This window comes from Mesoplodon bidens (genome assembly GCF_964165515.1).
Source record: "Mesoplodon bidens genome assembly, contig: HAP1_SCAFFOLD_146, whole genome shotgun sequence".
Taxonomy (NCBI): Eukaryota; Metazoa; Chordata; class Mammalia; order Artiodactyla; family Ziphiidae; genus Mesoplodon; species Mesoplodon bidens.
The window spans coordinates 46,624-109,725 of record NW_027672719.1 but is presented as its reverse complement, the minus strand read 5'-3'; the positions used below and the strand labels follow the sequence as shown (position 1 = coordinate 109,725).

Sequence of the window (63,102 nt, the reverse complement as noted above, 5' to 3'; positions counted from 1 at the left end):
CCAGTCAATCAAATGAATACAAAATAAAACAAAATGTGGTTATTCTCCTATCAGATGAAGCCAAGATTCTGTAAGAAAAGCCTTTAAATAATGTCTATACACTTTGGACCCAACAACTCTCTTTCTAAGAATTTAACCAAAAGAAATAGTCAGAGATATAGGTAAGGATATATATCAGAGTACTATTTGTAACTGAAAAACTGGACAAAGCTTATATACAAGAATGGATAAGCTATGTGCACTGTGGCATATTCATATAATGGAATACTGAACAATCACAAAAAATGATGTAGGAGATGCAAATTTACTGACTTGCTAAAATGCTCATACTGAATTAATTGATAAAAGTTATAAAATTTGGAGTAATCCCACTTGCATAGAAAATGGAGAGGTACTCATTTTTGCAGTTTTACATTTTTTTACAAGTGCTACAGGCCAGTGTTTGTGAGAGGCAGGCTTCCCATCTACTGTTGGGGTGGACTATAAATTGGCATAGCCTTTCTGGGTGGTAATTTGGCCATGTGTATCAAATGTCTTAAAAATAGGTCACACTTAGTCATTCCACTTGTAGTACCTTATTCTACAGAAGTAATCCCGATGCACACAGAGATGTATATACAACGTATTCACATTGTTTCTGACAGGGAAAAGCAAACTGTCTAAATAGAATTGCAAAGAATTGATTAAACTATGGGACATCAATACGACGCAATACTACATGATACATCATTAAGTGAAAAAAGCAGGCATATGAAATAGCAAGTATACTACAATTCTATTTTTGTAATCCCTAAGTGTACATATATATTTGTAGAAAAAAAAAGACTGAAAGTATATACACCAAAATGAACAGTGATTATATCTGGGTATTAAAATTATAGGTAATTGTTCTCTTGTTACTCTGTATTTTCTGTAAAGGATATATGCAACTCTGAGAGAAAGTTGAAAAGCAAAATAAAAGCTATCAGTAAAATGAGGCTTTAAAAAATCCTATCACAATAGTATCATGCCAAAAGCTAAGCATATTTCATATTAAAAATTCAATATTTTCAATTTTAGAATTTCCCTCTAAGCCATAAATCCTCACTAAGAGATTCTGCCAAAGCACTTGCACCCAGGTCACCAATGAGCGTGTTGCAGTTCAGAGTGATGCGCCTCAAACCAGCCATGCAGTCAAGATCACGTCTCCTGGAATGAGGACTCTCAGCCCAGGTTTCTTCATGCCTTCTGGTAGTCGGATACTTCAAAGATTTAATGGGATGAAATTAAGATGCTTGAATAAGGAAACAGGGTGTGCCTGAGTATGGCTTATTCTGTCAGAGATTTACACACACACACAGATCAAGCATATATGCCAGGAGCATCAACCTGAGAAATTCAACAGTCACTTCTGGTTTACGAGTCCAGTGACCCAGATTCTGCTTGGTCAGTGATTAGATTCTAGCCACTGCATTTCCTGTTTCTGAACACTTATGCAAAGTTGGACAACTCAATTACAGTCTATGAATTATTTTCCTTATCTTCTAAGTCAGGGAATTGGTTCTAAATTCTATCTTTGCTGAGGCCCTATATTTCATCATCCTGTCCTCCAATGGCCTCCAAACACCTGACTGGGCAAACCATAAGAAAACTTTTTAATATGCATCTTATTTATTAACAAATTATATACACAAAGTTCCATACCTATAATTTATGTACATGATAAACTACACAGATTTTTAAAAATAATACAAAGGTAAAAATGTTCTAATATTTTCTTTTCCTAACTCCTAAGGCATTATTTTATTTTACTTATTTTTTATAAAGATTTATTTATTTATTTGTTTGTTTGTTTGTTTGTTTGGCTGTGCCGGTCTTTAATTGCAGCATGCCGGATCTTTTAGTTGTGGCATGTGGGCTCTTAGTTATGGCAGGCACTTGGGATCTAGTTCCTTGAGCAGGGATCGAACCCAAGCCCCCTACATTGGGAGCACATAGTGTTAACTGCTGGACCGCCAGGGAAGTCTCAAGCATTATTTAAAAAACTATATTTACAAAATGTATCTCACATGCTACCTAGGGTGTGCACACAAGCTTTAGAGGCCTGGGCTATGCAGAGCCAGTTTGATGTACCTTGGGAAAATAATGGTTTGACATTTAAGCAAAAGTACTGTCCTGAAGACATTCAATTCTTTATATTCATAAAGTAAATTTTGGTAACAGGGAACACTGACTGTCAATGAAAAAAGTCTTATTACATTTCTGAAAAAGTAAAAGACTCAAAGTGCCTTTGTTACTCTAAAAGGAAAATCATTAGTGTCATTTTTCTATTAACAATAACTTATTAAAACTCCAAGCAGAAACAACAGCAATCACTTACACAGCGCTTAGTATGTGCCAGGCACTATTTATACAAATAAGTGCATTTAAACCTCATAAGGAGGCATAGAGGTTAAGTGATTTGCCCATGGTCACTAGCTATGAAATGGGAGAAAGGGGATTTGAACCTAGGCCATTTGGCTTCCGCACCCAAGTTCCTGACTGTTTTCTACCTCAGGGGTCAATGCACTTGCCCTGTATAGGCTCAAAGAATTTTTCAATTTTTAAAATCTAAATTTAAACATTTCCAGATTTGTGGGCTGTACAGTTACTGTTGCAACTACTCTGCCCCACTAGTGTAGGGTGAAAGGAGCCATAACTACCATGTAAACAACGGGTGCGACTATGTTCCAGAAAAACTTCCTTTACAAAGCCAGGCGACGGGCTGGATCTGGCCCACCAGCCAGAGTTTACCTATCCCTGATCTGCACCATCAAACTATTAAAAAGCCTTCATGTCAAATTATTAACTAACTTTAGGCCTAAATACAGTCATTATAACCACTGTAAAGTTGTTAAGGCATTATTTTAAAAACTGTATTTACAAATTGCTGATGTACTGACTTTTATTAGTTTAAAAACTACAACAGCTAATAAACACTTGATTCATTTAAGTCTTGAAGACTAGAATGGCATAGTTTCTTCAGAGTATTACAATAAAAGTTTTCAGTAAAAAAACATTCATAGAAGTATTATTAGGTATTATATATTAAATCTATTTCTAAAATTAAGTGGACTATCTTTACTAAATGGTAGAATCCCAAACTGAAAACTGGTCACATTCTTTCAGCAAAATGAAAGCTGCGCTCACATGTATCAAAAGACAAAAATTAGGGCTTCCCTGGTGGCGCAGTGGTTGAGAGTCCGCCTGCCAATGCAGGGGACATGGGTTCGTGCCCCGGTCCGGGAAGATCCCACATGCCGCGGAGCGGCTAGGCCCGTGAGCCATGGCCGCTGAGCCTGTGCGTCCAGAGCCTGTGCTCCGCAATGGGAGAGGCCACAACAGTACCACACACACACAAAAAAAAGACAAAAATTAACTGCCCTCTGTATCAATATATTAATGTGTTTCAATCACATATGTTTTCATGAAAGTTTAAACATAAAATCACCTTTAAGATCTAGGCCATGGGATCGGCTCCATGCCATGACAGAATACACCCCGTGAAGTTTACTTAACTTGTCTTAAGTGTGATAGAATTCTTTATACCTTGACAAATAACTAAAAGGAAAAAAAAAAAACCCACACGCACAATAAGATGAAGAGCCTATACATTTGTCAATCTTGACTTATTTGCTTTTCTTGAGTCAGTTGGAAGTTTATAGCCACATTCTCAAAATCATTAACTACAATCTTCCCAAACAGGTAATTGACGAACAGATGCATTCTAAAACTTGTCAGTAACAAAGTGCTATTCCAGTTTACAGCAACAGTTTAATTCTACTTAGATACTAAAACTGAATACACTGAATACTGCAAACTTGATTCCCAACCACTCAGCAAAGTACTACATACCTTTTCAGATATAGGAAAAAAAAGAAAAAGCATACGATTCTTCCTATTTTCATTTCCAAAGATACATCCCAATCTTAATGATCAATCAGCGATTTAAACGTCAACTATAAACCCAGTATACTGCTGCTGTGCAGTGTACTAGAGCAATAGAAGAGAGCGGACCTCAAACCCTCTGTTCCCTCAAATTCAAAGGCAGGCTTCCTGACCCCTCCAGACCACTACTGGACACAGGGAAGGCACACTAATGTTGCAGGACCCCAACCAACAGTCACCTGCGTTGTAATTACTTCCATGACACACCCTCACCAACACCACTGAGTTTGCTGCTCCTACGGGACGTTACATGTATTTACTATTTTAACACATACCACAGTGCATCATAATTATGATTGCAGATAGATGTTCTAACAATTGAAAGAGAATGATGACTTTTTTGCTCTTTACATCTTGCTATTTCCCTTCCCATAATATTTCTTGAAGCGAAACCATAAAATATACACAAACACAAAAAACAGAAAATATACAAAACGTGTGCTTTGCACCTTAACGCAAACTTAAGTAAAATTAGTTCTGACAGTATCCAGCATGACAAACTTCCATGGTACAAATGAGAATGGACCAAGGTTTGAGCAGGTACAGGAGACAATCCAGGCATGAACAACACCAAGGAAAGGTAGACAGGAAGTAACATGGTGTGTAGGAAATCACGACACCAGTCTGATGGGAAGAGACTTAAACAAGACTGAAACTCACTTTCTAAACCTCCATCTCCAACTGGACAATTCGCAGGACACAGGTACACCAAAGTGGCCAATTTAGTCAATCCCTTTAATATGGAGGAAGAGTTTAAAATTTTACTGGTTTAATTTGCCCCAAAAGCAACTCTCAACAGTTATGGCCTCTGTCGTCGGAGCTTTGTATGAAATTAAGTCAAAGTGTGGAGCTCCTTTGCCTTTTTTTTTTTCTCCTTAAAAAAGAAAAGAAACAATTGTTCCGAGTAAAAACAAACATATTCCAAAGCATGTGTACATTGAAAAGTAAAGAAACTTTATTAACAACTTCATAAAAACTGACTTAAAATTTTAAAAAGAAAAAAACATGAAGTCCTTCCGACTGGAGTCGTGTCTCATAGTGTCCTTTCTTTACAGAAATAGTCGTATTAGGACACATATGCACAAGGATTAACACCATGACACACTGTACACGGCGGGCCCTGGCAAGCTCACCAGTTGTCGTCTGAGTCCAGGTCTCTGGGGAGGATCCACTCCACGGATGAGCCCAGCAGAGTCTGAAGCTCGTTCGTGAACTCCACCAGATCTAAGAGCTCCTTACTTTCTGGATTACAGGACTCCAGGTCTTTGGGGCAAGAGAATAAGAGACTTGCTGACACTTGCCGGCAGAACTCGGCCTCCGCGATGGTGACGATTTCCACATTTGGGAAATTGCAGCGGAATATGCAGGAGGACATTTGCAGTTTCTTGAGCAGGTCTGAGAGCAACAGCCAGTTACGAGGCCTACACCAGAGAAAGGACAGTGGTTTGAGTTTCCGGCAAAATTAGAGGCGCTCCCAACTATGAACTACCCGTCTCCTGGCGGTGAAAGGGCCTGCTACTTCCACTTTGATTACCCCACCCCCACCCCACTTCTCACTGTCCTTAGAAGGTCTACTTCTTCTTTTTCTTTTGTAATTTTATTTATTTATTTATTTTTGGCTGCATTGGGCCTGTTGCTGCGCACGGGCTTTCTCTAGTTGTGGCTCGCGGGCTCTAGAGTGCAGGCTCAGTAGCTGTGGCGCACAGGCTTAGTTGCTCCGTGGCATGTGGGATCTTCCAAGACCAGGGCTCGAACCTGTGTCCCCTGAACTGACAGGCAGATTCTTAACCACTGTGCCACCAGGGAAGCCCGGAAGATCTACTTCTAGCGGGGGAACTCTGGACTCATGTGCATGTGTTAAGAGACCACCTAGGGCAGACCAGCCAACTTAGACAAAAGCAGGAGCAGCGCCCCTGAACGAGCCTCGTTGCAGGCCACCCCAGTGCTGCCTTGGCTCTGGTCACAACTCAGGTCACCCCTCTCCAAGTAAGTGCACCCCGTTCTAGTCACTGGGGAAAACCAGTCTGTATGCCAACCCAAGGGAGATGGCAAACACCTCTTTGACCTCTCCTCTCCTCCGGCCCTCACGGAGAGAGCATGAGAAACACTCGAGGTCACCTGGCTTTCCTTGCCTTTCCCACACCTCCAACCTGCCTCTCAATGCTGCCGGGAGTGAGGCTTTTTCGAGAAGGGAGGTGGTACAATCCTTCCTGATACCCTGCCACGCTTTATCATCTCTATCCCGAATAGAATGTCACCACAAGGGCAGACACGTTCCCAGCCTCAGAGTCCAAGGAGGATGCTACTCCTTAAGCACCGGGGTCAACACACAGCAGAGCAAGGTCTCCTGATGTGTTCACTCCAAAGGGTTGGTCATGGGGCACAGTGGCCCGACCGTGGGGACAAGACTCGATCTATGCAAATCTGAAGACACATAAGATCCCAGGTGCCACATACGGCTTTCTCTAATCTTATACGAGAAGCGGGTACACATCAGTATCGTCCCGTGGACCTCACGCGCCTTGGAAGGCCCCTATGGTAGCCGTTTGGGGAGGATCCCTTCCCCAAGAGTTTACTGACTGAAACTGTGCAATTGCAGTCGCTGACTCCCGTGTCCTTTGGGCTCTAGGGGTGTGTTCCAATGAGGGCAGTTGGCTGGGGAGCCCTCCCACCCCCAAACTTTTCTGGAAAAGTTCCACTGCATTATGTGAGGTCGGTGGACACTTGGTGAGGAATTCACTCACCCCCCAACCCAGCCACCCTCATCTACTGAAGGGGATTTCTAACTCCTGCCACCCCACAGAGCAGCTGGGCTGGCTCTTGACCACATGCTGGCCACGCTCACCCCTGAGCGACGGACACCTGGACGTTATAACACGGCAAAAGGGGGTCTTCGGAAAATTCAGATTCCAATAGGTCACCATAGGCCTCGTTGCTGTCATCCTGGTCCTCCGGTCCTGGGGGATTTGCTAAAACATCATAACCACTTTCATCATCTGGTTCTAACCGGGGGGGCAAACAAGAGAGAGGTCAGTAAGCTGGAGCAAGATTCCAGCTGTTCGCCAAAAAGGACTCTGGAAAAATTCTTTCCCAAGCAAGTCCTGCTCACAGCACCACCACCACCCCCAGAAGCCCAACTGAAACGAACAAGGCTGTTCAGCACACACAGAGCTGCCAGAGAACTCCGAAGAGCAACCGGGGCTACCGTCGTCAGGAGCCTGCAGGTTATTTAAACTGTCTGCAGAGGTGGGGGGGGGGGGAAGAGAGAGAGAGAGAAACAAGATAACGCCTGCTGGTAAGAGGCAAATGCTGCTGGAGTTCGGGAACATCTCACGCTGGGGCTGGTGTCACCTCCTGACAAGTCCCACTGCACACGCCTCCAGGTATCTGACTGAAACCTCCCCACGCGTCCACCCGCCTTCCTGAGGGACTGCCCGCCTCACCGCCCCAGCCTGCCAAACAAAAGCTAGCCTGGCTAGCCAAGAGTTTTCCAGCCCCCCACCTCGCAAAATTCAAAGTACGTATCTCTTCTTTGACAGACTAACGTTGGGCCGCTTTTCCCAGTAAAGGGTCACTTAGAGTAAACGGGGGGTGGGGGTAGGGGGAACCCAGGTGAAAGGCTGTGAAGTCACCGTCTAGATGCTTGAACAAGACCGTGTCTTGACCTCTGCCGTACCTGTTAAGAACTTCTCCAGAAGTTCGCTGTGGTTCACTTTCTTGATGGTTCTACCTGAGTACGTAGCCAGGGTAGGAACAGCACCGTAGGAGAGGAGCAAGCGGACAATTTCGAGATGATCATTCTTGACAGCATCGTGGAGAGGCCTAGGAGAGGTGCGGGGGATTACACCTGTGCACGCGACGCTTGCTTCTAAGGACACGGGGCAAAATCGAGCGTGTGCGGCCAAGCCTCGTAGGCGCGCTATTTCACCGAGGAGGTGAGTGTACGGTCGCTGCGACAAATTACTCTGTTATTTCAACACATAACCCTTTACGGGACAGGTGAAGGGACCATCTCAGGCCTAATTCTTCAATGCAAATCTCTCTTAATGCATGGCCCAAGGAGGAACTCAGGCCACGATGAAAATGTTTCCAATGAACTTAAATAGTGACAGACTGTAAGAAGGTAACATACGGCGGGGTGGGGGGAAGAACCCCAGCACCACGGAAGCAGATACGAGAAGCCATTGTTACACCATTACAAACAAAACCCAAAAAGTGCAGTTGGTAAAAGAAACTAGGGGCAAAGTGGAACCTCTCCTGAAACCAATTTGGAGATGAGTGATCAACCCTCTCGCCCAGAAGCAGTCGACAGGCAGGGCGAGTTCTCAGGAGGATACAGAGTCCTCCTGCCCGTGTCCGCTGGGGTCAGGAACACTGTCCGCAGTCCCATCCAGAAAGGATGCTATTTGGAAACCATGAACCACCAAATACCTTACGGTTTTGCTCATTTTATGACTGTCACGAAAGCCCCAGTGCCCTGCCTCGTGGTGGCATCCCAGGTCCAACCAGGAAGATGCTTGGGCTGACTCAGACATGGGCCTCTGGCCAATAAACCGAGGTCAAGGACAGAGTGGGGGCCAGGCCCGGGGATGTGGGTGGACACGGCAGGTCCTATCAAGCCAGTTGCCACTGGACCTGTCTGTACTCCTGCAACTTTCAACTCACATATATGTTCAAGAGTGAGATTCAACAGACGCTGGTGAAGAGTCCACGGTCTTAAAAGAGAACACCCCTGATTATTCATGCAGGCTCAACATTTTCAGGGACTTCTGTCCATAAGAGCGTCATAGAGTTTTAAAGTTCTATGTAAATTTGCCAGAAAGATCTGTCCGATTCCATTCTAGAGGACTCCACCACCAGTGTGCTTACATGGCACTCACTCTCCATCTTTCCTTCTGGGGTTCCCCGCACACCCTGAGAACCACTGCCTATGCCCCAGCAGGGCCACGCCAAGAGCAAGACCGCCACTGACCCGGTTCCATCCTGGGCACTGCAGTTGACATCGGCGCCATATTCAAGGAGGTGTCGTACGATGTTGAGCCAACCTCTTGCACAAGCCTCGTGCAGGGCACAGTAACCCGCGTTGTCGCGGTGGTTCACATCACAAATCTTGTTCTCCAGGCAGTACAAGACCACTTCCTACGGGGAGAGGAGAGGAGAGGAGAGGAGATACCATCAGACAACCATACAGTGAACCTTGTAAGGGTGACCTCCCCATAGCTTGCCGGTGCCCACTTTCAAAGGCATACATCCTTGGGGCCAAAAGCCCACCATGGCGCGGGCAGGCGGCAGGCATCCTGGTGGGGGGTGAGAGTGCGTGAGAAGGGCTTGGAGATGCAGACAGTGTTGTCTAAGGCTCTGCTGCACCAGTGGCCTGGCCATGGGCAAGTTACCCTTGAACTTCTCCAAGCTTCCACAGGGCTGCTGAGAGGACGCATTCGGATAGCGATGGAAGCCCTCAGCCCAGGGGCCGACGTGACCAGTACAGAGGTGTCACGGCTGCTAACATCTTAGATGACACATTGCCAAGCACAGACCATTCTCACTTGATGGGTCTGTTCAGTCAGTGGCAGTGGACGATAACACAAGTTTAGATCAAAGTATGGATGACCAACACTTAAAGAGAGCTTAAATCAGCCAGAGAACATTCCCCAGCTTAGAGAAGCAGGGACACCCAGGTCACCTACATCCTCGCAACCCTTGTTAAGAACCCAAATCAGAACCTGGGCCTCAGATGCTCTTGTCTGTATGTTAAGTGGAGTTAAAGAGAAGCTCTCTCCCTCCATCCTCGAGGAATGACACAAAATGCCTCCAATAACCCCACCCTCTATTTTGCCTCACTCCACCCTCTCAAGTAAATATGAAAATTTTAGACTGATTCTGCCCCAAGTTAATGACAGGAACCTGATACACCACAGGCTGCAACCTCCACATTTCAAGAATCAAATAAAACGTTCACCCCCGCCCCCGGAGATGTTCTGTGTCAACACTGTGCATTAGAATCACTGTTATTAACCTTATTTCTTTGGCTTGTTAAAATATTAATATGAACCACTCCCAGTAAGCAGAGCAGGAACTTATTCAATGTTTTATTACCTTAAGAAAGTTTTCAGACACATCGAAAGCATTTGCCACCAGAAAACACGTTATACTGTTAATACTGGGTAAGTCGTGCCCAGCAGAGAGCCGTCAGGTTCTGAGAGCTGGGAGTAGGCAGAACGTGCATGTGGCCCAACACATGGTCTGCTGGGTAAGGGGGGATGGGATGGGGTCAGAACAGGCCTCCTTGTGACATCTCTCAGGTAACTTATCTGTTAAACCTAAAACGGGGGTCATTCTAGCTGCTCATAAGTGCGAGATGGGTTCTGTAAAACCTTTTATGCCCTTTGGAGGACACGCCAATCAAAGGTGACCACTCACTTGGGAGCAAACTAGAATGTTCCATTTGCTTACCACGTGAACCCAATGGGGCATGCTGGTAAACCTGGCCATCGGGGCCCTGTTACTTCAGGTCACTGCAGCAGCTCCCTTCCAAAACAAGAGGAGGAAGAGAAAAGGCACGCCCACGAATGCGTTTCTCCGTTTACATCCCAACCTGCCAGAAAGCCCACAATCCTCTGGGCTCCCAGGCCACCTGCCCCGAGCCCTGGTATCCAGGATACCGCATGAAGCTGCTGCTCTTTTAGCAGGCCCTCACTAGCCAGACTTGAGTGGACGGCTGCAAGCTAATGAGTTGTGTGCCCCAGCCAGGGAGAGGCCCTGTCACGTGGCTCTGGGATCAGGTCTGAACGCCACCAACTGCTGTGCACACATCAATTTACTCAACCCAGGGTTTATTTTCTGTGACAATCATGGCCTTCACCTGGAAACCTTCATCACTACTAGGGCAGATTCAAGGGTACCTAGAAATGAAAGGCCGTCCAAGCTGATGGGTAAGTCAACTCTCTTCTCCCGGAAGATGGCAGCAGAGGCAGCAGTAGCCCCACGGCCAGGTCAGACTTTTTGCCACGGGCTGTCCTAACTCAACCACGTTGATACCACTATTTACACAGTGCTTCTCATTTCCCCAGATGAGGACGTCTTCTGTCACCCACAGGAACCCAGGAGCTACCAGGAAAGGAAGGTAGTACCATCCTCATTCAACACTTGGAAACTGAGGCCCAGAGATATTAAACCCCAAGTTCAATTAACATGAAGTACTAGACCTATAACTCAGGTCTTTGGTACCTGGTCAGCTGGGAAGAATCAAAGGGCCCAAGAGGGCCCCAGTTAGAGGGATGCAATCCAGCTGTGACGAGCATCCCACAGGCCTTCTCTGTTGGGGGTCAAGTGGGCTAACTACACTATCCTAACTAGGAGGGTGATGGCCTCTAAATGGATGGCAACCATCGCCACCAACACTTTCTCTAACTGAAAGGTGAAGAGGCGGGGCGAGTCTGTCGACGCAACACATTCGTTGGTCTATTTTCTCCGCTAGAAATAAACGGGAGTGTCTGAAGGGCAGCCCAGCCATTCCCAAGCAAAGTCAAACTGCTTTTGTCGGACAGCTCTCTGTTCAGCGGCTATAAGCCGAATGCCATTACCCGCAAAATGTAACCATAAAGGCCATAAGCCCGACGTTGTTAATTAAATGCCTCATTAACTTTTTGAAAAACATGACTTAATCAGTTCATAGAAAATTTAACCATCACCGCTAAAGGCACAAGCATGTGGTTGCACACTGGAGTTTCAGCCTAAGAAATAGAAGCCTTTTTCCCAGGAGGGAAAGGTTTGAGGTCTTTGGCCACGCAAGTGATCTATTTAACGCGGATCTGAAGCCAGAGTGTGTTTCTAAACTTCCAGAACCAGATTATCATGACATAAAGCTCAGACAGCCTTTATACTGCACATGGTATCTTTGGCTAAGCAGAAGAAAATAACCAAGAATGCTGAAGACAAAACTTCAGGAAAACCCTCCCAAACCACACCCTTATCTGCTTAAGCAAACTGTCCTTCAATTTGAAAAGGTTGAAGCTGCCACATCTCCCAACTGGGCCATCATCCCAACATTTAAAATTCTGCCCAGAGAAATCCCAGGAAGTTGGATTCAAAGTTGTAAGCGTTCATCTACTTGTCACAATGTTCAGCATCAACACTGGTGATCTGTGGAATCTACATATTGAAATTTACATTTGAAGAAAGAAACAAATCCGACCTTAAACATTCCCAAGGCTTCCTGTGCAATCAAAGGCCAGGTAGCCTAAAAAAGGATGGATCAAGTGCCCCTTGGTGCAGGCCTCAGAGCCACCAAACCAAAATGGAAACTGTCTTAGAGGACCAACGAGGGTCTTTTGACCTCTCTGGTCCCAAAGGGAGGCTGCTGGAAATGATGCCAAGTTCACAGGTGGGGCTCGGAGCCCCGCCCTCCACGGCGGGTGCAGCAGCACCCCGCCCCCCCATCTCCAGCATTTGCTGGAAGCGGGAGTCTACTTTCTCAACCCTAACCCAAAAGTTGGGGTTAGGAGTCTCCCCCCGACCTCCAGCGTTTGCTGGAAGCAAGGAGACTATTTTCTCAACCACGGGGGTGTCTAGCTCAACAGTATGTGCAACATCTGCTCTGTCCTCCTAGGCGCCCGCTCTCAGCTCTTGGGAAACCAAATGGGTGCTCCTTGGACTTCACCTGCAAGTAACTGCGCTAACTATCAGAAAGTGCTCTCTAGCTAATGGAGAGGTCTCCAAGAGACGTGTAGATATAAACAACAGCACATTCAACCCACAACAACAACAAAAAACACCCCCAAACTAAGCATAGCCCTAGTGCTTCCAACTTCCCACCCACAGTCATGCCTTAGGGCCAAGGCAGGCACACTTCCAAGGGCTCACGGCACTATGGACCGGGGTGGGGGGACACGACGGGAGACGGGGGACAGGAGCACAGAGCTGGCTGAGGGTGTGGGCGCCAGGGCTCCGGGCCAGCCTGGGTCCTGCCACCCCAGTGCTCAGCCACACCTCCACGCTCAGCCTGCTGAACCGCGTTTTACTGTCACCATTCAACTCCCAGAGGGCTGATGCCAGCACAGAAAAATGCCTTTGCCCTGTGGGCTATTACATCACAATTGCTACTGACAAGTATGGTGGGGGAACTGCACAGGGCAGAGAGAGTCATCTGTCTTACAGAGGTTTTGAACTGTAAAAAGGGCAATTCCAGTGTGAGCCAGTCTTGCTGAGGAGCGTGGTGGGCTGTGGAGCACTGCTGGATTGCTACCTGTACGGGTATCAGCTAACCCCTCTGAGGCTCAGTTTCCTCATCCGAGAGTGGGCTAGTACGCGTTACTCCCAAGTGAAGATGTTAACAGGGTGAAAGGAGTTACTACAGATCACACGGGCTTAGGCAGATATCAGCTATCTTTCTATGTTGCTCTAGCAATAGAGGCCATCACTGTCATCAGCCGTGCTGGGTTGGGATACAGCAGTGTGGACAGGGAGTTTTGTGCAAGGTTCAACCCCTGCTCCCCGCCCATCAGCCCTCGGCTCCCGTGCCCTCTCAGAAAGAGACTGCTCAGGTCTGCCCCACTCCCATCCCTACTCTGCACAGACACTTCCCACCCGCTACCCCACAGGGGCATCACTCTGCCCCAAACAGCACAAGTTAGTAGAGCTAATAACTACTCTCCTACTCTCTTTCTTGCTATTCAGATTCCAAAAGGGCTCATTAAAATTCCCCTGGTCGCCAAGCCCTGGGTTAGGTCAGATTTTATATCAGAGATAAGTGAGCCAGACTGGCCGAAGCAGCCTACCGGCCTGAACGGGAACGGAACATCAGAGAGGCCTGCCTTTCTTTTCACACCACGACTGAACAAGCCACCAAAGAGCCCGCAGTGTGAGCGGGAGCCAAAGCAAACACCCTGCTGGAACACCCAGCCCAGCCCGCCACTTGGAGGGGGCTGGGCTCTGAGACACGCCCCCCATCCCCAGCCAGTGTGTCCCCCACCCAAGGAGCAGAAGCCAGCGGATCCTGATCCAGGGCACCCACAAGGATGCTCACCTCGTAGCCAAGCCGGGAGGCCTGCTGTAGGAGGGTCTCGCCCGCGTTCTTATTGACAATAAGTCTCCGCGCTTCCGGTGGCATCGGGCGGGACTGGGTGGTCTCTGGAGGGGAGCTTGACCATGTCAGCTGCGAGGCGTGGGAAGCTGGTAACAATTGCTGCAAATGGTCCAAGGGCTTCTGGTCCTGCTTGGCCGGCGAAAGATCATAGTCGGAACTGGGCTCAGGCCGCTTTCAAAATCTCCGGACGGTCACCTATCACGAAACCAGGCAGCGCACACATTTCAGGCTGTCCTTCCACCACCCGCCTGGTTCGCCTCCTCCCTGAGTTACAAACCTGAGTGGAGGAAAGCACTTTTCCTCCTCTCTGTCTGGGGGAGGCGGGGCGCGAGGAAGGGGTTGCATTTTTACTAGCTGGAAACTTCACCGCCACCCAGGAGACAGGTCCCCTAGGAAGGGGCGGGGACGTTTTGGGGGGAGGGGTTCAGGAAAAGGAAAGCTTTGTCCCCAGAAGCAGAGAAGTAGGCAGGTGGGATGTGCCTGCACGGGCCCGGGGGACGGGGGAGAGCCAGGGGCAAGAGGTACCTTGCCATCCGCATTGTCCACCTAGGAGTCCCCTGGCAGCGGCAAGCCCCGCCTGGGCTCCTGAGGGATCAAATGCTTGGTTTTGCACGGTCGCTTCCCGGATGGTTTCTCGCTGTTGTCGGTGTATTGCTGCGGCAGGGGCGAAGGCTGCCGATCCATTTCTTCGTCCATGCACAGCACATCTGTCAGGGGGAGAAGCAGCGGGCGTTACACAGTTGTAGCCGGTGAGGAAAGAAAAGCCCATTGTTAGCACTGATCGTTGGAGCAGCTTCAGTTTTTAAAGATATACGAATTATGTTTTCAAAGCACTAATATTTTAATCATCCCACATTCAACCGGCAAATAGGCTAACCCACGAAACGCCAAATGGCAAGTCGCTTCAAAGGGCCGCAAGAGAGGGCAGAAGCCAGCCCTTCGTGCGCTCCCGTCCCCACCCGTGGGGGGCCTGGGTGCTCGGGACAGGGCGACTGCGGACAGCCTGAGGCTGGAATGAGGGCACTGACAAGCGCCCGGGGTCACCCAAGACTTCCCTTCCTGCCCAGCCGTGGGCTGGGTGATGAGGAGCAGCCCAGGAAGTCGAGCTCCCACCTCACTGTCCATTCCATAAGGAAGTGTGCAGGCTGAAAGGACCTCAGGAAGAAAACTCCCCGCTCGCCACACGCTACTCTTGTCAACTTGGATGGCGCTCAGGTCCCCTCCAGGGCCGTTTCCCACAGAGGGCGGGTGATCCACCCTCCAGGAGCGCCCCCCGCCCCGTGCGTACCTTGTTCATTGTCACTGCATTTAAGGGACTCCTCCAACCAGCTGCTGTTGCTTTTGGCCTCTGCCCTTTTCCTGCCAGGTTTCTCTTCGGAGATGCTATTGCCCTGGGGGGTGACCGCAGGCTGAACCGCCTGGGTCACTTGCTTCCTGCCCTGCCGGCCAGGTTTGCTCTCTGCTCCCGACGTCCTCTAAGGTGCAGCAAGCGGCGCTGCTTTCTGGGATGGAGCCCTGTTAATTCAATGCACACCTCAGGTTGGTCAGCTCACTATAATGTGGCTCTTCTAAGTGGTTAGAGGAACTGTTTGTCATTTCCCTCTCAGGCCAGTCAGCTAATGGAGAAATAACTACAAATTAATGAAGAAGCCCCCCGGGGCGGGGTGGGGGACAAACTGTCTTACACATCACTAACAGGGGTGGGGGAGGGGAGGGGTGTGGTCACTGTGTTGGCTGGAACTTGTCACCAAGTCTCGGGAGGGGGTCTATTTGCCTTTGGCCACCTTTGGGCTCCAGCCCCGCCACCTGGCTTTGGGGGGGTGGGGGGTGGGGAGGTGTGAGTGGCTCCCCCCAGGGATCCAGGGTGGGACTGGAACTTTCCACTGCTCCGCTCCAGGACTTCCGTAGGGTGCCCTGCGGGCCTGAAGCCAAACCGAGCTCACCTTTGGAGACCCGTCTCCGCTTGGCTTTCAGCAGAGAGTCCTCCGGGAGCACAGTGGTCTCAGTGTGGTTCCTATTGCCAGACACCTTGCGCTTTCTGTTCAGCCGGAGGGTGGGGCTGCGTGACGCGTCCGGGGCCGCCTGGTCGGCGGGGGACTCTCTGGGGGGCTCCGTGTCCATGTCCTCAGGAAGATCACTGTCTTCTGGGACTTCAAAGCGGTCAGGTTTGCTTCCATCATAACACTCCCCTAGGGGAGGGGAGACAACCCGGAAAGGAGGGAACAAAGGTCACCAGGAGCAGGCAGGACCCCCACGTCCAAGGCAATCTGCTACCAACAGACCACCCCCCTTTGGAGACCAGGGGCCTCACACGCCGGAAGCACAAAACCCTCAGAAAGACGTCCCAAAGGAAGGACAGCTGAACACAACCAGCAAAGAAAGCAGAAAATGAGGCACGTAGCCCACTCACAATCCATCCTTCAAGGGTCAAGGTGAGGCATCTACACCATCCGTCTATAGGCATGTGAGATCACTCCCTAACTGCTTAACTCTCCAAGGTGGCTTACTTTTAAAGGGGGGGTGAGTGACCTCACAGTAAGATCCAACCAATCAGGGCAGAGCTACAACGGGGGGTGAGTGACCTCACAGTAAGATCCAACCAATCAGGGCAGAGCTACAAATGACTATGGAAACAGCTGCTAGTCAACAAAAAAGGCTGATGTCATCAAGAGACCAAATAGCCCCCAACTGCCATCTACACAGACATAGCACCAATGTTCACTTGGGTCAGCAGGGGCGAGGGTGAAGAAAAAGGGTAGGGAAAGAATGGTGGGAGGCTGGGAAGCTGGGGAGACCAAGGCAAGAGGAGCCTGGCAAAGGGAAAGGAAAGGCTTCCTGGTGCACACACAAGGGTCAAGGGCAATTTCAAAGAACTCAACCAGATTGCTACAAGTCCGTCTGTCCTCTTTCCACACCCGTGGGGGGAAAGCATTTCACTGCCATCGAGGGGCTGCTCCTATTTCCTGTCTAGGAAGAAGGCCCACAGTGACACCAGTCACCCACCTGGCACGTCTCCACGCCTTCCTTCCCAGGCAACAAGCATCTAAGGACATTTCAAAGACAAGACTCCAACCCCCTTCGTGGGGGTGGGGTGGGGGGGTGCGGCGGGCAGGGCTGAAGTACTCACACCTCAGCTCCGCCTGTGTTGCTCCTGCCCCTCTGCTCAATCTAGCATCCACTTAGGGCTTTTCCTCCAATCACCCCAGCCTAACATCACTCCTCACTTTTGCTCTAGCCAAAGAAACAGTTCAACTGCTTTGCTAGTCACATTGTTTCTAACACACAAATAATTCCATAATGATCACTGTGCTGTTAAAGAGTTCCCCGAAGATGACCCTGTGTCCATCACCGGCCGGGGGTGGGGGTGGGTGTATGAGTTTGGTATTTCGTTAACACCTGAGCTAAGCTCCCACAGCCCGTTTTTCTAGATGAAATCATGGACACACCCCTCACATGCTGCTCGCATTCCTCCTCCTCTCCCTAGACCACTTCAAGTATCACTCCCACTTCTGCTCAGCAGGCTGGTCCCCTGATCAGCCTGTCTTGGGGGGCATTCCCAGCATTTAATGGCAGCCAGTTGTGGGGATGAACCTCACCCAGGCCTGGGCTAGCCTGACCTGTGTTCTCAATGGTGGAACACACTTAGCTTTTCTCCAAGGGTATCCCAAGGTGGGAGAGATCCCCATCTACTCTTGCCGGAATGGTGGAATCACCCCAACCGCGAGGGTCTCCTGCCATGGCAGCAGGAGAAACCCCAAACTCCTGGCCTGTGCTTACGGGTGATGCAGCCCAGGCTACCGCAGGCCCGGTGAAGACGGCGTGCTGCAACTCTCACTCGGGCTGCTCTGTGACCCTCTTAAACACTCGGGCAGGAATGGCGCCGCTTTACAACTCGGCCCCCTTCACTTGTAAAGTGGGAATGTTACTGCTAGCCTCCCTCCTGGTTGGGCTTCATAATCACGGGCCGGGCTCAGCACAGAGAAAGGCTGGAAAAATCCCTTTAACCAAAAGATGCCAAGACTTTCAGACCAGCCTGAATCTCAGGCCTGAAATGTAGGAAATTTTAAGAGGTGAGCCCTGCTGGTTACACCATTGGACTTCTCTGGTCCAATCAGCCTTCCCTAAAAGCTCCGTGGGAGGGGATCCATGGAGGAATGGAAGGGCTACCTTAAGAACCCCCATGTCCAATTTGAAAGTTTCTTTTTCCAAACTAGGTCCATCCACCCTTCCCCCAACCCCGGAGCCTTTTAGGGCAAAGATCTCAATTCCCCTCAGCTAAGGCCCCCCAAGACCTTACGCTAGTGTGACCTTACCCAGGCCAGTAATAACCCTGAAGGACACCCACCCCGACTGCCCAAGATGCCCATGGCCACCAGCTATGGGGTAGAGGCTCCGTGTCACTTGGAGCTTCTCAAAGACTGTTCTAACCACGACCCACAGGAGGATGACCCTTGAGGGCAAAGGAGATGGGGAGATAAATAGATACACGGGGATCCTAACCATCAGGCTTTGCCATCATTGCTACTTTTGGCCCTTCTAAAAGTGGGAAGCCATGTGCCCTTGGTCACCCAGTCTAAGCAAGATGTGAACGTGGTCCCTGCAGCATGGTCCTATGACTCACAGCACATATATCCCAAATTCATTATGGTTGTACCATAGCATCACCTCACAGAAGCATCACCACAGCAACATTTACAAGTCACTGTGGCAACAAAGCACCCTCACCACTGTTGAGCCATGCCCAGTGAGGCCTAAACAAGGTGAGAGGGTTCTGAGTTGATGGAAGGCTCCCCAGGATTAAAATCCCCTTCTCTGTAGCTTAAGTATAATAGCACCTCCAGTCAGGGCTAACCTTGTTCAAAGTCACACCCGCTACACAAGGGGTGCAGGGGATCTCTGTTCCAAAGTAGTTTACAAACGTGCAGGTGCTCAGCTGGAAGAGAAGTTCCCTGAGCAAAGAAGTTTCATGAAGCCCCTTGACTGAGCCTTCCCCCAGCTCCTGGCCAGGCACTGCCACTGAGCAGGACCTAGGCCTGTCCCAGCCAAGTGGTTCGCAAGGGAGATGGTTACTCCAAGTTTGAGAAGGAAGGGACCAATGCCTCCTTGCCCCGCCCCATCTTCAAATGCCACTGAGGGTTCCTAGTGATGAACTTCCAAGTCAGAGGAACCTCCAAACTCATTTGGTGAACTTCCAAAATAAAATTTCACTCAGCCACCCATGTGATCATAAAGAATAAATGAGTATCTCAGCCACTGTGTATTCAAGTTAATTTCTTTTTTAAACAAGCCCCTAGCAACAAGATGCACCCGCACCAGGACAACCAGGGCTGCGCAAACAGCACTCATCACCTTAGAAGCTCCTGGGCCCTCCATGGGTAGGGGCTGCCTCAGAAGGGGGAAGGCATCTTGAAGGTGTGCTGGACCCTCTCTGAGACCCCTGGCCGCCCCAAATCCTCGCCCCAGCTCCCATGTGCTCACAGCTCGGCTCTCGGCCACACCGACACCCATGAGAAGGACCTGAGCCCATATCAGCTCAAGACGTGATGGCCCAAGAACAAGAAGGCCCATTCATATCCAGCTGAATGGAATGAACACCTGCTGGGCCTTGGACGTGGAGGCCGCAGTAAGAACAGTGGCCCCTTCAGGTGACCTTTCCTGACCAGCTATTTACAAACCCCACGTCTCTACAAGACAGAGGGTGGGTGGGGAACCCACCTCCGTTGCCCCAACCTTTCAAACGGAGCCCCTCACCTTCCCCAACCCTTCTCCTGCCCTCCCATGGTGGCCATTCATGGCTCACTGGGCCATGTCCCGGGTGCTCCAGGAAGAGACCCGTCGGTCGGTCTGAGATTGGAGGCAGGCGGTGGGGGGAGGGGGCTTTCGGAATCATCTGGGGCTCAGACCCTGCTCCCCATCAGCCACACCGAGTTCTCGTCTCCACGCTCAGCAGGAAAGACTGGGAAGGACGCACACAAATGTCTCTGGGAAGAAGGGCAGGTGAGGCCACTGAGACGTGAAGGGCAGCGGCCACCCTGGGTTTGGCCACGTTGCTGGAGAAAAGGGCGAGAAGACTCGAGGCAGGTTAACTGCCCGCTCCCTTCCTCCAGCCTGCCTCACCGTCCACCCACAACAGGCAGATCCCCTCCTCAGAAAAGTGCATCCCCGTGAACTTGGCGTTGCCCACTTTTACCATATCTCTCTGAGAAACTTCCCCAAGAGCTGAGTTATGAGGCCACTCGGGAGGGTAAGGGCTGTGTGTCAGCTGTGAGCACAGGCAAGGAGGGAGGCCTTCTTGCTGCTTCAGGGTGGCCTGGACCCTCAGTTTTTCATTCCAATCCCGAGGGGGAGGAGCTCGGAATCGTCTACTCCAGGCACATCGAGAGCCCCATCCCTCGGGTAAGGCCGCCACTGACTAGCCCCAGAAATCCCCTTCTACGGGAGCCACGTAGGACACACCGGTCCCGGTGTGGCTTACCCAGAACCGTGGCCACAGGCCTTTGTCTGACCCCAAAGATGAGCTGGGGGAGGGCAGTGCTCCAAGCAGCAGAGAGAAGCACACGCTGTGGCTGACCACAATTTTCCCGAACTGCATCAGGCACCCACGACCTAAGCGTGCGGGCGAACGCCGACCCTACGACCGGGTCCAAGGGCCTGGGCCTCCCAAACGTGCCCACAACCCCCGACTGTCCCGTCTCAGAAGGATTTCACGCCCACCCTGTCCTCGACGTTCACCGAGGTGCCCTCACTCACCATCACCGGTGAGGTTTCTGGGGTCCGGAGCAGGCTGCAGGCCACAGCCACAAGCACGCACACTGAAGAAAGCGGGAGAAAGACCTCCACTTGCTGCCAACGCATCTCATTAGCCCAGGAAGTCTCGAGGGCCAAGCCCGAAGTCAACCCCAGTGGGGGAGCAGCTGAGGGGACCGCAGAGTGTGACTCGAGGCCAACACGAGCTTTCTCTCCAGTTCGGCCTCCAGAACAGAACACAGCCGTCTGGTGGGAAGAACGGCCTCGTTGGTCCCACGGCCTGGGAGCGTGGTGTCAGCTCCTCATGGCTGCAAACGAGCCTCCACAGAACACAATGATGCTCATCTCTCTGGGGCCTTCATCAGCCCTCATCGCACTTGAACGAAACCTCTGCCTCTGGAGGGAGAATCCGAGTACTGTCCACCCCCTCCCACAGGAGACTGTCACTCTGGAGGGTCTGGCTCTGGCTGCAAGTGTCATTCCACTGCTACCAAAAACCCGTGTCCGTACCTGGTACAAAACAGAACACATACCTGCTACGCCGGAGGTCCTGCACTGCCATTCCTCTGCTCTACTGTATCAGACTATTACTAACTACAGGACTAGCATTGCTCCGGAAAAAGGAGACGCGTGCCAGGAAACAGCATTTCATAGGTGCTTCACTCCTGGATGCCGCAACGCTCCAAAGGACAACCAGCCTTGCAATCCACAGCTGGGAAGGGTGGCCAGAGCAGCCCGTTCTCCGAACAGCCAGCACCCAGACGCTGGGCCGTCGGAAGCGTACTGTTTCCTCTCACCTCCCTCGGCACTGGGAGCGGAAGCGCCCCGTTCCCACCGACGTGGTACCACACGCGAGCCGCCTGGGTTCACTTACATCTCTCACTGTCCTTCTGGTCGGCAATGGCCTCCTCCGGGGCGACCGACTTTGGCTTTTTGTCCTGACTTCCTTTCAGCCTTTCCCAGTCAGCGGGGCTGAATTTGCGCACCTCGGAGTCTTTGGTCGTGGGGTGGCCACCTTCTCGCTCTTTCATCTCCAACTCTGAGAAGCGCATCACTGCACGCTACAAAGAGAACGGAGATGGAAAAAAGACACACCTTACCACCAAAGCTATTTCACTGCCCTTACCTTAAAGGAAAGTATCTTCAAAGAAAAGTTTGCCCAAAACCAACCACAATTTATGATACAACTGAGATATTTTAAAATTGAACGATAAAACGTAAGAGTGTCTATGTGTAACTAGTCACACACTCTTTCTTTGTAAAGCCATATGTATGTAGAGATATATGTGGTGTGTATGTATAGCCATACATACACTGTGGCATACAGACAGACATTCTCTTTCGAAGGTAAATAAAACAAAACAAAAACACAACGCAAAGAAAATGAAACAAAAACACAACAGAAAAGAAAACAAATGCACAGTGAATAAAGACGACCATGGCCCACAAACTTCCCTTTGTATATTTGGAAATGAAATTTAACTCAAAAGGTTTATGGAAGATTCTAGTAATAAAAATTTGAAGAACTGACCTCACAGTAAGCAGCGGGTAGACATAAAATACTGTCCTCTTGTAATCCTTCCATCTCTGTAATTAAAATGGGCACTCAATGCATCATTTAGATAACTTCATCCATTTTTATAAGCATAAACCAATTTTTTTCTTAACATTGCAAAACAATTTGGCTTTATTTGTCTTTTAATTAAAAGTAAAATATCTTAAGGAAATTCCTATACAACATCTATCATTCACTAGCAAGTTAAATACATACTCTATCCCTTTAAGCAAGGTTTGTTTTTTTGTTTTGTTTATTTGTTTGTTTTTTGGGTGGAAAAAAAAATTGCACGAATCTCACAGACATGCGGCCGCTACACACCTCCACCAAGTATCACGTAAGGCATTCTAAGCAGCGCTTTTAGGTATATTTGTTAACGTACAGTAACGGCAGAGAAATCAAAGCGATTGATAGGTAAATGTCATGCAGTCTTCTAGACATCCTTCGCAATAATTAAAACTTCCGTTATCAGCATTCGAGTGGAGTTCGCTTAAAATCTACAGAATAACTTCAAGTATCCACTTACGTCCCCTTACTGGACACATTTCAAACATTTCAATTACCCTAAGCTTCATTAACCAAATCAGCCCGGTGTCCTGCCCTATCATACCCCCGGCCCCCTCCTCTTCACACATTAAAGAAACCTGACAACTGGTCAGGCTCCTGAAATTCGGATTGGGGGGGGGCTCACCTGCAATGCCCGCTGGTCCCGGCCAGGCTGACTAGAGTCTGCGTACAGTCCGGTAGCGACACACTTGAACCGGTCACCCACGTAACCAGCGGAGTTTGCGATTCTCTTTGCCAGCTTAGATGGCTTCGGGTTCAGAACTTTGCCATCGGTTGATCCTGCCTCGTCAGCTCCGTGTTTGGTGTCGGTGGGCGTGACGTCCACACCCGGTGGGGCACTGCCCACGCAAAATGGTTTGGGATCCTCTTGGGTTTTCCCGAACGTGACCGCAGAGCCGTCGCTCCCCAGGGTCGGCTCCAGGAATGGAGTCGAGACCGGCGTCGCCAGGTTCTCCTTGTTGGTTACCGCTGGAACATTCTCCTTGCTGAAGCCGGAAACTGGCTGGCCCGGTGCCTGTTTGAAAGTAGAGGCTTCGTGGAAGTCACTGATGTGCCCCAACTCCTCTCTCAGGGCAATGAAATCCCGGTGTGGCTGTAGGGCCACATTTTACTTTTTTATTTTTAATATATGTTCACATGTTTCCATAAAGGATCCATGGTGGCCCATAACGTAAGGACACACAATATTAGCTTTAAAAAAACATGAAAAAAAAAAAAAAGGGAAATCATGATCCTGGAAATGGGTTGCATCCTTTTAAGGGGTGAGAATAACAGAATGAGTGAGCCAAAGATTTGGGAAAGGATCTCACATTTCCAAATGTCCAAATCTTAAAATTGCACCAAGTGGGAATGTAGCTGTGGCAGTATTAACCTGAGAGAGCTCTATGATCGTTGTCTTTACTCATCACTTGGTTGCAAGGTTCTAAATGACAGGGTAAGTGAAGGAGGGCAAGTAGACAGATAAGAGTCATTTCCTGATTCTCAAACGAAGGGGCATCACCTAGGGAAGGGGACTCCAAAATCCTACAGGAATCCTCTTCATATACTAAATTTTCTAGGTGGCAAAAGTATCTCATTTGACCCTAGCAGCCAGATGGAACTTAGAAAAGTAGTGAAAAGCTATTCAACTGACTGCAAGTCATATGACTAGGAGCATGTCAGTGAAAAGTTCACGTGAAGATGCTGTGGAAGAGCAGTTCACCTTGTGGTTGAGCGTCCTCAGAACGTGCAATGGGAGGTGCAGTACCTGCTCTGTCTCACAGGGACCCTCCAACCTCTAAACGCATCTTTCCTGGGAAGCTGAATTCAAAGAGTCAATTTAAAAAAAAGAGAGGGCTTCCCTGGTGGCGCAGTGGTTGAGAGTCCGCCTGCTGATGCAGGGGACACGGGTTCGTGCCCCGGTCCGGGAAGATCCCACATGTCGCGGAGCGGCTGGGCCTGTGAGCCACGGCCGCCGAGCCTGCGCGTCCGGAGCCTGTGCTCCGCAATGGGAGAGGCCACAACAGTGAGAGGCCCGCGTACCACAAAAAATAAATTAATAAATAAATAAATTTTAAAAAGATAAACGTCTCTAGTAGAGAAATTTTATCAGAGCCTAGTATTAAGAGCTGTAGAGCCACAAGTTTCCCACGATACAGCCTTAGCAGAGGCTGTTAAGGCAGTGACAGAAAATTTGTACTGAGGGAAATAGCAGAAGAGTTTGCCTACAATTCACGAAAAGGATCCCTGCACTTGGCCTGAAGGAAATCAGCAAAATTTGTAACAGCTTGTGTATTTGTATGCGGGATTGAGAATGAATTTCATTTTTTAATTTCTCTGAATTATCACATAAGATTCAGAAGATGCTCTCTCTGCCTAGAAGCCACCCCACTGGGATAACTATGCCTACGGAGTGCCTTTGCCTATGACTCCTACTTGCTAACAGACTGGCAGCCTGGCCCCAGGGCCTGGTCGCTGCTCCCAGTGCAATGGTGGATATGGTGTCAATGGTTGCAAAATCAAAGCCCCTTACATCCTCTCCATGCCTCTGTCCCACCCCCCAACCCACTCACCATTGATATTCAGGAAGGGGAAGGTGTCCTGGATGGGAACGTGGTGCTGTGACTGGTCCAGCTCACCTTCCTCATCTTCTTCATCCACATCATTATCTTTCTCATCCCAAGGAGCAGATCCAGTGGATCCTACCCGAGAAACACACACACACACAAAGGTCAAAAGTGAGGCGCTCACGTTGCACTGTCATCCCTGCAGCTGACCCACTGTTCAAGCTAGGCACTGCCAGCACAGAGGTTCCTTGGGTTCAGTGTGCACCCTCAATGCCAAAGAGTGGGAACCAAGGGTGTTCACCCCACTCCCAGCTCCTCCTACGGAGCCCCAGTGCAAGCTCTCATCCCCTCCCCTATCCAGGAGCTGCACACCCTACTCCCTTCTCCTAGAAACCTTTTAATTCCTACTCTAAACCCCTTTCTACACATTCGCATCCCTTCTAAGGACCCAAGGAGCACAGCTTCTCTCCTTTATAAGCTTACTGTGAAGACAGACCCTTCCCTCATGGCAGAGCCTCACTAGATTCACTGGAGGTCAAGTCTAAATTATCTGGCTCTTAGTCGGAACTGGCTCAACATTGAGTAAATATAGGGATCAGGTGGTATTCTCCTAGGAAAAATACCATACAAATTAAATGATCACTTACCCATCATTTATAAAGAGAACTTAATAGCCTTCATAATGTCATGGCAATTGATTCTTAGAACAGCCTTTGAAATACGCAGGAAAGATGAGAACCCAGATTTTATAGTGGAAGAAGCTGAGGCTCAAAACGTTGAATGACTTGATTCAATGTCCCACAAGTAGTGAAATGGAAAGACCGAGGTTTATAACTCAGACCTTCTAAGTTTTAAGCCCTCCGTCTTCTAAACTACCTGGCCTCTCTTCTCAGTGTTGAGTCCCAAGAGAAGTTATTTTTTATAGAACTCAATACCCCCTCTTCTTTCTAATGCTTTACTGTTCCACTGGGTGGGCAGGAAGACTGTGCTGAGTTTATATCTTTTGTTCTCTGGGTTCTTTCTAGGGACAGCATTTCTTGCTTTATTTACCAGTCTTCAACTTTGTAAGCGAGGCGACTTTCAAGTCGACTATCGCTTTTAGGGTCCAGCCCGGAACCTGGCACACTGTCCACCTTCTCCCCAGCAGCTGGGGCCTCACCTGGGTTAATGATAGAGCCCTGGGGCTGGGAGATGTCACACACTTGATATATCTTCACTGGGTTCATGGGCACCTCCTTGGTGCCGTCGTACATCAGGTTGAATTCCCTGCTCTTGTTGAGCGCACAGCGGAGCTGGGCCTTCCATTTAGCTGGGTCGGGGTCGTCCACCCCTTCCTGGTACTTCCCCTGTCTCCACAGCCCAGGCCTGAGGGATAGGAAACTGCAGTGAGTGCCTGCTTGTTGCCCAGAAACACTGGAAAGTGTGCCCGCCCTCCCTCGTACAGACACAGATACACACAGCCCTGCCTGACCGCCCCATCACCCCAACTCCAATTTACAGAGACTGCAGCAGAAGACACCACGCTGGGGACCAGGCAAGGCAAGGCCTGAGACAAATTAAGCCAAATGCAAATACAGTATTTTAAAAAGAGGAGCCTCATCTCAAGTGCTTGTGCCAGCATCATCTGTCAACACTACAATGGCCTTAATGAAGGGTTGAAAATAAAGAAAAATCTGGAACAAGTATACACCAAAATACTCATGGTAACTTTTGGATAGCAAGACTTCAGGTAATTTTGTTTTGTTTTGCTTGCCTTATTTGTTTTTCACATGAATTGCTTATATAATAAGAAGAGAAAGGGAGGTGGCGTATGATATGAAGAATTTAGGCTTGCTGTTCCCTCTCCCTTCAATCTTTAATCTGATGCACAAATAACTGTTGAAACCAAGTACCTTTAGGAGTAGCAGCCCATAGGAGGGCAGGAAGCACGCGCTGGGGGTTCAGCTGGCCTCAGTGCGAGGCTGAGGGCCTCAAGTCCTAATAAACTCACACCACCTGCCTTTCCCTGCTTCCTCAAACTCCCACATTGGGAACATTTTGCTGGGAACACCAGTGGCTGGTGGCCTGGGCCAAAACCAGTGTGGCCCCGCCTCTCTGGTTTTCAATTTCCAGGTCTAACAGGCATCTATGTGTCTGTTCACGGGATATCAGCCCTCCCCCACTGTTAACCTATCTCAGATGTCTACACTTTCTTCAGGGCTGTGACGTATGTGCTGGTGCAGAAAAGGGGGATGTCTTTTGCAGGGGACTCAAGATCAAGAGAACGAGATGGACCGGCCAGACTGCTCCCACTTGATGTTAGGAAGATAAGGTGGCCATGTAGTTAGAATTCTGCAGCGGAACATAGCCTATAGAGTCTATGGGTTTGTGGATCCACAACTTTTATTTTTTCAGTAATGCCAACCAAGCTCGTAAGAGACTGACATATAATCCAGAATGCCAGTCTACTCGTTTTCAAAGGGGGATAAAGCTGGTCAGTGACCAGCATGGTTAAGTCCAATAACCTGGACATAACCATGTATGATCTCAACCAGTAACTCCTGTATCTGGTTTCTAATGACAATTCCAAGAACATAAGAACCACTCAACATTTAAATCCAAATTTTCAGATGACTCCAAAGCTAAATGGAAATGATTTGATATTGAACTCTAAATCTGCATTATCTAGACTATCTCTTACCCAGTTGGGTAACCCAGAATCGACAGTAAGAGGCTCCTGCTTTCCCAAAAATCACACGGCGTAAAAATGAAAAGCACTGGAAAGGCAAGACCCCCAGTGAATTTGCAAAGCTGCTTTTGTGTCTTTTTCTTTTTGACCTTGAAGCCAGGAGAAATTCTAAAAATACAAATGTATTAATTTTTAAAACTTGACTTTACTGAATATTGTTCAGATCCCCAAGCCTACAAAAATAATTTTAGTTTTTTAAAAATGCTCCCTCTTCAGACTATACTACAAAGCTACAGTAATCAAGACAGTGTGGTACTGGCACAAAAACAGAAAGATAGATCAATGGAACAGGATAGAAAGCCCAGAGGTAAACCCACGCACATATGCTCAACTTATCTTTGATAAAGGAGGCAGGAATGTACAGTGGAGAAAGGAAAGCCTCTTCAATAAGTGGTGCTGGGAAAACTGGACAGGGACATGTAGAAGTATGAGATTAGATCATTCCCTAACACCATACACAAAAATAAGCTCAAAATGGATTAAAGACCTAAATATAAGGCCAGAAACTATCAAACTCTTAGAGGAAAACATAGGCAGAACACTCTATGACATAAATCACAGCAAGATCCTTTTGGACCCACCTCCTAGAGAAATGGAAATAAAAACAAAGATAAACAAAAGGGACCTAATGAAACTTAAAAGCTTTTGCACAGCAAAGGAAACCATAAACAAGACCAAAAGACAACCCTCAGAATGGGAGAAAATATTTGCAAATGAAGCAACTGACAAAGGATTAATCTCCAAAATTTATAAACAGCTCATGCAGCTCAATAGCAAAAAAACAAACAACCCAATCCAAAAATGGGCACAATACTTAAATAGGCATTTCTCCAAAGAAGATATACAGACTGCCAACGAACACATGAAAGAATGCTCAACATCATTAATCATTAGAGAAATGCAAATCAAAACTACAATGAGATATCATCTCACACCAGTCAGAGTGGCCATCATCAAGAAATCTAGAAACAATAAATGCTGGAGAGGGTGTGGAGAAAAGGGAACACTCTTGCACTGCTGGTGGGAATGTGAATTGGTACAGCCACTATGGAGAACAGTATGGAGGTTCCTTAAAAAACTACAAATAGAACTACCATATGACCCAGCAATCCCACTACTAGGCATATACCCTGAGAAAACCATAATTCAAAAAGAGACATGTACCAAAATGTTCATTGCAGCTCTATTCACAATAGCCCGCAGATGGAAACAACCTAAGTGTCCATCATCGGATGAATGGATAAAGAAGATGTGGCACATATATACAACAGAATATTACTCAGCCATAAAAAGAAACGAAACAGAGTTATTTTTAATGAGGTGGATAGACCTAGAGTCTGTCATACAGTGTGAAGTAAGTCAGAAAGACAAACACAAATACCGTATGCTAACACATATATACGGAATTAAAAAAAAATAAAAATGTCATGAAAAACCTAGGGGTAAAACGGGAATAAAGACACAGACCTACTTGAGAATGGACTTGAGGATATGGGGAGGGGGAAGGGTAAGCTGTGACAAAGCGAAAGAGAGGCATGGACATATATACACTACCAAACGTAAGGTAGATAGATAGTGGGAAGCAGCCGCAGAGCACAGGGAGATCAGCTCGGTGCTTTGTGACGGCCTGGAGGGGTGGGATGGGGAGGGTGGGAGGGAGGGAGATGCATGAGGGAAGGGATGTGGGAACAGATGTATATGTATAACTGATTCACTTTGTTATAAAGCAGAAACTAATAAAAAATAAATGAATAAATAAATAAATAAATAAAATACAAAAAATACAAAAATAAAAATGCTCCCTGCTTCAAAGGAGTTTACAATCCCTTAAAGGAGACAGATGAGTCAATAGATTAGAAATATAGATACTATGTGAACACCAGTAAAACTGCCTAATCCATAAAGAGTCGGGGGTAGGTATGGTTGGCCAAGTTTATCAGAATATATGATTCTAGGGCTGAATCTTGAACATGGGTAGAAATTAACCAGGTGAGAAGCGTGGGTCACGATACTCTAAGCAGAAGAAGCTTTATGGGCAAAGGCAGAGGCTGAAAAGCACAGTGCTTAGGGGACCTACAAGCAGTTCAGCTTGCGTGGAGGCAGCATGAGATGAAAGTCTGGGCTTGTAAGTAGGAACCATGCCAAGGAGTTTGGACCTGATTCTTAGAACACTGAGAACCACTGAGAGATCTAAGCAGGTTGTGATGGGATCAGATTTAAGTTTTAGAAAGAACCCTCTAGCTGCAGGACTGAAAAGGGTTTAGAGGGAGGCAAGGCATGAAGATAATACATAGTCTCTATATAATCCATATAATAGTGTCACTAGGGTCTGAACTAAGGAGGTGGCAGTAGGGATAGAGGATACAGGTAACGAAGGAGCCGTTAAAGACGCTGACTTGACAAAGCTTGATGATGAACTGAGTCCTTGAAGAAGGTGAGAGAGAAATCAAGGATGATTCCCTGGTTTAGGGTTTGGGAGACTGGGTGGGGGGTGATGCTGGCCACTGAGATAGGAGCAGGTTTAGAAAGATGATTTCCCTTTGGAAATGTCGGAGTTCAAATGCCTGTGGAAGGCCTAGGGGAGGAGGCCCAGCATGCCCAGGGCAGTTTTTTATCCCCACTCACCTCTCACATCACCTGAGGGACTCTCCCTGCCTGCCTCCAGCCTGGAAGAAGGTCCACCAGATTACTGACATCTCTGCCCTGTGGGCAAGGACCAATTTCTTTTCATTTCTGTATCCCTGCTCAGGCTTTAGCACACAGTTGGTCAATGTGTATTTGTTGAATTGCCTCAAATTTACAGAAATACACTTCTTGGGGAATGAATAAGTTGCTATTACAGATGGACGACCAGAAAAACAGCCATGAGCAGAAGGCCAAGGAGACACTGCAGAAAGTGCTGGAGGAGAAAATGTGTTGCAGAACAGCAACTGCAGAGCAAACAGGTGTGGGGATGCTCCATAATCCTTGGGGCTGGGAACCCTGGGGCAGTCTGGGTGGCAAGGGAGCCAGCTGCACAACTCCCTGGAACCCCCAAGGCACCACCCTCTCCTCTGATCTCCCTCAGCGGTCCCTGGCCCTGGCCGAGCACAAGTGTGAAGAGTGGAAGAGCCAGTACGAGAGTCACCCCCAGCATGCAACTGTCCCCTACCCTGCCAGCCCAGTAATCATGAATGCCGTCTTCCTTCTCTTTTTTACAATGTGGTACATATGGATTTTTTTTTGAATGAGATTTAACCAGCTTTTAAACCTTTCTTCTTTCTAACAGTATCAGTACTCTCTGACTCTCCAAATGCGCCTTTTCAAGTTGATTTAATTTATGGAAAAATCACCCTTCATACTTTCCCTTTCTTTTTTAAACCTCCCCATGGTAGTGTAATGTAGTAGAAGGAGATTTGGCCTGGGAGTTTGGACACCAGGGTTCTAGCTGCAGTAACCCACAGTTACACACGTTATATTATTAAAGAAAAAAGTAACTTACAGAAATGTATGAGGCCATTATGCACATACACACAAATATATATTCACTCATATATCCATAAAAAAGTAGTCTGGAAGGTTCTATAAAATGTTAAAGGTGTTCATCCCACGGGGGAGGAGATATACGTTAACTATATTACCCTCTTAAAATTTTACAGTAAATATATATTACTTTTATAATTTAAAAAGCCAAACTTTTCATTTTTAAAAACCTAAAACATGAAAGAAAACTGGAAAACCAACAAAATTAAAACAATCCCTAAGTCTGAGGCAACGATTTTTTTATCCGAGTCCAAGTGATGAATGAAAATACTAAGAATGGTGTGTGACACCTTAAAGTATAGAAAAAAATACAGTAAGGCAAGTAGGCATTAAGATAATAGAACATAAAAAGTTACCCAGATATATTCAGACAATGGACTACTATTCCAGTAATAAAAAGAAATGAATTACTAATATGAGCTACACGGATGAGTCACAACAACATGAGGAGCCAAAGAAGCCACGTGCAAAAGGGTACTTGTTGTATGCTTCCATTCATATGAATTTCTAGAATAGGAAACACTAATACATAGTGAAAGAAAGCATGTCAGTGGTTGCCTGATGCCAGGCCTGGGAAACTGACTGTAAAAGGACAAGAAGGAACTTTTTGCAGGTATTGGAAGTGTTCTGTATCTTGACTTTGGCGACGACAATATAGATATACACATTTGTCAAGACTTATCAAATTACATGCTTAAAACGGGTACACCTCGTTGAATGTAATTCATACTTCAATAAAGTTGATTTTAAAGTTAAATTAAAAAGTCACCTATGGGGACTTCCCTGGTGGCACAGTGGTTAAGAATTCGCCTGCTAATGCAGGGGACGTGGTTTCAAGCCCTAGTCTGGGAAGATCCCACATGCCGCTGAGCAACTAAGCCCGTGCGCCACAACTACAGAGCCTGTGCTCTAGAGCCCGTGAGCCACAACTACTGAGCCCGTGTGCCACAACTACCGAAGCCCACGTGCCTAGAGCCCATGCTCCACAACAAGAGAAGCCACCACAGTGAGAAGCCGGCGCACTGCAACAAAGACACAATGCAGCCAAAAATAAATAAATTAATAATAATTTTTAAAAAAATAGTCACCTAGACGTCTGAGTGAGACAGAGTTCCTTTAAGCTTTCAGTCCCAGCTCTTCTCTGAAGCCTCCCCTCATCTACCCTGGCAGCATGTGACCACTTTGCATCTCTTTAACACCTTATACTTATCGGTTCCATTCAGATTTGATGCTTGAAAAGTTTTGTATATTTTATGTCTATCTTCCATTCAACTTGGTTCCTCTAAGGCAGGAACAATCATCTCTTTCATAAATTGAGACCATTACAAAAACAGAATTATGTTCCCTTTCCTCTCAATCAGGGGAATTTGAAGTAGGATTGATGAAATCCTGGAAATCATAAGCAAAAATGTCATTTCTGCATTTTTATGGCCACAGGGTCCTGTTTTCATCAGATTCTTGAAGATATCACAGAGCCCAACAATGTTAAGAATCTCTGCTTTGAATCCATGTGCTTTCACCCAGCTCTGTGGTACAAGGCACCCTGCCCCTGGGGCAATCTGTCTGTGGTCCCTGCAAAGATGATAAACCCACATCAAAGACACTCACTCTTCTGCATGTCAGTGGACTCCACTGCCAGCTCTTCCTCCACAATGACGTCACTCTCGCCATCTTCAAGATTCATTTCTGTCTCATCTAGAACACTGTCTTCTTCCTCTTCCTCCTCCTCATCTTCCTTGGAGACATCCTTTAATGTGGCAAGTAGTCTGTTGTAACCAGAAACTTGTTCTGGTTCACTCTATGCTTCACTTTCAGAACTTGAAGTATCTATAAACTCTCCGACTAAAAGGAAAATGGGGATTTTAAAAACAAAAATTATACTGTTCTTGTTGCTACCCCACGACTATCATCAGGCCCACAGTGGAACCAAGTTCAGACTTTTCTAGATAAAAACTAGCTTTTCTGCAAATATGCAGTCCTATCTATTCAACCAGACCGAGCACCAAATTTGTTTCAAACAGCTAATCTAGCTATGATTCTAGAAGCGCTTCCTCTTCTTTGAACTGCTCATGTTCCACATGGGAAGACAGCAAACTAAACACATGGAGCTTTAGGTTATAAGGTGATCTAACCTATGTGTCAGACATTTGGCACCTTTAAAGGAGCAACAGGAAAACTTACAACAAAAAAGTGTACTTTATTTCTGAGTCTGTGGTAATGAAATAAGACCTTTGATGATTTTGCACTCTACTTTATGTTAAGCAAACATGACATTCCATCTTAGGATTCACCAAGAGCCCTCTGGTAAGCCTCCTTAACAGGTTCTAACAGGCTAATCTCTCAGGACAGTTTCATACTCTATACTGTATTAGTTATCACAATGGCATTTTAACAGACATCTGCACTTAAAACTAAGCAATATTACTAAAGTATAGCTTACATCTAAAATCAAAGAGAGTGGAAATGTAGCCAAACTTTACTACCATATATAATCTTAAAAGTAACAGTCCAGAATCTACTATCATAAAGAAGGTATAAAGCATTACCAGTTGACAAGTCTGTGGTTTTGCTTCCTTTCTGGAAACCCTGAGAAGAAACAGGCAATGTTAAACTTTAACTACTAGTAGGTAGCAATTACGAAAAGTCTAATGATACAACTTTAAATGAACATGGCAGACTATACCGTTATAAATACATTATATCTATTGTCAAGTAAAAACTCCATATGCATTTGGACAGGTCTTGGAAGGATATGCCAAATAGATAATAAGAGACGAATGAAAAAGTCTAACAAGACCACATGACAAATACTACAGTCACACAGTAATAGGCTCTCATCCAAAAGACGGGAAATTTTGGCAAATAAAAGCCCTCGGGGTTCACCTTTTCTAGCAGATTTCTTAAGTAGACTATCCCTCTAACTGTTGATAAAGCAGCCCAAAGGGGTGGGATGAGCACTAAGATCATAACTGAGAGTCTGGACACTTAGAGAGGAACCCACAACTACCCAAACATTAGTTTCCTCATGGTCATTGAATAGATAGGTGATGTCGAGGGTCCCAAGCAATTCTTTTTTTATTTTTTTTAACTTATTTATTTATTTTTGCCTGCTATGGGTCTTCGTTGCTGCGCCCGGGCTTTCTCTAGTTGCGGCGAGAGGTGGCTTCTCTTGTTGCGGAGCAGGGGCTCTAGGCTCGCGGGCATCAGTAGTTGCACCACCCTGGCTCAGTAGTTGTGGCTCGCGGGCTCTAGAGTGCAGGCTCAATAGTTGTGGCGCACGGGCTTACTTGCACCGCGGCATGTGGGATCTTCCCGGACCAGGGCTCGAACCCCTGTCCCCTCCCTTGGCAGGCGGATTCTTAACCACTGCGCCACCAGGGAAGCCCCCAAGCAATTCTTTAAAAACATAGAAAACGAACACAAGCTTATAAAACCTCTGCCCAGTCGCCACACAGGAGGCGTGCCGTCTAGCATAAAACTACAGGCTCAACAAAGGGTAGGAAGACCGGCGAAGAACCCCACCTCAGGCGGGAAGCCGCCAGGATCCCCGGGCGAGCTAGGCCGGCGCCGGGGCAGCGTGGCACGCGGCGGGAGCTGCCCTGTCACTACCCCCGGGGCACCGGCGGACCAAACGCGGGGACACGCGGGCTCCCACCGGGAAAGGACGCCGGCAGCGCCGGTCCCAGCCTCGCCTCTCCATACCTGTCATAGAAGGGATGCTCCTCGCCGAAATCCCTTAGATGCTTCTTCTGCTTTTTAGTTAGGGAGTTGAGCAGCTGGCTCTGGCTCCGGCTCCGGCTCCGGCTCCGGCTCCCGCGTTTGCCCATGGGGAAGACGTCAAGTCAGCCAACCTCCAAGAATCGCGTTTTTCACCTGGAAGTCGTCTCCTCAACCCACTCACGCGGGATTGCCAACGGCGCTTTACGGCGGAAGCAGGGTGCCGTAAAGCAGACCCGCTTTACGTCGCGCTTGTACGACAGGCGTGGCTGTGAGAATCAGCCTGCATAAACGTGTAGTAACTGAGATGGTTGAATGCAGTGCCTTTCTATTATGCCATAATACAAATACCAACTAACATTTAAGGCTGCCGGTGCATCTCAATTCATCCTCACAACAGTAAACAAATAGGCCTTGTTAATAAGCCTGATATTGGAGATGAGAAAGCTGATGCTTACAAAAGCTTACACACACACTAGCAAGAGAGGAGATGGAAACCTAATTCTCTCTGATGCGACCACAGGCTTTTCCCACTAGGATCTGCCACGTGCGTGTGCTATGTGAAGAATGAGGACGCAAGGCTGAGATTCCCGCCCTTACCCTACCCCCTCATTTTCTGAAAGTATTGCAAGGGCCCTTGGTAACACATCTGTTCTGGCATTTTTCATGTTATAAAAGCAAAAACACATCCAGAGAGGTAAAGTGACTTTCCTAAATCACCCGGAGAGTCGATGTTAGAGAAAGCAGTAAAACTCAATAAAGTGTCTCAAAACTGAATTGGGGCAAATTGGGATGGAAAACTTTTAAAGGGTAAGTAACTTTTCTATATCTGGGTCGTGGTGGTGGTTACACCTGGTATACAATTACCAAAATTAATCAAACTGTACCTTTGAAATTGGTACATTTTAATGCAAGTAAATAATAATCTCAATAAACAAAGAGGTAAAAACAGCGCAACTGGACTTAATACTCTAGAGACAGGCAGAGTGTGCAGGGATACTTAAAAACCACAGGATAGGGCTTCCCTGATGGCGCAGTGGTTGAGAGTCCACCTGCCGAAGCAGGGGACGCGGGTTCATGCCCCAGTCCGGGAAGATCCCACGTGCCGCGAAGCGGCTGGGCCCGTGAGCCATGGCCGCTGAGCCTGTGCGTCCGGAGCCTGGGCTCCGCAACGGGAGAGGCCACAACAGTGAGAGGCCCGCGTACCGAAAACAAACAAACAAACAAAACATGAAAAAGTCTCCAAAGTCTTTTGGAGGTGGGCAGCATCAGTAGCGAATCGGCTGCTCCAGGAAGGCGTCGGAAAGGAAGATTTAATGTCCTTGTCACCCATACAGACATCACCGTGATTTCGCTGAAGTCCAAATCGGTTCACATAACCCCCTTGCTTGAAATCCTTTAAGGGTTCCTCACCTTACATGGGATTGGGCCTCAATGCCCCAGCAAGGCATGCAAGGCCTTTAGTGGGCTGAATCCTCACCTGTCCGTCTCTCCAACCTCTCTACTCCCACCCACCCACCTCAGCAACAGGGTTCACAGACAGTTCTCCAAACACATCTTTCCACCTTGCTCATGCTATTCCCTCTCCCTGGAACCTTCTTTCCCAGGAAACCCTGACTCAGTGCATCCTCTGTGCAACTCCCCATGACCTTTCCTCTCTCCTCCACAGAAAGAGGAGCTTCTTTATCTTCTGGGTTCCTAAAACCCTTTGTAGACACCCTTCTAATCTAGCCCATGACAACATAATTATTTGTTCCTTGCTTTGTCTCCCCCAACTAGACTATGAGGTCTTTCAAGGGGAAAGCCTGAGGTCTGAGCTTTTTAAATCATTAATGCCTAACATTATGACAGGAACATGGTAACTGTTTAGAAAATGTTTGATAAATGAATGAAGGTTTGCCTGCTAAGCCTCTGCCAGAAAAATGTGAAAAACAGAATGTAGTTACACCAACATTCCACTAGAGAGAGGGAGGTAAAACTTTATCCCCTCTAGTGTAGCATTTTAGCCTTGTTCTCAGTCAGGTGAATATAATCTGATAAAATATTTCAGTTTTAGGCTAGGCCTAATATAAAACAACCTCTGATAAGCTTGAGGAAACATAATTATTACAGGTCACTCTATGCCAGTCTCTGGGTTTCACAATGGATAGTTCTTCTGGGTACAGATGAATAGAAAGTGAATGAATAGGCACTATATATAATATGAATAGGCACTATATATAATAGTGTTTTACATTTTCAAGTTATGTAGAGTGCATTGAAATGCATTACAAAGCTTTTCTCTTTTCAGACATAATCTCGTTATCTAAAACATGCTCCACCTAGAAAGCTCATTGCTCCTTACACAATAAACGCTGTGGAATCCGATGACTACCCAGCTCTCTAATTTCCTGTTGCCCTATATCCCTCATACCCTGTCTTGAACACACACACATGCTGTTCATGAAGTCAGCTGAAACAACTCATACAGCCTAAAATCTAGAATCTAGATTAATCTCAAGTTCAATACCGATGTTCAATGAGCGTGACAGGCTGACAAACGCTCAAAGGCAGCAGATGACCCTCCCCCCTGGCCCCCAACCCCCAGCAGCACCAAAACTCTGACTGAGCTGCTTCCTTAGCACCCAGCATCTATCAGTTTAGCATTCATCACAGTGTATCGTCAGAGTCTGCATACGTATCCATACCTGGATGGGCTGAGAGCTCCTTGCAGAGGCTGGAATGGATCTTATTCTTCCCCAGCCTCAGCTACTAGCACAGCACCTGGCACGTGGTGTTTAGTACATGTTTTTTAATGAATAAACAAGCTCATTTCATTATACAGGTAGCGAGAGACTGATTTCTGCCAGCCCTCTCAGGAAGAGGCTGGATGGCTTTGGGGTGTATACAGTCATGTATGCATACATGTGGTGGAGGAGACTGTCTGATTTGAGGCATCTAGGAGGAGACAGATGTGTGGGTGCACACACACCTTCCCCAGAATCTTCCCAAATCAGTAGCTGAGGTGTCAGAGCTTTCATAATTAGAGAGTCATACCTTTGGATTATTTATGGCTCCCTGTCAACATATCTTGAACACATGTGCCCTTGTTACCACTTATATTATCACATAAATTTCAAAACTCAAACTTCCCCAGCATCTGATCTGTATCCTCAAATTGTGCTCCTTCCCCACCTTCCCATTCCTGCTCTGTTGAGAATCTCAGATAGACTCCTGTTTACTTTCTGTGGTTTGTATTAGGACATAGTTTGTCTTTTCAAATACATCACTATATGTCAAATAAGCGCTTTCAAATCATGTACACCATAATACTTGCAAGGGATTAAAACACATCAATTTGTATAATTCCATGAGTTCATAATGATACTAAAAATTTTAAAAAAAACTTGATTGGTCAACATTAGAAGATCCAGTGAATTGACTCCTTGTGTTGAAAATTAGTAAATGAAGGGAGAGAATCAAGCATTTCTTCTGCTTTTCCTATACAAACAGTACCACTGGGTAAGCAAAATTTAGGGGAAGGAAAAGCTTGCTTTCATAGAAATAGTCCAGCAAGTAAGTGAAGAAGAAATGATAGAATTAGAATATCACCTCATGATAGAATTAGAATGTGACCTCTAATGAATTAACGAATTTAGACATTGACTACCAATGACGGGTAACATCACAAAATGAAAGACAACCAGACGGTATACGCCTCCTGATGGAAGTCTAAAATATCAGCTATAATGAAATCTGATCAAAGTTCTAAATCCCACAATGTATTCGCGAGAGACACAGAGAACAGCAGAACATGTTCAACTAACAGTGTAAAAAAAAAAAAAAAGACGACATTTATGAGACAATCAGAAATCTGAATACTGACTGGTTACATGATGATATTAAATAATTGTTATCATCTTTTTTTAGGTGAAATAGTGCCATTGTAGCTATGTTAAAGAAAGAACCCTTATCTTTTAGATATTTAGAAATAAATATTTACAGATAAAATAATACAATGTCTGGGATTTGCTTCAAAAATAATACAGGGGCGGGAGGTAGGGGTAGTGGGTGGGCATACCTTGCATTGAAGCCGAGGGATGGGAACATGGGAGTGTATTATACTGTTTTGTCTACTTTTGTATATACTTGAAATTTTCCAAAGAAAAAGTTTTTAATAAAGAAAAACTAACACTTTTCTGAATATTCTGACCATCTTGTCTTAAGGGACAGCCACCCCCCTCCCACCCCTTGAGATCGTTATCCTAGGGAGTCTCCCCGAATTGAAAGTACCCAAGTAACATTAATTCATCAGCCTCTCTTTACAAACTAGTATAAAAGATTATTTCCTGGATTGTTTTTACCCCAGAAAATACTGAGTCCCTGAGGGCAAAGGGCAAAGAAAACCCTGCAGGAGGGAAAAGGAAGGGCTGAGCGTGAGAAGAAGAAAGGGAAGAACAAATTTTGCCTTTATTACAATTTTCCCAGGGCCTTCACTAGTTGGCACATGCATCTTCTTTGTGTGGGTTTTACTAAGAGAACTTTCACTGGAGGCATGAAAAATATGTTTCAATTCCGAACTCTCAGGTTAAAATTTCACAAAGCATCCCCTTTTATGTTGTCAAAGGCTAATATAAATATTTTCAGAAGCGGGCTCAGTGAGCCAATGATGAGAGCACTTGGGTGGAGCTAGGGCACAGTTGTGTCTGAACCTGGGAACAGTCTAGAGCTGTCCATAGGACTACAATGACATGGAAAGCAGGAGAGAGTAAAGAGTCACATCAAGTGCTCAAGAGTATAGCTTTTTATAGCAGATCTCTGGAAGAACACCAAGAAACTGGTTTCCTCTGGGGAGGGAAGCTGGGGCACTTGGAATAGGGTGGGAGGAGAAAAAACATTGTATGACTTTATTGTCATAGCCAGGTTATACTGTGGTTAGTGCCTTAGTATGTATGATGACATTTGCAAGCAGCCTTTTGTTTACGTAAGTGACTGTACTTTTTATCTTGAAATGAGACAGAAGACACATGTCTGTTTGTTTCTGGGTTCCTTGGCTGGGCCATCTGCTGGCACTACCTGCTGTTTGCACATTTTCTTGATACTCCCTCCCCTTGCCTCCGTATGCCACCCTAAGCTCCCAGAATCTAATTAGGAGTAGATGGTCCCCAGGACGACAAAACTAGGATTTTAATAGTTGTAGTGCGACTTCTATAGGTGTGACATGGTATTGGACAAAGCTCCAATTCTCTCACAGACACTCCTCTAATAGCAGAGGCAGTGAACACTATCTTTGATGGCTCCTATTTTACCTTAAATATTCAGGTGAATTCTGTGGTTTATGATTGACATTGTAAGTTACTATTAGAAAAAAAGTGTCTCTGTGTTTATCGTTTGGTTTTTGTTTTGTTTTTTCGGTACGCGGGCCTCTCACTGTTGTGGCCTCTCCCGTTGCGGAGCCCAGGCTCCGGACGCACAGGCTCAGCGGCCATGGCTCACGAGCTTAGCCGCTCCGCGGCACGGGGGACCTTCCCGACCTGGGGCACGAACCCGCGTCCCCTGCCTCGGCAGGCGGACTCTCAACCACTGCGCCATCAGGGAAGCCCTATCCTGTGGTTTTTAAGTATCCCTGCACACTCTGCCTGTCTCTAGAGTATTAAGTCCAGTTGCGCTGTTTTTACCTCTTTGTTTATTGAGATTATTATTTACTTGCATTAAAATGTACCAATTTCAAAGGTACAGTTTGATTAATTTTGGTAATTGTATACCAGGTGTAACCACCACCACGACCCAGATATAGAAAAGTTACTTACCCTTTAAAAGTTTTCCATCCCAATTTGCCCCAATTCAGTTTTGAGACACTTTATTGAGTTTTACTGCTTTCTCTAACATCGACTCTCCGGGTGATTTAGGAAAGTCACTTTACCTCTCTGGATGTGTTTTTGCTTTTATAACATGAAAAATGCCAGAACAGATGTGTTACCAAGGGCCCTTGCAATACTTTCAGAAAATGAGGGGGTAGGGTAAGGGCGGGAATCTCAGCCTTGCGTCCTCATTCTTCACATAGCACACGCACGTGGCAGATCCTAGTGGGAAAAGCCTGTGGTCGCATCAGAGAGAATTAGGTTTCCATCTCCTCTCTTGCTAGTGTGTGTGTAAGCTTTTGTAAGCATCAGCTTTCTCATCTCCAATATCAGGCTTATTAACAAGGCCTATTTGTTTACTGTTGTGAGGATGAATTGAGATGCACCGGCAGCCTTAAATGTTAGTTGGTATTTGTATTATGGCATAATAGAAAGGCACTGCATTCAACCATCTCAGTTACTACACGTTTATGCAGGCTGATTCTCACAGCCACGCCTGTCGTACAAGCGCGACGTAAAGCGGGTCTGCTTTATGGCACCCTGCTTCCGCCGTAAAGCGCCGTTGGCAATCCCGCGTGAGTGGGTTGAGGAGACGACTGCCAGGTGAAAAACGCGATTCTTGGAGGTTGGCTGACTTGACGTCTTCCCCATGGGCAAACGCGGGAGCCGGAGCCGGAGCCGGAGCCAGAGCCAGCTGCTCAACTCCCTAACTAAAAGGCAGAAGAAGCATCTAAGGGATTTCGGCGAGGAGCATCCCTTCTATGACAGGTATGGAGAGGCGAGGCTGGGACCGGCGCTGCCGGCGTCCTTTCCCGGTGGGAGCCCGCGTATCCCCGCGTTTGGTCCGCCGGTGCCCCGGGGGTAGTGACAGGGCAGCTCCCGCCGCGTGCCACGCTGCCCCGGCGCCGGCCTAGCTCGCCCGGGGATCCTGGCGGCTTCCCGCCTGAGGTGGGGTTCTTCGCCGGTCTTCCTACCCTTTGTTGAGCCTGTAGTTTTATGCTAGACGGCACGCCTCCTGTGTGGCGACTGGGCAGAGATTTTATAAGCTTGTGTTCGTTTTCTATGTTTTTAAAGAATTGCTTGGGGGCTTCCCTGGTGGCGCAGTGGTTAAGAATCCGCCTGCCAACGGAGGGGACAGGGGTTCGAGCCCTGGTTCGGGGAGATCCCACATGCCGCGGTGCAAGTAAGCCCGTGCGCCACAACTATTGAGCCTGCACTCTAGAGCCCGCGAGCCACAACTACTGAGCCGGTGTGGTGCAACTACTGATGCCCACGAGCCTAGAGCCCCTGCTCCGCAACAAGAGAAGCCACCTCTCGCCGCAACTAGAGAAAGCCCGGGCGCAGCAACGAAGACCCATAGCAGGCAAAAATAAATAAATAAGTTAAAAAAAATAAAAAAAGAATTGCTTGGGACCCTCGACATCGCCTATCTATTCAATGACCATGAGGAAACTAATGTTTGGGTAGTTGTGGGTTCCTCTCTAAGTGTCCAGACTCTCAGTTATGATCTTAGTGCTCATCCCCCCCCTTTGGGCTGCTTTATCAACAATTAGAGGGATAGTCTACTTAAGAAATTTGCTAGAAAAGGTGAACCCCGAGGGCTTTTATTTGCCAAAATTTCCCGTCTTTTGGATGAGAGCCTGTTACTGTGTGACTGTAGTATTTGTCATGTGGTCTTGTTAGACTTTTTCATTCGTCTCTTATTATCTATTTGGCATATCCTTCCAAGACCTGTCCAAATGCATATGGAGTTTTTACTTGACAATAGATATAATGTATTTATAACGGTATAGTCTGCCATGTTCATTTAAAGTTGTATCATTAGACTTTTCCTAATTGCTACCTACCAGTAGTTAAAGTTTAACATTGCCTGTTTCTTCTCAGGGTTTCCAGAAAGGAAGCAAAACCACAGACTTGTCAACTGGTAATGCTTTATACCTTCTTTATGATAGTAGATTCTGGACTGTTACTTTTAAGATTATATATGGTACTAAAGTTTGGCTACATTTCCACTCTCTTTGATTTTAGATGTAAGCTATACTTTAGTAATATTGCTTAGTTTTAAGTGCAGATGTCTGTTAAAATGCCATTGTGATAACTAATATAGTATAGAGTATGAAACTGTCCTGAGAGATTAGCCTGTTAGAACCTGTTAAGGAGGCTTACCAGAGGGCTCTTGGTGAATCCTAAGAGGGAATGTCATGTTTGCTTAACATAAAGTAGAGTGCAAAATCATCAAAGGTCTTATTTCATTACCACAGACTCAGAAATAAAGTACACTTTTTTGTTGTAAGTTTTCCTGTTGCTCCTTTAAAGGTGCCAAATGTCTGACACATAGGTTAGATCACCTTATAACCTAAAGCTCCATGTGTTTAGTTTGCTGTCTTCCCATGTGGAACATGAGCAGTTCAAAGAAGAGGAAGCGCTTCTAGAATCATAGCTAGATTAGCTGTTTGAAACAAATTTGGTGCTCGGTCTGGTTGAATAGATAGGACTGCATATTTGCAGAAAAGCTAGTTTTTATCTAGAAAAGTCTGAACTTGGTTCCACTGTGGGCCTGATGATAGTCGTGGGGTAGCAACAAGAACAGTATAATTTTTGTTTTTAAAATCCCCATTTTCCTTTTAGTCGGAGAGTTTATAGATACTTCAAGTTCTGAAAGTGAAGCATAGAGTGAACCAGAACAAGTTTCTGGTTACAACAGACTACTTGCCACATTAAAGGATGTCTCCAAGGAAGATGAGGAGGAGGAAGAGGAAGAAGACAGTGTTCTAGATGAGACAGAAATGAATCTTGAAGATGGCGAGAGTGACGTCATTGTGGAGGAAGAGCTGGCAGTGGAGTCCACTGACATGCAGAAGAGTGAGTGTCTCTGATGTGGGTTTATCATCTTTGCAGGGACCACAGACAGATTGCCCCAGGGGCAGGGTGCCTTGTACCACAGAGCTGGGTGAAAGCACATGGATTCAAAGCAGAGATTCTTAACATTGTTGGGCTCTGTGATATCTTCAAGAATCTGATGAAAACACAGGACCCTCTGGCCATAAAAATGCAGAAATGACATTTTTGCTTATGATTTCCAGGATTTCATCAATCCTACTTCAAATTCCCCTGATTGAGAGGAAAGGGAACATAATTCTGTTTTTGTAATGGTCTCAATTTATGAAAGAGATGATTGTTCCTGCCTTAGAGGAACCAAGTTGAATGGAAGATAGACATAAAATATACAAAACTTTTCAAGCATCAAATCTGAATGGAACCGATAAGTATAAGGTGTTAAAGAGATGCAAAGTGGTCACATGCTGCCAGGGTAGATGAGGGGAGGCTTCAGAGAAGAGCTGGGACTGAAAGCTTAAAGGAACTCTGTCTCACTCAGACGTCTAGGTGACTATTTTTTAAAAAATTATTATTAATTAATTTATTTTTGGCTGCATTGTGTCTTTGTTGCAGTGCGCCGGCTTCTCACTGTGGTGGCTTCTCTTGTTGTGGAGCATGGGCTCTAGGCACGTGGGCTTCGGTAGTTGTGGCACACGGGCTCAGTAGTTGTGGCTCACGGGCTCTAGAGCACAGGCTCTGTAGTTGTGGCGCACGGGCATAGTTGCTCGGCAGCATGTGGGATCTTCCCAGACTAGGGCTTGAAACCACGTCCCCTGCATTAGCAGGCGAATTCTTAACCACTGTGCCACCAGGGAAGTCCCCATAGGTGACTTTTTAATTTAACTTTAAAATCAACTTTATTGAAGTATGAATTACATTCAACGAGGTGTACCCGTTTTAAGCATGTAATTTGATAAGTCTTGACAAATGTGTATATCTCTATTGTCGTCGCCAAAGTCAAGATACAGAACACTTCCAATACCTGCAAAAAGTTCCTTCTTGTCCTTTTGCAGTCAGTTTCCCAGGCCTGGCATCAGGCAACCACTGACATGCTTTCTTTCACTATGTATTAGTGTTTCCTATTCTAGAAATTCATATGAATGGAAGCATACAACAAGTACCCTTTTGCACGTGGCTTCTTTGGCTCCTCATGTTGTTGTGACTCATCCGTGTAGCTCATATTAGTAATTCATTTCTTTTTATTACTGGAATAGTAGTCCATTGTCTGAATATATCTGGGTAACTTTTTATATTCTATTATCTTAATGCCTACTTGCCTTACTGTATTTTTTTCTATACTTTGAGGTGTCACACACCATTCTTAGTATTTTCATTCATCACTTGAACTCGGATAAAAAAATCGTCGCCTCAGACTTAGGGATTGTTTTAATTTTGTTGGTTTTCCAGTTTTCTTTCATGTTTTAGGTTTTTAAAAATGAAAAGTTTGGCTTTTAAAATTATAAAAGTAATATATATTTACTGTAAAAATTTAAGAGGGTAATATAGTTAACGTATATCTCCTCCACCGTGGGATGAACACCTTTAACATTTTATAGAACCTTCCAGACTACTTTTTTATGGATATATGAGTGAATATATGTTTGTGTGTATGTGCATAATGGCCTCATACATTTCTGTAAGTTACTTTTTTCTTTAATAATATAACGTGTGTAACTGTGGGTTACTGCCGCTAGAACCCTGGTGTCCAAACTCCCAGGCCAAATCTCCTTCTACTACATTACACTACCATGGGGAGGTTTAAAAAAGAAAGGGAAAGTATGAAGGGTGGTGTTTCCATAAATTAAATCAACTTGAAAAGGCGCATTTGGAGAGTCAGAGAGTACTGATATTGTTAGAAAGAAGAAAGGTTTAAAAGCTGGTTAAATCTCATTCAAAAAAAAATCCATATGTACCACATTGTAAAAAAGAGAAGGAAGACGGCATTCATGATTACTGGGCTGGCAGGGTAGGGGACAGTTGCATGCTGGGGGTGACTCTCGTACTGGCTCTTCCACTCTTCACACTTGTGCTCGGCCAGGGCCAGGGACCGCTGAGGGAGATCAGAGGAGAGGGTGGTGCCTTGGGGGTTCCAGGGGGTTGTGCAGCTGGCTCCCTTGCCACCCAGACTGCCCCAGGGTTCCCAGCCCCAAGGATTATGGAGCATCCCCACACCTGTTTGCTCTGCAGTTGCTGTTGTGCACGCATTTTCTCCTCCAGCACTTTCTGCAGTGTCTCCTTGGCCTTCTGCTCATAGCTGTTTTTCTGGTCTTCCATCCGTAATAGCAACTTATTCATTCCCCAAGAAGTGTATATCTGTAAATTTGAGGCAATTCAACAAATACACATTGACCAACTGTGTGCTAAAGCCTGAGCAGGGATACAGAAATGAAAAGAAATTGGTCCTTGCCCACAGGGCAGAGACGTCAGTAATCTGGTGGACCTTCGTCCAGGCTGGAGGCAGGCAGGGAGAGTCCCTCAGGTGATGTGAGAGGTGAGTGGGGATAAAAAACTGCCCTGGGCATGCTGGGCCTCCTCCCCTAGGCCTTCCACAGGCATTTGAACTCCGACATTTCCAAAGGGAAATCATCTTTCTAAACCTGCTCCTATCTCAGTGGCCAGCATCACCCCCCACCCAGTCTCCCAAACCCTAAACCAGGGAATCATCCTTGATTTCTCTCTCACCTTCTTCAAGGACTCAGTTCCTCATCAAGCTCTGTCAACTCAGCGTCTTTAACGGCTCCTTTGTTACCTGTATCCTCTATCCCTACCGCCACCTCCTTAGTTCAGACCCTAGTGACACTATTATATGGATTATATAGAGACTATGTATTATCTTCATGCCTTGCCTCCCTTCAAACCCTTTTCAGTCCTGCAGCTAGAGGGTTCTTTCTAAAACTTAAATCTGATCCCATCACAACCTGCTTAAATCTCTCAGTGGTTCTCAGTGTTCTAAGAATCAGGTCCAAACTCCTTGGCATGGTTCCTACTTACAAGCCCAGACTTGCATCTCATGCTGCCTCCACGCAAGCTGAACTGCTTGTAGGTCCCCTAAGCACTGTGCTTTTCAGCCTCTGCCTTTGCCCATAAAGCTTCTTCTGCTTAGAGTATCGTGACCCACGCTTCTCACCTGGTTAATTTCTACCCATGTTCAAGATTCAGCCCTAGAATCATAAATTCTGATAAACTTGGCCAACCATACCTACCCCCCGACTCTTTATGGATTAGGCAGTTTTACTGATGTTCACATAGTATCTATATTTCTGATCTATTGACTCATCTGTCTCCTTTAAGGGATTGTAAACTCCTTTGAGGCAGGGAGCATTTTTATTTTTGTATTTTTTTTGTATTTTATTTATTTATTTATTTATTCATTTATTTTTTATTAGTTTCTGCTTTATAACAAAGTGAATCAGTTATACATATACATCTGTTCCCACATCCCTTCCCTCATGTATCTCCCTCCCTCCCACCCTCCCCATCCCACCCCTCCAGGCGGTCACAAAGCACCGAGCTGATCTCCCTGTGCTCTGTGGCTGCTTCCCACTATCTATCTAACTTACGTTTGGTAGTGTATATATGTCCATGCCTCTCTTTCGCTTTGTCACAGCTTACCCTTCCCCTCCCCATATCCTCAAGTCCATTCTCAAGTAGGTCTGTGTCTTTATTCCCGTTTTACCCCTAGGTTCTTCATGACATTTTTTTTTTTTTTTAATTCCGTATATATGTGTTAGCATACGGTATTTGTCTTTGTCTTTCTGACTTACTTCACACTGTATGACAGACTCTAGGTCTATCCACCTCATTACAAAGAGCTCAGTTTCGTTTCTTTTTATGGCTGAGTAATATTCCGTTGTATATATGTGCCACATCTTCTTTATCCTTTCATCCGATGATGGACACTTAGGTTGTTTCCATCTCCAGGCTATTGTGAATAGAGCTGCAATGAACATTTTGGTACATGTCTCTTTTTGAATTATGGTTTTCTCAGGGTATATGCCTAGTAGTGGGATTGCTGGGTCATATGGTAGTTCTATTTGTAGTTTTTTAAGGAACCTCCATACTGTTCTCCATAGTGGCTGTACCAATTCACATTCCCACCAGCAGTGCAAGAGTGTTCCCTTTTCTCCACACCCTCTCCAGCTTTTATTGTTTCTAGATTTCTTGATGATGGCCATTCTGACTGGTGTGAGATGATATCTCATTGTAGTTTTGATTTGCATTTCTCTAATGATTAATGACATTGAGCATTCTTTCATGTGTTTGTTGGCAGTCTGTATATCTTCTTTGGAGAAATGCCTATTTAAGTCTTCTGCCCATTTTTGGATTGGGTTGTTTGTTTTTTTGCTATTGAGCTGCATGAGCTGTTTATAAATTTTGGAGATTAATCCTTTGTCAGTTGCTTCATTTGCAAATATTTTCTCCCATTCTGAGGGTTGTCTTTTGGTCTTGTTTATGGTTTCCTTTGCTGTGCAAAAGATTTGAAGTTTCATTAGGTCCCATTTGTTTATCTTTGTTTTTATTTCCATTTCTCTAGGAGGTGGGTCCAAAAGGATCTTGCTGTGATTTATGTCATAGAGTGTTCTGCCTATGTTTTCCTCTAAGAGTTTGATAGTTTCTGGCCTTACATTTAGGTCTTTAATCCATTTTGAGCTTATTTTTGTGTATGGTGTTAGGGAATGATCTAATCTCATACTTCTACATGTCCCTGTCCAGTTTTCCCAGCACCACTTATTGAAGAGGCTTTCCTTTCTCCACTGTACATTCCTGCCTCCTTTATCAAAAATACGTTGAGCATATGTGCGTGGGTTTATCTCTGGGCTTTCTATCCTGTTCCATTGATCTATCTTTCTGTTTTTGTGCCAGTACCACACTGTCTTGTTTACTGTAGCTTTGTAGTATAGTCTGAAGAGGGAGCATTTTTTAAAAAATAAAATTATTTTTGTAGGCTTGGGGATCTGAACAATATTCAGTAAAGTCAAGTTTTAAAAATTAATACATTTGTATTTTTAGAATTCCTCCTGGCTTCAAGGTCAAAAAGAAAAAGACACAAGAGCAGCTTTGCAAATTCACTGGGGGTCTTGCCTTTCCAGTGCTTTTCATCTTTACGCCCTGTGATTTTTGGGAAAGCAGGAGCCTTTTACTGTCGATTCTGGGTTACCCAACTGGGTAAGAGATAGTCTAGATAATGCAAATTTAGAGTTCAATATCAAATCATTTCCATTTAGCTTTGGAGTCATCTGAAAATTTGGATTTAAATGTTGAGTGGGTCTTATGTTCTTGGAATTGTCATTAGAAACCAGACACAGGAGTTACTGGTTGAGATCATACATGGTTATGTCCAGGTTATTGGACTTAACCATGCTGGTCACTGACCAGCTTTATCCCCCTTTGAAAACGAGTAGACTGGCATTCTGGATTATATGTCAGTCTCTTACGAGCTTGGTTGGCATTACTGAAAAAATAAAAGTTGTAGATCCGCAAACCCATAGACTCTATAGGCTATGTTCCGCTGTAGAATTCTAACTACATGGCCACCTTATCTTCCTAACATCAAGTGGGAGCAGTCTGGCCGGTCCATCTCGTTCTCTTGATCTTGAGTCCTCTGCAAAAGACATCCCCCTTTTCTGCACCAGCACATACGTCACAGCCCTGAAGAAAGTGTAGACATCTGAGATACGTTAACAGTGGAGGAGGGCTGATATCCCGTGAACAGACACATAGATGCCTGTTAGACCTGGAAATTGAAAACCAGAGAGGCGGGGCCACACTGGTTTTGGCCCAGGCCACCAGCCACTGGTGTTCCCAGCAAAATGTTCCCAATGTGGGAGTTTGAGGAAGCAGGGAAAGGCAGGTGGTATGAGTTTATTAGGACTTGAGGCCCTCAACCTCGCACTGAGGCCAGCTGAACCCCCAGAGCGTGCTTCCTGCCCTCCTATGGGCTGCTACTCCTAAAGGTACTTGGTTTCAACAGTTATTTGTGCATCAGATTAAAGACTGAAGGGAGAGGGAACAGCAAGCCTAAATTCTTCATATCATACGCCACCTCCCTTTCTCTTCTTATTATATAAGCAATTCATGTGAAAAACAAATAAGGCAAGCAAAACAAAACAAAATTACCTGAAGTCTTGCTATCCAAAAGTTACCATTAGTATTTTGGTGTATACTTGTTCCAGATTTTTCTTTATTTTCAACCCTTCATTAAGGCCATTGTAGTCTTGACAGATGATGCTGGCACAAGCACTTGAGATGAGGCTCCTCTTTTTAAAATACTGTATTTGCATTTGGCTTAGTTTCTCTCAGGCCCTGCCTTGCCTGCTCCCCAACATGGTGTTTTCTGCTGCAGTCTCTGTAAATTGGAGTTGGGGTGATGGGGCGGTCAGGCAGGGCTGTGTGTATCTGTGTCTGTACGAGGGAGGGCGGGCACACTTTCCAGTGTTTCTGGGCAACAAGCAGGCACTCACTGCAGTTTCCTATCCCTCAGGCCTGGGCTGTGGAGACAGGGGAAGTACCAGGAAGGGGTGGACGACCCCGACCCAGCTAAATGGAAGGCCCAGCTCCGCTGTGCGCTCAACAAGATCAGGGAATTCAACCTGATGTACGACGGCACCAAGGAGGTGCCCATGAACCCAGTGAAGATATATCAAGTGTGTGACATCTCCCAGCCCCAGGGCTCTATCATTAACCCAGGTGAGGCCCCAGCTGCTGGGGAGAAGGTGGACAGTGTGCCAGGTTCCGGGCTGGACCCTTAAAGGGATAGTCGACTTGAAAGTCGCCTCGCTTACAAAGTTGAAGACTGGTAAATAAAGCAAGAAATGCTGTCCCTAGAAAGAACCCAGAGAACAAAAGATATAAACTCAGCACAGTCTTCCTGCCCACCCAGTGGAACAGTAAAGCATTAGAAAGAAGAGGGAGTATTGAGTTCTATAAAAAATAACTTCTCTTGGGACTCAACACTGAGAAGAGAGGCCAGGTAGTTTAGAAGAAGGAGGGCTTAAAACTTAGAAGGTCTGAGTTATAAACCTCGGTCTTTCCATTTCACTACTTGTGGGACATTGAATCAAGTCATTCAACGTTTTGAGCCTCAGCTTCTTCCACTATAAAATCTGGGTTCTCATCTTTCCTGCGTATTTCAAAGGCTGTTGTAAGAATCAATTGCCATGACATTATGAAGGCTATTAAGTTCTCTTTATAAATGATGGGTAAGTGATCATTTAATTTGTATGGTATTTTCTCCTAGGAGAATACCACCTGATCCCTATATTTACTCAATGTTTAGCCAGTTCCGACTAAGAGCCAGATAATTTAGACTTGACCTCCAGTGAATCTAGTGAGGCTCTGCCATGAGGGAAGGGTATGTCTTCACAGTAAGCTTATAAAGGAGAGAAGCCGTGCTCCTTGGGTCCTTAGAAGGGATGCGAATGTGTAGAAAGGGGTTTAGAGTAGGAATTAAAAGATTTCTAGGAGAAGGGAGTAGGGTCTGCAGCTCCTGGATAGGGGAGGGGATGAGAGCTTGAACTGGGGCTCCGTAGGAGGAGCTGGGAGTGGGGTGAACACCCTTGGTTCCCACTCTTTGGCATTGAGGGTGCACACTGAACCCAAGGAACCTCTGTGCTGGCAGTGCCTAGCTTGAACAGTGGGTCAGCTGCAGGGATGACAGTGCAACGTGAGCGCCTCACTTTTGACCTTTGTGTGTGTGTGTGTGTGTGTGTTTCTCGGGTAGGATCCACTGGATCTGCTCCTTGGGATGAGAAAGATAATGGTGTGGATGAAGAAGATGAGGAAGATGAGCTGGACCAGTCACAGCACCACGTTCCCATCCAGGACACCTTCCCCTTCCTGAACATCAATGGTGAGTGGGGTTGGGGGTGGGACAGAGGCATGGAGAGGATGTAAGGGGCTTTGATTTTGCAACCGTTGACACCATATCCACCATTGCACTGGGAGCAGCGACCAGGCCCTGGGGCCAGGCTGCCAGTCTGTTAGCAAGTAGGAGTCATAGGCAAAGGCACTCCGTAGGCATAGTTATCCCAGTGGGGTGGCTTCTAGGCAGAGAGAGCATCTTCTGAATCTTATGTGATAATTCAGAGAAATTAAAAAATGAAATTCATTCTCAATCCCGCATACAAATACACAAGCTGTTACAAATTTTGCTGATTTCCTTCAGGCCAAGTGCAGGGATCCTTTTCGTGAATTGTAGGCAAACTCTTCTGCTATTTCCCTCGGTACAAATTTTCTGTCACTGCCTTAACAGGCTCTGCTAAGGCTGTATTGTGGGAAACTTGTGTCTCTACAGCTCTTAATACTAGGCTCTGATAAAATTTCTCTACTAGAGACTTTTATCTTTTTAAAATTAATTAATTAATTAATTTATTTTTTGTGGTACGCGGGCCGCTCACTGTTGTGGCCTCTCCCATTGCGGAGCACAGGCTCCGGACGCGCAGGCTCGGTGGCCATGGTTCACAGGCCCAGCCGCTCCGCGGCATGTGGGATCTTCCCGGACCGGGGCACGAACCCGTGTCCCTTGCATCGGCAGGCGGACTCTCAACCACTGCGCCACCAGGGAAGCCCTCTCTTTTTTTTAAATTGACTCTTTGAATTCAGTTTCCCAGGAGAGATGCGTTTAGAGGTTGGAGGGTCCCTGTGAGACAGAGCAGGTACTGCACCTCGCATTGCACGCTCTGAGGACGCTCAACCACAAGGTGAACTGCTCTTCCACAGCATCTTCCCTTGAACTTCTCACTGACATGCTCCTAGTCATATGACTTGCATTCAGTTGAGTAGCTTTTCACTACTTTTCTAAGTTCCATTTGGCTCCTAGGGTCAAATGAGATACTTTTGCCACCTAGAAACTTTAGTATATCCAGACGATTCCTGTAGGGTTTTGGAGTCCCCTTCCCTAGGTGATGCCCCTTCTTTTGAGAATCAGGAAATGACTCTTATCTGTCTACTTGCCCTCCTTCACTTACCCTGTCATTTATAACCTTGCAACCAAGTGATGAGTAAAGAAAACGATCATAGAGCTCTCTCAGGTTAATATTGCCACAGCTACATTCCCACTTGGTGCAATTTTAAGATTTGGACATTTGGAAATGTGAGATCCTTTCCCAAATCTTTGGCTCACTCATTCTGTTATTCTCACCCCTTAAAAGGATGCAACCCATTTCCAGGATCATGATTTCCCTTTTTTTTTTTTCATGTTTTTTTAAAGCTAATATTGTGTGTCCTTACGTTATGGGCCACCTTGGATCCTTTATGGAAACGTGAACATATATTAAAAATAAAAAAGTAAAATGTGGCCCTACAGCCACACCGGGATTTCATTGCCCTGAGAGAGGAGTTGGGGCGCATCAGTGACTTCCACGAAGCCTATACTTTCAAACAGGCTCCGGGCCAGCCTGTTTCCGACTTAAGCAAGGAGAATGTTCCAGTGGTAACCAACAAGGAGAACCTGGCGACGCCGGTCTCGACTCCATTCTTGGAGCCGACCCTGGGGAGCGACGGCTCTGCGGTCACTTTCGGGAAAACCCAAGAGGATCCCAAACCGTTTTGCGTGGGCAGTGCCCCACCGAGTGTGGACGTCACCCCCACCTACACGAAAGACGGAGCTGACGAGGCAGGATCAACCGATGGCAAAGTTCTGAACCCGAAGCCATCTAAGCTGGCAAAGAGAATCGCCAACTCCGCTGGTTACGTGGGTGACCGGTTCAAGTGTGTCGCTACCGGACTGTACGCAGACTCCAGTCAGCTCGGCCGGGAGCAGCGGGCATTGCAGGTGAGCCCCCCCAACCTGAATTTCAGGAGCCTGACCAGTTGTCAGGTTTTTTTAATGTGTGAAGAGGAGGGGGCCGGGGGTATGATAGGGCAGGACACCGGGCTGATTTGGTTAATGAAGCTTAGGGTAATTGAAATGTTTGAAATGTGTCCAGTAAGGGGACGTAAGTGGATACTTGAAGTTATTCTGTAGATTTTAAGCGAACTCCACTCGAATGCTGATAACGGAAGTTTTAATTATTGCGAAGGATGTCTAGAAGACTGCATGACATTTACCTATCAATCGCTTTGATTTCTCTGCCGTTACTGTACGTTAACAAATATACCTAAAAGCGCTGCTTAGACTGCCTTACGTGATACTTGGTGGAGGTGTGTAGCGGCCGCATGTCTGTGAGATTCGTGCAATTTTTTTTTCCACCCAAAAAACAAACAAACAAACAAAACAAAAACACAAACCTTGCTTAAAGGGATAGAGTATGTATTTAACTTGCTAGTGAATGATAGATGTTGTATAGGAATTTCCTTAAGATATTTTACTTTTAATTAAAACACAAAGACAAATTGTTTTGCAATGTTAAGAAAAAAATTGGTTTATGCTTATAAAAATGGCTGAAGTTATCTAAATGATCCATTGAGTGCCCATTTTAATTACATAGGTGGAAGGATTACAAGAGGACAGTATTTTATGTCTACCCGCTGCTTACTGTGAGGTCAGTTCTTCAAATTTTTATTACTAGAATCTTCCATAAACCTTTTGAGTTAAATTTCATTTCCAAATATACAAAGGGAAGTTTGTGGGCCATGGTCATCTTTATTCACTGTGCATTTGTTTTCTTTTCTGTTGTGTTTTTGTTTCGCTTTCTTTGCGTTGTGTTTTTGTTTTGTTTTATTTACCTTCGAAAGAGAATGTCTGTCTGTATGCCACAGTGTATGTATGGCTTTACATACACACCACATATATCTCTACATACATATGGCTTTACGAAGAAAGAGTGTGTGACTAGTTACACATAGACACTCTTACGTTTTTATCGTTTAATTTTAAGATATCTCAGTTGTATCATAAATTGTGGTTGGTTTTGGGCAAACTTTTCTTTGAAGATACTTTCCTTTAAGGTAAGGGCAGTGAAATAGCTTTGGTGGTAAGGTGTGTCTTTTTTCCATCTCCGTTCTCTTTGTAGCGTGCAGTGATGCGCTTCTCAGAGTTGGAGATGAAAGAGCGAGAAGGTGGCCACCCCACGACCAAAGACTCCGAGGTGCGCAAATTCAGCCCCGCTGACTGGGAAAGGCTGAAAGGAAGTCAGCACAAAAAGCCAAAGTCGGTCGCCCCGGAGGAGGCCATTGCCGACCAGAACGACAGTGAGAGATGTAAGTGAACCCAGGCGGCTCGCGTGTGGTACCACGTCGGTGGGAACGGGGCGGTTCCGCTCCCAGTGCCGAGGGAGGTGAGAGGAAGCAGTATGCTTCCGACGGCCCAGCGTCTGGGTGCTGGCTGTTCGGAGAACGGGCTGCTCTGGCCACCCTTCCCAGCTGTGGATTGCAAGGCTGGTTGTCCTTTGGAGCGTTGCGGCATCCAGGAGTGAAGCACCTATGAAATGTTGTTCCCTGGCACGCATCTCCTTTTTCCGGAGCAATGCTAGTCCTGTAGTTAGTAATAGTCTGATACAGTAGAGCAGAGGAATGGCAGTGCAGGACCTCCGGCGTAGCAGGTATGTGTTCTGTTCTGTAGCAGGTACGGACACGGGTTTTTGGTAGCAGTTGAATGACACTTGCAGCCAGAGCCAGACCCTCCAGAGTGACAGTCTCCTGTGGGAGGGAGTGGAGAGTACTCGGATTCTCCCTCCAGAGGCAGAGGTTTCGTTCAAGTGCGATGAGGGCTGATGAAGGCCCCAGAGAGTTGAGCATCATTGTGTTCTGTGGAGGCTCGTTTGCAGCCATGAGGAGCTGACACCACGCTCCCAGGCCGTGGGATCAACGAGGCCGTTCTTCCCACCAGACGGGTGTGTTCTGTTCTGGAGGCCGAACTGGAGAGAAAGCTCGTGTTGGCCTCGAGTCACACTCTGCGGTCCCATCAGCTGCTCCCCCACTGGGGTTGACTTCGGGCTTGGCCCTCGCGACTTCCTGGGCGAATGAGATGCGTTGGCAGCAAGTGGAGGTCTTTCTCCCGCTTTCTTCAGTGTGCGTGCTTGTGGCCTGCAGCCTGCTCCGGACCCCAGAAACCTCACCGGTGATGGTGAGTGAGGGCACCTCGGTGAACGTCGAGGACAGGGTGGGCGTGCAATCCTCCTGAGACGGGACAGTCGGGGGTGGTGGGCACGTTTGGGAGGCCCAGGCCCTTGGACCCGGTCGTAGGGTCGGCGTTCGCCCGCACGCTTAGGCCGTGGGTGCCTGATGCAGTTCGGGAGAATTGTGGTCAGCAGCAGCGTGTTCTTCTCTGTGCTGCTTGGAGCACTGCCTTCCCCCAGCTTATGTTTGGGGTCAGAGAAAGGCCTGTGGCCAGGGTTCTGGGTAAGCCACAGCGGGACCGGTGTGTCCCACGTGGCTCCCGTAGAAGGGGATTTCTGGGGCTAGTCAGTGGCGGCCTTACCCGAGGGATGGGGCTCTTGATGTGCCTGGAGTAGACGATTCCGAGCTCCTCCCCCTCGGGATTGGAATGAAAAACGGAGGGTCCAGGCCACCCTGGAGTGAAGCAGCAAGAAGGCCTGCCTCCTTGCCTGTGCTCACAGCTGACACGCAACCCTTACCCTCCTGAGTGGCCTCATAACTCAGCTCCTGGGGAAGTTTCTCAGAGAGATGTGATAAAAGTGGGCAAGGCCAAGTTCACGGGGCTGCACTTTTCTGAGGAGGGGATCTGCCTGTTGTGGGTGGACGGTGAGGGAGGCTGGAGGAAGGGAGCGGGCAGGTAACCGGCCTCGAGTCTTTTTGCCCTTTTCTCCAGCAACGTGGCCAAACCCAGGGTGGCCGCTGCCCTTCACGTCTCAGTGGCCTCACCCGCCCTTCTTCCCAGAGACGTTTGTGTGCGTCCTTCCCAGTCTTTCCTGCTGAGCGTGGAGACGAGAACTCGGTGTGGCTGATGGGGAGCAGGGCCTGAGCCCCAGATGATTCCGAAAGCCCCCTCCCCCCACCGCCTGCCTCCAATCTCAGACCGACCAACGGGTCTCTTCCTGGAGCACCCGGGACGTGGCCCAGTGAGCCATGAATGGCCACCATGGCAGGTCAGGAGAAGGGTTGGGGAAGGTGAGGGGCTCCGTTTGAAAGGTTGGGGCAACGAAGGTGGGTTCCCCACCCACCCTCTGTCTTGTAGAGACGTGGGGTTTGTAAATAGCTGGTCAAGAAAGGTCACCTGAAGGGGCCACTGTTCTTACTGCGGCTTCCACGTCCAAGGCCCAGCAGGTGTTCATTCCATTCAGCTGGATATGAATGGGCCTTCTTGTTCTTGGGCCATCATGTCTTGAGCTGATATGGGCTCAGGTCCTTCTCATGGGTGTCGGTGTGGCCGAGAGCCGAGCTGTGAGCACATGGGAGCTGGGGCGGGGATTTGGGGCGGGCAGGGGTCACAGAGAGGGTCCGGGATGCCTTCAAGATGCCTTCCCCCTTCTGAGGCAGCCCCTACTCATGGAGGGCCCAGGAGCTTCTAAGTTGGTGGGTGCTGTTTGCGCGGCCCTGGTTGTCCTGGTGCGGGTGCATCTTGTTGCTAGGGGCTTGTTTAAAAAAGAAATTAACTTGAAAACACAGTGGCTGAGATACTCATTTATTCTTTATGATCACATGGGTGGCTGAGTGAAATTTTTATTTTGGAAGTTCACCAAATGAGTTTGGAGGTTCCTCAGGCTTGGAAGTTCATCACTAGGAACCCTCAGTGGCATTTGAAGATGGGGCGGGGCAAGGAGGCATTGGTCCCTTCCTTCTCAAACTTGGAGTAACCATCTCCCTTGCCAGCCACTTGGCTGGGACAGGCCTAGGACCTGCTCAGTGGCAGTGCCTGGCCAGGAGCTGGAGGAAGCCTCGGTTGAGGGGCTTCATGAAACTTCTTTGCTCAGGGAACTTCTCTTCCAGCTGAGCACCTGCATGTTTGTAAACTACTTTGGAACAGAGATCCCCTGCACTCCTTGTGTAGCGGGTTTAACTTTGAACAAGGTTAGCCCTGACTGGAGGTGCTATTATAGTTAAGCTACAGAGAAGGGGATTTTAATCCTGGGGAGCCTTGCAGCGACTCAGAACCCTCTCACCTTGTTTAGGCCTCACTGGGCATGGCTCAACAGTGGGGAGGGTGCTTTGCTGCCACAGTGACTTGTAAATGTTGCTGTGGTGATGCTTCTGTGAGGTGATGCTATGGTACAATCATAATGAATTTGGGATATATGTGCTGTGAGTCATAGGACCATGCTGCAGGGACCACGTTCACATCTTGCTTAGACTGGGTGACCAAGGGCACATGGCTTCCCACTTTTAGAAGGGCCAAAAGTAGCAATGATGGCAAAGCCTGATGGTTAGGATCCCCGTGTATCTATTTATCTCCCCAACTCCTTTGCCCTCAAGGGTCATCCTCCTGTGGGTCGTGGTTAGAACAGTCTTTGAGAAGCTCCAAGTGACACGGAGCCTCTACCCCATAGCTGGTGGCCATGGGCATCTTGGGCAGTCGGGGTGGGTGTCCTTCAGGGTTATTACTGGCCTGGGTAAGGTCACACTAGCGTAAGGTCTTGGGGGGCCTTAGCTGAGGGGAATTGAGGTCTTTGCCCTAAAAGGCTCCGGGTTTGGGGGATGGGTGGATGGACCTAGTTTGGAAAAAGAAACTTTCAAATTGGACATGGGGGTTCTTAAGGTAGCCCTTCCATTCCTCCATGGATCCCCTCCCATGGAGCTTTTAGGGAAGGCTGATTGGACCAGAGGAGTCCAATGGTGTAACCAGCAGGGCTCACCTCTTAAAATTTCCTACGTTTCAGGCCTGAGATTCAGGCTGGTCTGAAAGTCTTGGCATCTTTTGGTTAAAGGGATTTTTCCAGCCTTTCTCTGTGCTGAGCCCGGCCCGTGATTATGAAGCCCACCCTGGAGGGAGGCTAGCAATAACATTCGCACTTTACAAGTGAAGGGGGCCGAGTTGTAAAGTGGCGCCATTCCTGCGCAAGTGTTTAAGAGGGTCACAGAGCAGCCGGAGTGAGAGTTGCAGCACGCCGTCTTCACCGGGCGTGTGGTAGCCTGGGCTGCATCACCTGTAAGCACAGGCCAGGAGTTTGGGGTTTCTCCTGCTGCCATGACAGGAGACCCTCGCGGTTGGGGTGATTCCACCATTCCGGCAAGAGTAGATGGGGATCTCTCCCACCTTGGGATACCCTTGGAGAAAAGCTAAGTGTGTTCCACCATTGAGAACACAGGTCAGGCTAGCCCAGGCCAGGGTTAGGTTCATCCCCACAACTGGCTGCCATTAAATGCTGGGAATGCCCCCCAAGAGAGGCTGATCAGGGGACCAGCCGGCTGGGCAGAAGTGGGAGTGATACTTGAAGTGGTCTAGGGAGAGGAGGAGGAATGCGAGCAGCATGTGAGGGGTGTGTCCATGATTTCATCTAGAAAAACGGGCTGTGGGAGCTTAGCTCAGGTGTTAATGAAATACCAAACTCATACACCCACCCCCACCCCCGGCCGGTGATGGACACAGGGTCATCTTCGGGGAACTCTTTACCAGCACAGTGATCATTATGGAATTATTTGTGTGTTAGAAACAATGTGACTAGCAAAGCAGTTGAACTGTTTCTTTGGCTAGAGCAAAAGTGAGGAGTGATGTTAGGCTGGGGTGATTGGAGGAAAAGCCCCAAGTGGATGCTAGATTGAGCAGGGGGGCAGGAGCAACACAGGCGGAGCTGGGGTGTGAGCAGTTCAGCCCTGCCCGCCACCCCCCCACCCCCCACCCCCCACCCCCCATGAAGGGGGTTGGAGTCTTGTCTTTGAAATGTCCTTAGATGCTTGTTGCCTGGGAAGGAAGGCGTGGAGACGTGCCAGGTGGGTGACTGGTGTCACTGAGGGCCTTCTTCCTAGACAGGAAATAGGAGCAGCCCCTCGATGGCAGTGAAATGCTTTTCCCCCCACGGGTGTGGAAAGAGGACAGACGGACTTATAGCAATCTGGTTGAGTTCTTTGAAATTGCCCTTGACCCTTGTGTGTGCACCAGGAAGCCTTTCCTTTCCCTTTGCCAGGCTCCTCTTGCCTTGGTCTCCCCAGCTTCCCAGCCTCCCACCATTCTTTCCCTACCCTTTTTCTTCACCCTCGCCCCTGCTGACCCAAGTGAACATTGGTGCTATGTCTGTGTAGATGGCAGTTGGGGGCTATTTGGTCTCTTGATGACATCAGCCTTTTTTGTTTACTAGCAGCTGTTTCCATAGTCATTTGTAGCTCCGCCCTGATTGGTTGGATAGTCATTTGTAGCTCTGCCCTGATTGGTTGGATCTTACTGTGAGGTCACTCACCCCCCCTTGTAGCTCTGCCCTGATTGGCTGGATCTTACTGTGAGGTCACTCACCCCCCCTTTAAAAGTAAGCCACCTTGGAGAGTTAAGCAGTTAGGGAGTGATCTCACATGCCTATAGAGGGATGGTGTAGATGCCTCACCTTGACCCTTGAAGGATGGATTGTGAGTGGGCTACGCGCCTCATTTTCTGCTTTCTTTGCTGGTTGTGTTCAGCTGTCCTTCCTTTGGGACGTCTTTCTGAGGGTTTTGTGCTTGCGGCGTGTGAGGCCCCTGGTCTCCAAAGGGGGGTGGTCTGTTGGTAGCAGATTGCCTTGGGCATGGGGGTCCTGCCTGCTCCTGGTGACCTTTGTTCCCTCCTTTCCGGGTTGTCTCCCCTCCCCTAGGGGAGTGTTATGATGGAAGCAAACCTGACCCCTTCGAAGCCCCAGAAGACAGTGATCTTCCTGAGGACATGGACACGGAGCCCCCCAGAGAGTCCCCCGCCGACCAGGCGGCCCCGGACGCGTCACGCAGCCCCACCCTCCGGCTGAACAGAAAGCGCAAAGTGTCTGGCAATAGGAACCACACTGAGACCACTGTGCTCCCTGAAGACTCTCTGCTGAAAGCCAAGCGGAGACGGGTCTCCATAGGTGAGCTCGGTTTGGCTTCGGGCCCGCAGGGCACCCTACGGAAGTCCTGGAGCGGAGCAGTGGAAAGTTCCAGTCCCACCCTGGATCCCTGGGGGGAGCCACTCACACCTCCCCACCCCCCACCCCCATCCCACCCCCCACCCCCCCAAAGCCAGTTGCCGGGGCTGGAGCCCAAAGGTGGCCAAAGGCAAATAGGCCCCCTCCCGAGACTTGGTGACAAGTTCCAGCCAACACAGTGACCACACCCCTCCCCTCCCCCACCCCTGTTAGTGATGTGTAAGACAGTTTGTTCGGCCCACCCCCCCGCCCTGGGGGGCTTCTTCTTTAATTTGTAGTTATTTGTCCATTAGCTGACTGGCCTGAGAGGGAAATGACAAACAGTTCCTGTAACCACTTAGAAGAGCCACATTATAGTGAGCTGACCAACCTGAGGTGTGCATTGAATTAACAGGGCTCCATCCCAGAAAGCAGCGCCGCTTGCTGCACCTTAGAGAACGGCGGGAGCAGAGAGCAAACCTGGCCGGCAGGGCAGGAAGGAAGTGACCCAGGCGGTTCAGCCTGCGGTCACCCCCCAGGGCAATAGCATCTCCGAAGAGAAACCTGGCAGGAAAAGGGCAGAGGCCAAAAGCAACAGCAGCTGGTTGGAGGAGTCCCTTAAATGCAGTGACAATGAACAAGGTACGCACGGGGCGGGGGGCGCTCCTGGAGGGTGGATCACCCGCCCTCTGTGGGAAACGGCCCTGGAGGGGACCTGAGCGCCATCCAAGTTGACAAGAGTAGCGTGTGGCGAGCGGGGAGTTTTCTTCCTGAGGTCCTTTCAGCCTGCACACTTCCTTATGGAATGGACAGTGAGGTGGGAGCTTGACTTCCTGGGCTGCTCCTCATCACCCAGCCCGGCTGGGCAGGAAGGGAAGTCTTGGGTGACCCCGGGCGCTTGTCAGTGCCCTCATTCCAGCCTCAGGCTGTCCGCAGTCGCCCTGTCCCGAGCACCCAGTCCCCCCACGGGTGGGGACGGGAGCGCACGAAGGGCTGGCTTCTGCCCTGTCTTGCGGCCCTTTGAAGCGACTTGCCATTTGGCGTTTCGTGGGTTAGCCTATTTGCCGGTTGAATGTGGGATAATTAAAATATTAGTGCTTTGAAAACATAATTGGTATATCTTTAAAAACTGAAGCTGCTCCAACGGTCAGTGCTAAAATGGGCTTTTCTCTCCTCACCGGCTACAACTGTGTAACGCCCGCTGCTTCTCCCCCTGACAGATGTGCTGTGCATGGACGAAGAAATGGATCGGCAGCCTTCGCCCCTGCCGCAGCAATACACCGACAACAGCGAGAAACCATCCGGGAAGCGACCGAGCAAAACCAAGCCTTTGATCCCTCAGGAGCCCAGGCGGGGCTTGCCGCTGCCAGGGGACTCCTAGGTGGACAATGCGGATGGCAAGGTACCTCTTGCCCCTCTCTCTCCCCCGCCCCCCGGGCCCATGCAGGCACATCCCGCCTGCCTGCTTCTCTGCTTCTGGGGACAAAGCTTTCCTTTTCCTGAACCCCTCCCCCCAAAACGTCCCTGCCCCTTCCTAGGGGACTTGTCTCCTGGGTGGCGGTGAAGTTTCCAGCGAGTAAAAATGCAACCCCTTCCTCGCGCCCCGCCTCCCCCAGACAGAGAGGAGGAAAAGTGCTTTCCTCCACTCAGCTTTGTAACTCAGGGAGGAGGCGAACCAGGCGGGTGGTGGAAGGACAGCCTGAAATGTGTGCGCTGCCTGGTTTCGTGATAGGTGACCGTCCGGAGATTTTGAAAGCGGCCTGAGCCCAGTTCCGACTATGATCTTTCGCCGGCCAAGCAGGACCAGAAGCCCTTGGACTGTTTGCAGCAATTGTTACCAGCTTCCCAGGCCTCGCAGCTGACATGGTCAAGCTCCCCTCCAGAGACCACACAGTCCCGCCCGATGCCACCGGAAGCGCGGAGACTTATTGTCAATAAGAACGCGGTCGAGACCCTCCTACAGCAGGCCTCCCGGCTTGGATACGAGGTGAGCATCCTTGTGGGTGCCCTGGATCAGGATCCGCTGGCTTCTGCTCCTTGGGTGGGGGACACACTGGCTGTGGATGGGGGGCGTGTCTCAGAGCCCAGCCCCCTCCACGTGGCGGGCTGGGCTGGGTGTTCCAGCAGGGTGTTTGCGTTGGCTCCCGCTCACACTGCGGGCTCTTTGGTGGCTTGTTCAGTCGTGGTGTGAAAAGAAAGGCAGGCCTCTCTGATGTTCCGTTCCTGTTCAGGCAGGTAGGCTGCTTCGGCCAGTCTGGCTCACTTATCTCTGATATAAAATCTGACCTAACCCAGGGCTTGGCGACCAGGGGAATTTTAATGAGCCCTTTTGGAATCTGAATAGCAAGAAAGAGAGTAGGAGAGTAGTTATTAGCTCTACTAACTTGTGCTGTTTGGGGCAGAGTGATGCCCCTGTGGGGTAGCGGGTGGGTAGTGTCTGTGCAGAGTAGGGATGGGAGTGGGGCAGACCTGAGCAGTCTCTTTCTGAGAGGGCACGGGAGCCGAGGGCTGATGGGTGGGGAGCAGGGGTTGAACCTTGCACAAAACTCCCTGTCCACA

The 63,102-nt window shown here is 47.7% G+C and overlaps 2 protein-coding genes and 1 long non-coding RNA gene across 3 annotated transcripts; 1 reads left to right on the top strand and 2 right to left on the bottom strand.

Annotated features, from left to right (window-relative positions):
- Positions 1-2,844: 2,844 nt before the first annotated feature.
- LOC308609767 (BCL-6 corepressor-like) lies at positions 2,845-23,526 on the bottom strand (the record flags this gene model as incomplete). The annotated part of the gene is given in 13 exon segments (XM_081259064.1): positions 2,845-3,579; positions 5,100-5,387; positions 6,812-6,968; positions 7,643-7,788; positions 8,939-9,105; positions 13,991-14,224; positions 14,228-14,245; positions 14,576-14,596; positions 14,600-14,757; positions 15,994-16,239; positions 21,672-21,858; positions 22,329-22,382; positions 23,044-23,526. Coding segments are annotated over 13 exon segments (2,196 nt in total), but the record flags the coding sequence as incomplete, so codon positions are not given.
- LOC308609784 (interferon regulatory factor 6-like) lies at positions 23,457-35,128 on the bottom strand. Its single transcript, XM_081259088.1, has 4 exons — positions 34,917-35,128; positions 26,124-26,329; positions 24,971-25,099; positions 23,457-23,609 (listed from the first exon to the last, which is right to left on the bottom strand). Exons 1-4 carry the CDS (start codon positions 35,039-35,041, stop codon positions 23,527-23,529), a joined length of 543 nt encoding a protein of 180 aa, XP_081115214.1. The 5' UTR covers positions 35,042-35,128; the 3' UTR covers positions 23,457-23,526.
- Positions 35,129-41,349: 6,221 nt separating this feature from the next.
- Positions 41,350-43,530, top strand: LOC308609787. Its single transcript, XR_014014346.1, has 4 exons — positions 41,350-41,539; positions 41,846-42,134; positions 42,656-42,695; positions 43,400-43,530. It is a non-coding gene; the product is annotated as an uncharacterized lncRNA (long non-coding RNA).
- The last annotated feature ends 19,572 nt before the right edge of the window (positions 43,531-63,102 follow it).

Bases quoted from the DNA above. Each gene is read 5' to 3' on its own strand.
- LOC308609784 (XM_081259088.1), bottom strand. From the start codon at position 35,041: ATGGGCAAACGCGGGAGCCGGAGCCGGAGCCGGAGCCGGAGCCAGAGC. The intron at 26,330-34,916 runs GTATGGAGAGGC...CCTATCCCTCAG, and splicing joins GAGCATCCCTTCTATGACAG to GCCTGGGCTGTGGAGACAGG. The intron at 25,100-26,123 runs GTGAGGCCCCAG...TTTCTCGGGTAG, and splicing joins GGGCTCTATCATTAACCCAG to GATCCACTGGATCTGCTCCT.